Source organism: Falco peregrinus, chromosome 1, assembly GCF_023634155.1.
Source record: "Falco peregrinus isolate bFalPer1 chromosome 1, bFalPer1.pri, whole genome shotgun sequence".
Lineage (NCBI taxonomy): Eukaryota > Metazoa > Chordata > Aves > Falconiformes > Falconidae > Falco > Falco peregrinus.
Window position 1 is genome coordinate 96,917,754 of NC_073721.1, and position 71,076 is coordinate 96,988,829.

The window sequence follows — 71,076 nt, forward strand, 5'->3', positions numbered from 1 at the left end:
CAAGGAAATCAGGTGTGAAAACATAGAGCTGATTGTCAGAGTTCTGGGAAAACCAGTTGAGATGAATGGGACCTGTGACAGCTCAGTGTGTCAGAAAACCAGCTGGAAGGCTGCTAAGACTGGCAGAGGCAGGGACTGGAGGTCTTCTGCAAGACGATAAAGCCTGCCTTACAAAGTTGCAAAATCGTGGGAAACAAGGTCTGCACGGGGAAATTAACTCAGCCTATTTTCTTACTTCGGGGAAAAACAAAACTGCTTTTTGAAATAATGAGCAAGCTGTCCTGTGAGTGGTGGAACCAAGTCTGTTTCCCCACAGATCTGAGCCCCTCACATTCTCCCAGCCCATCCTGGGCCACACTCACAGCCCAGCTGGGTCCAGCCAGAGGCCACTGCTGCTCACTTCAACAATACTGAGCATACTGAACATGTGCACTTGCAGAATGGGACAGTGAGAGCCCTATGACCAGGGACGGAAAGACACTTGCTGGACAAGTGTGTTTTTATTCCACTTGGAAGTTCTCTCTGCGCTAGCAACTGCAGTCATGTTGCTATAAACGTATGATATGAGCCTGGTCTCCCCCATCCCCCCCCCCAAAAAACCAACCCCAAGAAGTCATAAAATGCAGCTGATTCAGGCCACTTAAGAACAAATAAAAGTAGTGCTTCCTTTCCGTGCTTTGCAGGCAGGCACATATCATCAGTGGAAATACTGCCAAAGTTCTTATTTAAATATAGAAGTGGTGCTCATTTGTATTGTTAATGGTCCCCATGACGATCTGCTTTCCTTACACAGGGATATCATTTATGATGAAGACTGGGCTGGCTACTTTGCCATTAAAATTCTGCACCAGCCCAGTGCTGACAATATTGAAGCTTTGCTAAATGTGTATACATGTAAAGTTCATTAAATGGATGCTGACTGTTGTTACACAAGTACAGCAGTTGAGTGCTTTCGGTATTAACCTTATCACCTGATGGGCAAAAGAAAAGGTTTAACTAAAGCTTAGGACTAATTGAACAGTATTTCAGTATTTTCTTATGTAAAACTGGTTCTGGTCTATTGTTTTTATTTATTTGCAATAACTGTGCTCATTCAAGTTTGTAATGACACTGCCATGGGTGAACAGAGTTTGCTTTAAGTATTATTCTCTCTTTTCCTATCTCCTGCCTCCTCTAAACTGTGTCTCTCAGGAGAAAATCTGCAATAGAGCCTGGTAAAAAGACAACTGTCTAAGTACACAGCCATTTTGGGGAGATACGTTCTCAAGCTGTGTATTTAAAATTACTTTAGAAGCTCCTGTTTATTTTCTCTGCCTGCCTTGGGTATTTCCTGTCCGGCTGAGCGCGGAGCGTGGAGCCAGAGGAGAGAGGAAAGAATAAGCCTCCTGTTGAAAGGTGGGAGGTGTCTCACCGTCAAGACACTGCACAAACCACGAGCACTTTCTTTGCTCAGTTGCCACTAGAGTATGCTCTCGTGCTACAAGTTCCAGAGATATTTTAAAAATAAGTAGATATGTGTAGGACAAGGCCATCTTTCAAATGCTTTCCACTTGCCCTAGTGTGGGTTTTTTTCTAAGCAATAATTTTTTTTTATTGCTGTTGAACCCACCCTCAAGGCTTTGATAAAGCCCAGAGAGTCACTGGGCATTCTCTGAGGCGAGGCGATTCTAACTTTGAGATTGGACAACTCTCAATTTACAGAGCATGAGTGAAAACAGTCGAATATTATCTGCCCAGCTCTGATAAAACAAAAAAAAGAGGATCCGCATGTCCTTCTTGTCTTGGTCAGACCCCTGGGTCATGCCTGGTGAAGAAGGGGGAGTCAAATCTCATGACTTCTGCTTACAGAAGAAAAATGTAAATGCACTCTCCAAAGCGTCTCTGCCGACAAAAAGTGTGCTTATAATCCTGGCCTTTGAAACGGTGGTAGTTATTCAGTAAGATAAAGGCTGTTGTGAGCCGGCCCTGCCATATTACCGCAAAGTACTATGTCACTGGCACCCTAAAAGTTCCAGTTTCTACATGACAAAGATATAAAACAACTTGCAGGACAATTAAAGAACAGTTTGTCCTTACCATATTATTACCAGCCATTCTTCCACATTTCGATATTTGCTTTTAAATTGCTACCTCCCCCATCAATATAATTGTAATCAGTCACAGTTAACATTTGTCTTTGGATGCCTTTTCCAAGTTAAATACAAAGAAAGAAAAATACCACGAAGAAAAAAGCCGCGCTTGGGATAAAAAGCCTCGCCACCAGCCTGCTTTCACACATTGACTGCACACTTCGCTGTTAAAATTACATTTTAGCAGCCCCAACGGGTGCGGGAACAATGACCCCTCTCATTACCATAGTGACAATGGCTGGCGGAGGATTGCAACATATCTTTTTCTTCTCCCTGATGAACCTCAGCCAATAACGGCAGAAACCTGCCAACAAGTTGAGTATATTGAAACTCACTTGGTCACCACAGAGCCAAGCGGTTGCCTTCTGGATGGAAGGCAGCCACGTTGCCCCAGCTGTTATTCAGCTGCTGTTTATACCCTCAAATACCAGTTTCTTAAAGCAACCCAATTAACTTCTGAGTGAGTTGCAACATCAGCTTCTTTTGCTGTACCTACTGGCTGGAGCGGGTACAAAGACCTTCCCTGAATTCCTTAATACCTTTCTTGGTTTCGGCTTGTGCCCTTTTGGGGGTTTTGTGCCAGCTGTTTCAAAAAGGCCCTTCGGCACCAGCTTCTCCAGTCCCCAGAACACAATGTGCAGTTTTTCAGTCGTGTCAACCCTTAATCCTGTTCTTTTTTTTAATAAATGCAAACCTAATTTTCCAACGTCTCCACTTAGATCTAATCCATAAGGCTGTTTATTATCCTCGTTACCCTCTTCTATACCTTTTTCATTTGTATTCAAAAGCCTCTCTTTAATCTGTCTCAATTCTCCAGGTATGGCCTCACCGCTCTTTTGTACAATCCCATAATGATTTCCATGGATGTGTTTTAGTCTTCTATCGATAGGTCTCAGGATGCTATTTGCCCTCCTTAACCACTCCCGCAGCAGGAATCACTGCTTTTAATATTCTTTACACTGACACCTTCAATCCTTTTCCTCACCAGCATCTCGTGTCACCCCGTGCTGGGTGTAAGTCTTCATTATCTGCGCGGTGCCACAGGGCTCCGTGAGGCTATGAGGCAGTCGGAGCGCGCCCACGGCCTGGGGCCTGGGGCCTTGCACCCCAGCCAGCCACCGCCCCCCGGGCCCCCGCTGCAGCAGCCGCTGGTCTGGCCCCGCGGGGCCGAGAGCGGCGGGCAGGAGGCGCCGAGCTGGGCTGGGCGCGGGACAGGGAAAATACATTATAAAGTTGGTGGTTCAGAAGGCCTCGGGCCCAGCCCAGGCCCCGGCCCCGGCCCCGGCCCCGGCCCAGGCCCGGCCTGTGGCCCACGGGCACCAAGGCACCGTCCCCTCCCTGCGCGGCCAGCACCACCGTGTCCCCTCTTCAGCGCGCCCGGCCCGGGACAGGGCGGGGGTCCTGCTCGGCCACCAACACCGCCGGGGACCGGGTGGCCGTGGCGACAGGTCCCGCTGAGGCGACGCCCCCGAGCGCTCCCCCCACGCCGCGCCGGCTCCGCGGTGATTTCGCCCCGCCCCGCCCCGCCCCGCGCGGTGGTCCCGCCCGGCCGCCCTCACCCCGGGCCACGCTCCTCCGCCCCGCCCTCTCCGGCTACACCAACTCCTCTCGGCCGGGAGGGGCGAGGAAGAGCAAGAGGGCGGGAGACCGCGCTGACTCGCCCCACGGGGCCTCAGCCCTGCCTATTCCCTATCGGAGCGCAGCTGATGACGGGAGGGCCCGGGAGGCGGCCCCGAGGGGAGCGGGGAGGCGGGCGGGGCGGGGCTGCTCCCCCCGCGAGGCGGTGGAGTGGCACAGCCCGGCCGCCCCTCGGTGTTGAACCCGGAAGCGCGGGCGCGGCGGCGCACATGGGAGCGGGGGCCGGGATCGGGGCCGGGGCGGGCGGAGTTGCCGGGGCGCTGGGTGCTGCCGTGGCGGCTCTCTACACGGTCACGCTGCCGCCCGCCCTGCCTGGCGGGGATGCGGGTAATGTACCCAGCGCCGCCAGCCCGCCCGCGAGCGGGGGAGGGGCGGCGGGGCGCCCAGTGGGGCCGGGGTTTGGAGTCACCCCTCCGGGGAGGCGGCACCGTAGGGACCCTGGGCCCGTGGGGGCTGGTGCATCGCGGTCACCCTTCGGGGGCGGGGGGTTGTGCCCTTACAGGCTCATTGCAGTTCCCTATATAAGGATGCTCATCCCATGGGGGCTGGTGCGTCGCTGTCACCCCGTAGAGGCTGCTGTCACCCCATAGCGTTGCTCACCCCAGAGGGCCTGGTGCATTGCTGTCACCCCAGAGGGCCTGGTGCATTGCTGTCACCTCAGAAGGGCTGGTGCATTGCTGTCACCCTGTATGGTTGCAGTCACCCCTTACGGTTGCTCACCTCATAGGGGCTGGTGCATTGCTGTCACCCCAGAGGGCTGCTCACCCCGCAGGGTTGAAGCCCCCCATAGGCGCTGGTGCCTTGCAGTCACTGGTGGGTGCTCACCCCTTTGGGGCTGGTGCATTTGATCCTCCATGGGGGCACTTGCCCCACAGACTGGTGCATTGTGGACACCCTGTATTGGGGTGCACACCCTCGGGGCTGGGGCATTGTCATTCCCCTCATTGGGTGCTCACCCCACTGAGCCTGCTGCATCGCAGTCACACCTTGCAGCTTGTCCCCTTGGGGTCCATGTGGCTGGTTCCCCCTTGGGGCTGGTCACCCCATGTTGGCCTGATCCTCTCCCCAGCCTGTTTGCTTTGCAGTAAATAGTTTGCCTGTGTTTGAGCCTTTCGGCGAAGGGTTTAGCTGGGGGCCCTGGGAGATGGCTGGTGGTGTCGGAAGGCAGATGTGCTGTCCAGCCAGATGTGGTATTGCTGCTCAGACCATTGTGCTCTCTGGCCTGTGCAGCCACACAGCCAGTGCAGCAGTAAAATCTCTGGATCAGCCTGTCTGGAAGGGCAGCTCAGCAGTGTCAAACTATCCAATGTTTTGTGTTTCACACTGCCAATCCCAGCAGGCAGGACAAAATTCTCCTCTTGGGTCCTTCTGCGGTTTTCCTGGTTTTATCTGGTCTTTAAAAATGTCTTGCTTTTGCAGCATGTGTACAGCTGTGATTTGCAGATAGGAGGGCTTGGATTTTCTCGGGGGATGTTTTTTTTGGGATTTTTTTTTTGGGTTTTTTTTTTTTTTTGTGGAGTAGGTACCCAGCGTACTTTCCTTCCTTTGTATCTCAGAAGGGCGTTGAGTGGGCCTGTTTAACAGTGCCTCTTGGCCATCGCTGGCTTTGGATCTAATTCCTTATAGATAAATGTGCTTTTAATGTATGCAGGTATTTTACAGCTTCAGTATGTGTGGAGAGAGAAATATGTATTTTGACTACAACTCCTTAAAGTTTGCTCTTAGTTTTTGTTTAGAGTTACACGGAATACGGTGCTACTTGGTAAAAGCAGGATGATTTTGTCTAGCTAGGTGTAAGGCAGCATGTACGTACTCAGTGTGGCTCTTTGCACACAAATGTAAAGTTGAGCAGTGATCCGAGTGAGGGTTATTTGATTTGAAGATAACAGGAGGGAGCTGTATTTGCATTATACCAAGCTCATCCTGGTTAGCTGGCTCCCAGAGGTGCAACCTTGTGTTGTCCGTTTTCCCTGTTCCCGTGTTTGGATCAGAGGGACCCTGTTGTCAGAGCTGTATTAAAAGGATTTCTTTTTAAACACCACCTCCATAGAGCTTGCACCCCATGCTGCAGATGAGGGGTGCAAGCGTGCCCTGGCTAGGCTGGCCAGTGTGCGCCCTGACAGCTTGTGCATCTGCTCCCCAGTCTGTAAAAGGGCTGGCTTTGCTTCTTCTGGTTCTATCAGTTAATACATGATCGATATATTTACAATTACTACCATTTTGTCTTTTAAAGTACTCCCTGATGGGAAACACGTGCCTATGACTGTGCAGGGTGCCTGTGCTCCAAGCTGTTCATACTTCACGAAGCTTCAGAAACCTGGTTTTTAATTGTACTTGAGCTTGGGTTTTGCCTCCGGGATGTAAATAACCATTAGCACCCTTTACGGAGTGGGATGCAGGCTCTCCTGATGAGGTGATGAATCAATGTTGGGATTCGTACCTTGCTTGATGTGAATTATCCTGGTAGATGCAGCGAATGGCCCAGCAGCACAAGCATGGGTTCACCTCACTGTGATGGGTTATTGTGGTTATTTTATCCCATTTTGGAGGCAGGAGGGGGATTGTTCTTTCCCTAATTTCCAAAGGCACCCTGGTTCTTCCTAACACAGCAGCTGTGTGTATAGAAATGCACATACACAAGTGCAGTGTGCATCGCTCCTCTGCTAATAACTATTGTCAGAGGTATCAGGACACTGAGTGGCTGTGAGCTGCAAACGGGGCAGCAGAGAGGTGCCCCAGGAAAGGCCGGACAGGGAGACTGGGTACTTTATTGTATTGGAGGAAATCTGTCAGGACAGTGTCCCCCAGCTAGCACTATGACCTTACTCTCTGCCTCTCCTATTTTTTAAATTTACTTTATTTTTGCATTTTCTTCTAAATCTGCTGCCAGAGTTGTGTGTGTTTACTGGAGCTGAACAGAGATGGGCTCATCCCTGCTGCCCTTTCGTGCCCATCCCAGTCAGCAGCCACCCCATCGTGCTGTGTTAAGACTTTTTGGGGTCATTCCCCTGGCTTCCCATGGCCCCAGCAGCCCATGGGATGCTTTAGCACTGCCGCCTGGCTGGAGTCCCCTGGAAGGTCTCTGCACGGCCCCGCTCAAGGTGATTAACTTGCCCGTGCCTGAGCACAGAGCTCAAACTTGTGCCATCAAAAGCACTGAAGCTACTTGTGTGAGTAAAGAGCTGCTTAAGGATTTGCTGTATCTGCTTTCAGGCAGGGAGCCTATTATTTTATTTATTCTTTTTTTAAAGCTATCTGTATATTTTTAATTGTTCCTGAAGTTTGCAGTAATCCGAAAATGTAAAAGGCAATAGGTATTTTCATTGGGAGCTTTCTTGTGTTACTTAGTGTTATAATAAAGAACGAGAGAATGAATTCTAATTCGGAAACCTCCACAGATGTTAAAACAGCTTAAAAAGGGATCAAATAAACTCAAGTTAAAAGAAAAACCCCAAACTTTCCCTCTGATGTTTCAGACATCAGCTCCCAACCTTGCTGGGGATAAATCGGTTTTCAGGCAGCGCTGGGCCCCTTGCCTGAACACCTTTACTGGAGAGTCAAGCCAGACAGCCAGAAACATATTTACGCCAAGATTATGCAGGAATAAACTCTTCAATTTCAGCTGGTGTCTGAAGATGCCGCAGGTCGTTTTCTCTCCTGAGAAATACTTTGAAAGCAAGTTTGTGTCTGCTGTAGTCTTCCTCTCTGTGTTTTGTCATTTAATAGTAGTACTCCACACTGACGTAGTCCATAGAGGCTGTAAGTGATGCTCAGGTATGTGGGTGGGAGGTGGAGAATTTACCCTACCTGAAGTGATTAAAGTTACGCGCTCCTTTTGGTTTTCCCAGTGGAGTTCAAAAGGCCTGCAGCCTGGGAGCTTATTTTGGCAGGTTTTCTTATTTTTTTTCCCTCCATTCTTACAAGGCAAAGTTGTGCTGCTGGCTTTCAAAGCTTGACAGTGGTATCCACCAGGGATTTTTTTGTTGGGTCAGCGGTTTTGGGTTTGGTTTTTTTGAGCTTTGTGGTTGGTTTGTGTTTGTATTGCTCTGGGGTTATTCTTGCCCGTGGTATGAACCAATATCGTAGCAATGTGCATGAACTTAATCTTCAGCCATTTGAAGTACACACATTGCTGTATCCCAGAAGGACTGGAATGAAGGTGAAGCCATGCCTGGCTCAGGAGCAGCATCCCCATGATGCAATGGGCATCCACCGTCAGCCGCTGCACAGAGTAGCACATGCTGGGGTGCTGGGGAACCCCAGCAATGCCGAATTTCGGGTTTCTTTATTAGCAGCATCTTTGGCTGCGTGCAGGGGGATCACTTGCTTCCCAGCCTCACTGTGCCCTGGAAACATTGGAGCTGCTGAACACTAAAAGGCTCAGTTTGGGATGGATGGTTTTCCTATTGCATCTGCTTTTTCAGGGCTGTCTTGCAATAGGATGAAATTTGCCTAAAAAAGAGTAGCAATAAAAATAGCTGGCATTTGTAAGTGCCGTAAAATCCACATCTGAGAGGCTTTTGTGCAGAAAGCCGCAGGGCTGTCCCCTGGGCATCGTGCAGGGCGATAGCTGTGATTTTACAGCAGAAGTGGGTTGACTTGCATCTTCCTTTTAAAATACATTGTTTACCATAATGTCAATATTTAAAGGTGCCATTTGTACAATCCTCCTCTTTTGCGTTGGATAGTAAGGTTGTAATAACGTGCAAAATTTGAAATATTGTTAATTCAGCATTTAAAGCCAATAGCGCCCTTCGTTTTACGTCTTTGCCTTCTAATGATAGGACAAAGCTACCATGACCTTGGCACTTGGCAAGGACCAGTAAGACCAGACTCTGCAAAACTGGATCAGAAAAGTTGAGGGAAAGAAGGAAAACCAGGCGTAACTTTTAATTTTGTTGCTCCTTGGTTCATCCCTGAATGTGTTGTGCCTATTGAATATATTTAATAGACACCGTTCAGGAGCGTTGCGAAATGCTTCAGTGTCAAGCGCTCTAACAGGGCGAAATATTATTAACTGTTACATTAACGTGGATCCTTTTGTGGCAGTGATTTGTCCTGGCGTAAAATACAAAGGAAATGCAAAACCTAAATGGTGTTTCAATGGGAGCGGCTGCTGGATGCAGCGTTCACTGACAGGTAAAAGAGTTACTTGTGAAGCAGATGCTGCAAGAATTGCTTTAACGTCAAGGGAGAGCAGCATTCCCAAATAGATGGATGCAGATTTGCACGACCGGTGGTTATATTTTCCCTTTAAAACTATAAAGCTGTGGTTGTTATTTTAATGAGAGGCAACCAGGTTGTTTAAGAGACAATGCAGCTTAAGCGTTGCAAACTGTAGGGCTTGAAAGTTATCCAATCGATTGGTTTTAAATTAAAAATGCACACGCACAGATGTCTGCATTTTTAATGTTTCTGTCCATTCTTTACTCGCGCCTACCTATACTTTCACTTATCTGTTCATAAAAGTCTCGCGAAAACATACAAAAGATATTTTGTGCAATGACATCAGAGGGAGAAAATATTCTTAGAAAATTTCATGCTGTTAAATCTCTACAGATTTACAGTTTTATCCAGTCAAATTAATGCAAAACCCCAATGCAAGCATTTGGATTTTGAAAACTTTGGAGGAGTGTCATTTCCTAATAGTAATTATTGGTTTTACATTATTTTTTCACAGGGGAGCTGATCACAGCCGCATATGAGCTTGGAGTAAGTATTAGTTTTATTGTTTAATCAATGCTCTCATTAACAGTTTTAGGAATTAAGGAAGTTTAATTAAGCATGGAGTAAAGTAGATTAATTTATTTTCAAACCACAGTTTTTACTAACTTATAAGTACAGCACGCGACAATTTACTTCAAGTTTTAAATCCAATTAAACTAAATTATAAAGCAAAGGCTTTACTGTATATACAGTAGCTGGCTTATTATCAACCCAAATTTTGTATAAGCTGGGGAGAATAAAATAAATCGGGTTAACAATTTTAATAAGTTTTATTATTTAATAAACTTTATTATGGTGCATGATCCCTTTAGGCAAGACCTTAGGACTGTCAGTGCGGTGGTAATCCGATAGCAGTGTGGTCTTTCAACTTGCTAACCAATAAAATAGTTGAGAAGCTGCTGTTTTTATCAAAAAAAAAAAAAAAGAAAAAAGAAAAAAAACACCACACAACAGCCTTTTGAATGACCCTAATATACTGTGAACCCAAACAAGGAGCCCTTTAAGGCACGCTAATGAAACGTGGCACCTCCTTTTCTCGCCGCCTCATTATCATGGGCGAGGCGTGGAGCCAAATCCACTAAGGAAAAAATATTTGCAGAGTTCCAGTCGGTAGGAAAGGATGAGTTGGGGAGCGGCGCCGCTGGGAGATCCCCCGGCTCCTGCCGCTGGACCCTGGCGTGCCTGCTCTCCTTTTGATTTCATAGAATTTCACCCCTTTTCAAGCCCCGTATCGATCTGTCCGTAGGTCGCCCACCCTCCTGGCTACCCCTTGTTCACGCTGCTGGCCAAAGTGGCGACGGGGCTGCTGCCCATCGGCTCCCCCGCCTACCGGGTCAATCTCCTCTGCGGCTTGTTGGGAGCAGCTGCCGCCTCTTTGCTTTTTTACACGGTTTTCAGGTAAAGTCCTTGGGGGTGTTTTTTCGTTGGTGTGATGCTGGCAGGGCGCATCCCTGTTGGCTCGGGACATTTCCAAAGGCTCCCTCTGTTCCCCTCTGGCCTTCGGGCTAGCGTTTCTCCCTTTCCAGCTGTAATTAGTTCCTCTGATTAACCTAACAGCGGTTTAATCTGAATTTGACCTTCTTTCCTGCACAAAAGGTTCCTCTTTTATTTTTTCTTTCTTTCTGTTAAATAATAATAATAGTAATAATAAAAAGTGCGCCCTTTCCCTTACACAGACGTGACAGGTTGTTCAGGCTCATTATCACAAATCACCGCTCGGTTTAACTAACCAGAACTAATGAAGTTTGTCGTTCTCGAAAGATGCAGATGGTCTGTTTAAATTAACAGGATGAGCTTCACCTATCGGGAAACCGTGAACTTGGTTTAATTGCAGCTCCCGGCGGAGGCGGATGGGCAGTTGCCTGCCGGTGGTACCCAAGGACCAGGGTGAGCATCGGTGCTGGCCGCCTTCCCCCGGCATAGGTGCTGCCGTCTGGGGGGGGGGACACCGGCTGGAGCCCATCCGTTTTCTCCAGACCTCTAACCTTGGGAGAAAAGAGAACAATTGGGATGCACACGTGGTCGGGGGTTTTGTTAACTCTGCTCGTCTTTGATGTGCAAGTTCTGGCTGCTCTTAACCTCAGCCTGACCCATATTTGAGAGGATTATCGCAACCCGTACAAACAATTTCTGATGTTCTTTTGCAGGGAAAATAGGGCACGTTTTGAGGCTGCAAACAGTGAAATCTGAAATGGTATCGGGGTGCTTTGGGATGAGATGGGGCACTTCCTTGCCGCGATTATTTTGACAAAAGCCCTTCTCTCCCACCCATTCCCAGAGCTGCATCGCCCCTTGGGGAAACCTTCCCAGAGAGTGAGAGCAACCTAGAAATAAAAGCAGGAATAAATAGGCGGGGGGGAGGGGGTCAGGTCCTGCACAGCCCGAGAGTCCTGAGCTCACTTAAACTTTGCTCTGTGGGGCCCGTCTGTCTGGGTGCATCTTCCTCTGCTGGAGAGGAGTTGCTTTTTGCACATCCCCTTTCACGTAGCAGTGCATCAGCTCCAAAGCAGACTTACTGGAATCACTTAAGTAATTCCTAAATATTTCTACAGGCATTTAAGGTGATGGCTTTTACTGTTAGGTAATACATGTAATTAAGTTGGCGCTATTTAATTGAATATCCTGTATTTTACAGCTTATTTGGGGGACTGGAAGCGGCGCTGCCCTCCCGTGCACAGTGCCACGCGCAGCGTCAGAGCACAACTTGTTTTGATTATATGAAAAACTCCTGCAAGGAGTTGCTACAGGTTTTGAATATTGAGTTCCAATTTTATTTTTTTTTAATTACAGTTATTGCTGTTATTACCATTACTGTGAAGATCTGCCCTGCTTTTTAGTTTTAACTGCAGTGTGGCAGTTCCTTCTGTGCCTGTTTTGCGCGTATGAAATCGTGGGAACGTCGCTTTAGAGAAATAAGAATACAGGAGAGAAATGACAGGCTAAATTTGGGAATTATTTTTACACTTCTAGAGGTTTAATTCTTTTTGTTGTTGTCTAATGGGATTTGCAAGAGGTTGCTTCTGTCAAATTTAAAACTTGCATGAAAGAACGGAAGACCTGGAACCGAGAGATGATAGAAACTATTAGGACTTACAGAAAATCATTTCATAGATGCTCGGCACTGACAGGATCAATTATTTAGCCTAGCAGCAATTGATTTTTTTTTTTTTTTAAATTAATTGTAAGGTATTGTGGGTCAGTTTGATGTCCAAATTACTATGGTTTATTTTTCCTTATAAGCACCTTAAAATTTATTTATTTTTTTACAATGTTAATTTTTTTAAAAAAAAAAAATTCCTTCCTATTTCCATCTACTTCTGAAAAAAAAAACCAAACTCCTTTTGGGAAGTGTTTGCTGGCACCTTCTGCGCAAAGGCTGTAACTATCTGAAGACGATGCGCTTTGGTTTTAACGGGGCTTGTCCGTACTCACAAAGGATCTAAACCGGTCTATCAAATCTTCCCGCATTTTTGTGTTTTAATTAAAATTGAGCTGATAGGGTGACCCCTGCGAGGTACCAGAGGAAAAATAAGCACCTGCTCCTCTTGCTGCACGAAATGTGGATGTTAATATGAAAATATGTAGATGTTAGGAATACAAATAATTGATGAAGTACACATCCTTCGGGAGCAACATGGTTCAAGTGGCAAATCTCTCTCCTCAAACAATAGCCACCCTTCAGCGGGGAGGAAGCCATCTCTATGGTAATGGGGCTGACGCTGCCCTATTGATCGAGTGGAAGAAGACATTATACAATGTCAGTTGGGTTGTTACAATTTCATTTGTTGTCTGACCTGAACTTAACCTCTAAAACCTTTCTTTTCTCCCCACCAGCCGGGCAGCGTTGCTGTTTACCCTTGCAGGGTTTTTTCTGTGCCTCCCAGCATCTCCGTACAGTAAATCTCTCCCTTATGTTTTTTTCCCCATTGACACTTTTTTTTGTTTAAGAGGCATTTCCTGAGTTTATTCTGTGGCAGGTCCAGATGATTTCCTTTACTGCTTAAGGAAAGAGTCGCGGTTCCCTCTGTGGGTGGGTGGTGTTTGGGATGTTACAGCGTGTGTGGGATTAGGATCAAATTTATTCCTTAAACAGATTTCTCCTCTGCCAGGTGATGGCTGGCGGGATGCTCCGTGCCGGCACCACTGGGGTCAATAGGAAGCAACCCTGTTCGTTTATTCATTTTATTATATTGTATTATTCATTATTTTATTTTATTTTTTAAGCCTGGATTGTGCTTCTCAAAAGAAAGTTATGTCGAACCTCACTGATGCAAAAAGCCCTTTTGTCAGTAATCCAGACTATCGCCGAACGCGCGGTTTACTCCTTTGAATTAGTTTTCAAATTTGGTGGGGGTTTTTTCCCCCTCCACAGTCTTAATAAATTGCTTGTAATTATCGTAAAATGGCATTTACAAAGAGTTTTCTTGGACTGCTTATAACTGAGGCAAATAATTCATCTTTGCTTTGAAAGAGGGGGGAGCTGCTTTATGTTTTCAGGACGCAGCAAGTGCGGCTATAGGATTGTTGCTTTAAACAACTATTTATTTGTTTTACTGTGGGAGGCAAAGCATAGCACGTTCACAAAGTAAACCAATTATCTTCTTATAATGTGATTGCCAAAGTGTCATTTTCTCTGCACAGACGATGCATTCTTTGCATTCCCTGTTGTAAAGAGAAACGGGATGCTTTCCCCTGCTTTAAGAGCTTTTTTTTTTTTTTTTTTTTTTTTCCCAGCATATACCTTTTGTAGCTTGGCTGTTTTGCTGTACCTAAATATGCAAAACTAATTTAGTGCAGGGGCAGTAGCAGAGTAGAAGGAGTCATTGCCCAAGTACTCCTGGTAAGTTTTTTGCCGGCTTTATTCTGGCCGAGTTGCACATGGGGTTTTTGAAAATGGGGGAAATGTTGCACTGAATTAAGCAGTTCACACCTCTTTGGTTTGCTGTACTGGGTGTCATGTTAAGTTTTGAGTTAATACATGTATATTTATATATATATTTTATATTTTTTTTAATATATATATGTATCTCCTGCCCCCCAAACCTTCCAAGCAACACACTCTGGAAGTATATGAAAACTGGAGCCAACTCTTCTGTCACTGCCAACAAAAAGGAGCATTAGGCATGTCATGTAATGAAATCACCAAAATTATTTGATCATTTTGAAATCATCAAAATGTTTTGGAAATGGCACTTGACCATTCTGACGGCTCTGAGGTTTCTTGCTGCAGTGATGTGGGTCTTGCAGCTCTCATAGGAAGGTCCCTGGAAGGACCGGGAGCGTTGGAGCACCAGGAGGCTGGGTCACCTTCATGGCCATCTCCGGGGGCCCTCATGGCTGATGCTCCCTTAAAATTAATGGGTGCTGGGAAAAGTTGCCTGCTGCCTGCAACAGGTGGGGAAATACTCTGTGTCCCTGGGGTACTGGGTGTGCTGGAGCAGGAGTCGTCCCGGCTTTAACCCCTTTTTGGGGCAGATGGAGGGATGAGAGAGGAGCGCTCCTGCCCGGCATGCCAGTGCCCACACAGCCACTGCGGGAAATGAAAATGTTGGGCTTTGGGGAAGGAGGAATCTCCTTACAGGGCATTTGGATTTTTCCAGATTGCAGATTATTGTAGATTATAGCCGTTGTAGCACAGCTTGAAGATCTTGGCTGTTTCAAAAGCAGCTGTGCTTAGTAACACTTAGTTGGGAAGTTTTAGGGGGGGAGAGGAGGAAGGGTACTCAAGCATTCATTTGCTTGTAGAAGAGTATCTACCGTGGCTAATTGATCTTTAGATATATATATACATAGAGAGAGAGATGTAATTTTTTTTCCCCTGTGTCTCTGTAATAAACCAGCAGTGAGTTCAGTCTGTTTGACGACATTACCAAATCTGTTCATTTGCATTTTGCTCTAAAGTAGACACATTAGGCTGCAATAACTCTGCTCTGTTTTGAAGGCGGGGGGTGGAGGGGTGGGGGAAGAAGGGCAAAAAAACTCTTCTTTTTTTTCCTTTTTTTTTTTTTTTTTTTTAAGACTGAAGAGTCTTTTTTGACAGCTAGTCAGAGTTAGAATTAGTTCAAGGAAATGTTAATAATGCACTGCCTGGCTTAATCCCTTTGATATCACCAGGTATCCTCCTGTTCATGGGTTAATTGCTTTAAAAGCGGAGGCAATATTCTGAGCGGTGGGCCGCTTCACCTTTTCACAGCTGTTACCATTGAGTGACAACTAAATCCCATGTGTAAGATGAGGAAGAGCTCAATCTCCAATTGGGAGAAAATTTATGTAAACCGCAATCCCTTCAGAATGTGCGGAAGTCACAGACTTTCTTGATTTACTCTGCTTTTCCCAGAAAGCTCCATTGTTCCCTTCCCTAAGTCCCATCAACCCTTTGTAGCAGAATATCACAGCGGCGGCAGATAGCTTGAAATATATAAATGCTATCATAGCTCTGATTAATAGCGGCGCTTATGAGTCAAGTCTGATAACGGAGCAGCTCTCCACTCAATTTCAGATACCGCTAATGGAATCTGTCTCCTGCAATTGTAATGTGAGAAGGGCTAATTTGCCATGGAGCTTGGAGCTGTCACCAGCCGGGGATTGGGGGGTCAGATGGGAGCTGCCAGGTTTTTGCCCTGCAGCTTGTATCTCTCGCTTTGAATAGCGCAGCCCCCTGCCTGCCAGGGAGCTGATAGGCCGCCGGGGGGTTTATGCCACTCCGTACAATAGCGAAGGGCTGCATGGGCTGACTTGGTAATTGTGAAGCCAGCTCATTTTTATTTTATTTCATATTTTATTCTATTTTTTTTCTTTCTTTTTTTTTTTTTTTTTTTCTGCGGCTGCATAATTTCTAATAAGGGGTTTTAACAAATGTCAGATTAGGAAAAGTTTCTGCAATTACAAAAAAAAAAAACTTATAAAACATTTAAATAGCTAAAGTCGGTTCCTACTGAGGGTTGGGTTTTTTTTTTTTTGGCTGGTGGAAATAGGCACCGGTTATTACAGGCGCCTGGGATAAAGGTGCATCTATTTTCTAAGGATTACGACTCAAATAATGGGTCTAACTAAGGTACCCTTTCTGCTTGCAAAGACACCAGGAGAGAAATTCTCATTTTCAATGGCTGGAAGCTCAGTTTTTACAACTTGCTATTTAGAAAGTTGGGAGTACAAGGTGGTATTTATTAAAGCAGCGCAGCCACATATGCGTTTAATCAATCTGTCATGAGTTGTTTCACTCGTTGAACTGCTGTGGAATAGCTTGGCATGGAGGCGTTGGATTTAATTGCCAAACTTTCTTGGGAAGGTGCTGCTGCAGGCAGGCTCTACTCCAGCGTGGTGGTAGGCATCCAGAAGCGCATGAGGTTTGAGGTCGGGAAGTCCCATTCCTTGCTCCCCTGATGAGCCCTGTTGGGTCGCTCTTCCCACCAAGGTCCCTGCTCCCATCCCGGGGCATCTTGCCTCAGGGGCAACTTGATCCTCCCAGCAAGAGGAGCCAAGGTGGCATGGCCCCAGGACACAAGGGATGGCACGCAAGACGCCTTTTACACGTGGTGGCGACATTCACAGGCCCATATTTACCAAGGGGACAGGTAAAGAGTTAATATTACCCTAGAGAGGTGGTGTCCTTACTGGGCATGTCCAGTCCAGGAGAACATATGCAAGAGGGCACAAAGGCCAGCTCCCCTTAGCCAAAACCCTCACTGCTCCTTAACCAGACTGGACCATCCCCTCTTCAACTTGTGCTATTTTGATAAAATAATTAAAAGTGGGGTGAAAAGAGGTAAATAAATGGTAGCAGTCCCTAGCTGGGTGTGAGGGTGTATCGAGTAGAAGTGGTGGTCAGTGCATGTGTTGGGTGGTGAGGATGCTGCCTGCCTGCTCCTAGCCTGAGAAATCACAGCTCTCTGGGAACACTGAAGTTGCGTGATGCTGAAGTCCCATTTGATGCGAAGGGCAGCAGTTAGTTACAACCAAAGTGCCCATTTTGGGGTTTGGGGCATTTTTAATGGTGGTCCAGCCCAGTTGCTTGGTTTCTTTTCTCTCCTTGTGGCCATGAAGTCTCAACCGGGATAGGCGAGCCAAGCCGTGCTCTCCTACCTCCTCCTCCTCCCGCGCCAGGAGCGGAGGCTGCGGGCAGGGCTTAAGTGGCTATTCAGCTCCAGGTCCTTGAGGAAGAATAAAATCTGTTTTGCTATTCCCTGTGGTACCTGTGCGGGCTCTTCAGCGCTGAGAGCAAGAGAAACCGCCTTTTGTCCATCGAGTGTTTGTGACTAAGAGGCAGGCAAACCCAGAGGGATTGGGGTTTGGGGGGATAATTATTACTTGGGTCCTAAACTCATGTTTGGGGTTTTATTTGTGTTTTATTTTTAAATACTTTTATTTCATCCCCAGTGCACATGCACAATTAAAATTTATCTGTGGAAAGCTTGGTTGTCGAGTCTTCTAAGTCCCATTCTTTATAACGTACATCAAAATAAATTGGGGGGGACGACGACGATGTTTATAAATCAGACAAGTGAAACCTCTTATGTTAAATTCAAAATGCTAAATCTTTAATGCAGTAGTCTGTTATACCATGAAATAAAAATACATTGGAGGGATATACCTTTGCTACTGCGAAGCGATGTCCCAGCATTGCAGAGGCAGAAGTTGCTGGTGACGTACCTGGCGCCTGGGCAAGTGTACAGGGAAGTGCTGATGTCAAGGTCATCATCTGCAGGTGTAGGGAGAGTCTGAAATTTAAAAAAAATAATCTATTAAATAGTTTATTGACGGAGATTTTAAAAAGCAGGAGAGTCTTTTTCTTATTCCACTGACTAAAAAAAACCAAACCTGGATATGAGGCTAAGATCTGCTACCTGCAAAGTTTTGGAGGGAACAGGAGGCAGAAATAATCAGCTTATTTCACTAGGTACAGATAGGTGTTTCCAGTGTTTGATACATGAGCTTCATATATAAAATGTTCCAATTATCTTACTTGTCTTCTTTATGAATCCAGTGCACTGAAGATTGCATTTAATGAAAACATTTTAATTAAATTCCAATTCCCATCCATATATAGCTTTATACCAGCTATATAATCAGGTTTTACAAATTATTAAATACCAAATGTCTGCTGCTATTTTCTAAAGAAAAAGTAAAAATGCCGATTGAGTTCTTTGTTAAATGCGTATCGATGTAACCCATGCTCTTGGCTTAGAAAGTTTTACCAAACTTAGAGGAGAAGCTAAATTTTAAGTCACAAATTGACATGTTTTAGTGACTGCCAACAAATGAGAAGCTAAAAAACTCTTAACTGCTGAAACAGATTAAAATACATGATCTCAGTTTTCGGGGTTGTTCCTGCAAACTCTTAATAAAAACCTGCAGCTAAAATACTCCTGATCAAAGCAAGTTTCTACTGCTTGTGTCCTTGGAGCTGAGGCCTGGCTGCACATTCTTTCACTTGGGTGCCTGAAAAGGAAAAAAAAAATAATAATTTTATTATTTTTTAGTCTTTTTCCATTTTTGTTTAGAGGTGCCATGGGAAAATATTTCTCACAAAGGACTGTGTGACCTCTCCTTTGCTGTTTGTATCCCTTCTGAGTGTGTTTTCAGATGATGTTGATTTCTGCCCATGTTGAGAAGGTTATAGTTGGTTGACTGACAGGAAGGGACCTTCTTTCCACTTGCTTTGTCTTGATAAAGTGCTCCGTGTCTTGCCCCAAACTCCGTATTTTTCAAAATCAAAGTGCAAGCTGTTCCCTTGGCTTTTGCTCCACGTAAGATAAACAGGCCTGGAAGGCAGCTTTTATTCAAGCTCGGTGCTTCCATCCTTCTCGAAGTGGGCCTGGCAGTGGTAGCTGTAACGCCCCTGGGAGAAGTTAGGAAGACTTTCCCACTGTTGCATTGGCTGCAAATCTTTTCTTCTTTCATGAGTGTTTTCTGTGTGCTGAGGCTGTTCCAATGGCAGAGTATCACTCCTCTGAATGCTTTCTTCTAGGTGGCCAGTCTTTTCCAACAGATAGTCCCTAACTAGCCCGAGCCTAGGATCCACCCCCGCCACTGGACAGAGCCTTATAGCAGGGTTTTGCCCACGTTTTGCTCTTTGTAAAGCCTCTCTTCTTGAGGGTGTTGCTGCAAGGTAGCTTTATGCCTGCACTGTGTTGACCGATGAACACTGGATGGTTATTACCATTGCTGTGGCTTCGCTATCAGCAACCCCTTGATCGTCTTGTTCCAGTTGTCTCTTCTTTCTCATACCAGTTCCAAAGACTGGGGGAAACATGCTGGCTTTGGGGGAGCAGGAAGCTACCCTCCCTGCTCCCCAGAAGCAATGGGAAAAAGCCCTCCTAGATGTTGCTTTTGCATGAGACTGGTGGAGGATCCAGCTGTCATGGTGTTTTGCCTTGTTTTTGTAGCACCTCAACTGTATTTGAAAAATGTGTTTAAAGACAGAAGCATGAATAGAAGTCAAGTGAGGATAAATCTCTGCTGCTCTCTGCTCTGGAGCCCAGTTGTGCTGTCAAAAAGAGAGACAGTGTTAAACAACTAAAAAACTCAACTGACCACAGTTCACCTGCAAGACTCCAGCCAATGGATATGGAAGAGCGTGGGTCTCCAGGCTGGGTGGCAGAGATCGGAGGCTGTGTTCTTGCTTCTTGTCCAGCAAGGCTTCACTGCAGGAATTATTTGCAATGTCTGTGTCAGACCTGCTGTTTGATTTTGGTGAGGCATCTGTCTGCGTACCATGAGGAACCCCCTTCTCACCTTCCACACAACAGATGCCTTCCTGCCCTTGTTCCCTCTCTTGTTTTAACATTGGTAATTGGGTTGTTGAGTTTTTGCTGCAGTTATGGGAAGTCTCCTTTACCTCTTGTTTAACCTCCTTCCACAACATACTCCGCCTTAACCACAACAATGCTGTCTACGCTTGTAATTAAAGCAGCTGTTATCTTATGGTTTCCTAATGTCCTGCTTCCTTGTGCAAAATGTCACCAACAACATCTTCAGTTGTAGATTGCACTGTCCTCCTTTGCAGATCCTTTAATCCTGTTTCTTGGCTTCAAGCTTCTTGACGTCAGGTCCAGAGCTCTGCCCCATCCCTTTGTTCTGTAAATTCTTCCCATCTCTGTTTTACTCTCGTCTTTGTGTCTTTTCCATTCTTTCATCTTTTTCTGCCTTACCTGACTAAACAAAACCAATGTCTTTCCCACCTTGAAATTGTTTAGTCCAGAGTGTTGTAGGTGGCAGACCTGCGCTGTCCGTGCCTGAGTTGCTTTGCCACCTCCTTGAACAGTGTGTGCCTTTGGGGCCATCTTGGTGCTAAAGCAAGAGAGATGCAGCACAGTGTCACTCCATGCTGGAGAAGTCCAAGAGGCTACCAAATGGCAGAGTGCAGTGGTGCATGGAGAACTTTGTGTCGATCAAAATGAGCTGTACAACCATGTTAGTCCAGCTGCGAGGCGGGATTGATTTAATTTGGCCTCAGCATCATGCTAACATAGCTGCAGGGGATTCATTTCTGCTTGTCCTGCTGGCGCTACTTTGCACCATGAACCATTGCTTTGGCTGGACCTGCTGGACATGGGTTTTTTTCTGCCAGGTGGTCTTCATCCTCATCTGGATATACTTGCTGGGATCGCTTCCTCTTCCAAGAGCGTTTCCTTCTGAATTGGCAGACTTGTAAATCCATCATTTCCATTGCTGGTAACAGGATCTGCAAAAAACTTTTGGTCTCCAACTTGCATTTCTCAAAGCTACTATCCTGATGTTCTTCGAGAATGCAACACATTTCCATTTGTTTTTTTAGCATCTAGTATACTTGTAGGAGCTTAGTGCTCCATGCAACACAACATGCCTTTGCAAAGTGAGCTTAGCAGCCTGGCTTTCCCACGAGTTTCGCAGGAAACTAAAGGCAACACCGGCTCTGTTGACAAACAGATCTGTGGAATGTGCTTAGTGCTGGATCCTGACCCTGCACTGCTCGGTGAGCAGAGGTGTCCTCTGTCCCACATAGCTGGGATAAGTCTTTAAGCTTTGGGTTGAGTAGCTTTTGCTTAAGCCTCATTTCATAAAACTTGAATTGCAGGTTTCAGACTTTTTATCAAGAGGACAGGATTTCTTTCATCTCATTTGAACTAATGATACGCTCAAGTCTTTTCTGGGAAAGACAAGGAGAATTGGTAAACGATGGGGACATTTGCCTAAAATGCTGCTTTTCATCCGAAGGTTTTTGGGCAGGTTGTTTTACCTTCTTTTACCTTATTTCCCCACAAGAATTTCAAAGGGATTTATGAAGTTTTTTCTTTATAACTAAAGGTTTGTGCTGTTTAAAAGGTGTAGTCAAAACTTAGGGATGCTGTGTAGTGGGGTTTGTGTGTTGGGAGATCTCTAGTTTTTTAAATACACGTGGCCCTGCTGCCCTTTCCTGGTATCTGTAGGAGCAGAAACTGCTCCTGACTCAGTTCCTGCAAACTCCATTGCATCTTTCCTTTTTCTATTCGGGTGTCACATCTTTCTAGTAGCAGGGAGGAGGAGAGCACAAGTCGTGTGTGTCCCACCTCTCCCTTGGAGAAGATGGACTCAGGGCTGCTGGGCTGGCTTGGTTGCAGAACTGATGGAGCAGCATTCATGCCTGGGAATGCCTTCCTGTACGCAATTGTGTGATTTTGAAACGTTACGCTACAGCAGTAGGTGACAGGTCTTGCCTTGGAGAGTTTCATGCCAAAGACCCAGACCTGAGTTGAACTGCAGTGAAGTTTAAACATTGGAAGAGTCCGCCATGGTGGCATGTGTTAGTGAGCACAGCAGCAGGTACTGGTAGTTTGCCTGATATCCTACAGAAAAGGTTCCATGTCAGCTTTCTTCAAAAGCGTATCGGGTACTTTGCAGACACAGATTTGGTCTGAAACACTTCTACCTGCTGTCAATTAGGAATTTTCAGACTTTTTTTTTTTTTTTTCCTTCCATTCATTTTTCAAGACCCTTTCCCACAGTCTTGATGCTGAAGCTCTGTGTCACCCTGTGCTTGTCTCATTCTGTCCTCAGACACTTGACAGTTTAGTTCTTTTTCCCCAGAGTCACCTGAACTGCCATCTCTCCCTCCAGCTGCCTCCTGCAGCTCTCAAAGTGCTTTACAAAGGAGATAAAAATCATTAGTCCTATTTTGCAGATACCAGGGGCAACAGCAGCAAAGTAGCTTGTTCCAGACCACCCAGGATGTCCCATGTCGGTTGCAGGAGGAGGAATAGAGACCCAAGCCCTCATCCCAGTCTTCTCCTCCCCATGAACCCTGCTTCCTATTTTTAATGGATTAAAAATTCCTGTTCTGACTGCACAAGTCCTTCTTTGACATCTACAGAAATAGGTTGGCTGTACTGAGGTCATTTGGGGACGGTGGAAAGAAAGCATGACCAAGGAGAGGAGCCCTCATGAGGCAGTGCTGTGCCAGCAGCTCTCATCTCTGTTCATAGGGGCTGTAGGTTTTGTTTCCTTGCTTGCCATTTATCTCAGAGTTACGTGAGGAACCTGATCAGCAAGTCCTATGTGGATGTCCACTCCCTGATCCCTGATGGGCAGAACAAGCCACCTGTGGACTTTGGCTGTGCTGGAGGATATGGCCAGTATTTAGGAGCAAATTACATGTGTAGCTTGAAGAAGTTGGCTAGCTTGTAATTTTTGGTTTAAACCTGCTGGAAGTGTTAGGAGTGAATGGAAGTGTGCGTACCTGGGGTGGAGCAATTTGTGATAGCGCCTGGCTTAGTCTTACAGTGGAGTGGTGAATTTCTGGAGAGGGACTTTGACCATAGCTGCACCTATTTCTGTCTTTGGATAAGGCTTAATTGAACCGGTTGTGGTGCTCTACCCAGCATCTACTCAGGGTGACTTCCCGAAGGGAAGACCTTCCAAATTGGCAGAGCCAGAGCTGCCCTCAATGTGACTGGGTTGGAAGAGCCACTCCTGCAGAACAGGTGTAATAGGTTTCCTGGGCTAAATCCCACCTTGTGGGCTCCCTGCGCAGGCTGCAGCATCCAGCCAAATTGGGGCATGCGCGTGCCATAATCCCATCTGGGAGCCACAGAGGTGCCAGGCTTTTGGGCTTGCAGCCATCCCAACGATGGGTGCTTTACCCACTTCCTCTGCTCCCTCCCACTGCCCAAAGCTGACACCCATTCTCCCCACTCCTGACCCTGATGGGCACCTCTCCCTGCTGGGACCACAGGCCCTGCAATCCTCACCCACCCCCAAGCCACTAAGCACCCCCCCAGGAAAGCTCTGCTGATGCTGTCCATCCTGAATAGCTCTAATCCACTCTTTATTCAGCACCTTGATGAATCGAAGGCTGCACCCTTGCTAGCGTCTCCTCCAGCGGAGACTATCCCGTTAGAGGTGTGACTCTCTGGCTTGGTGTACCATGACCTGCTCGGCGGGATTTCTGAACCAAATTCAGGACTGGAAGTTTTCATGGCACTTGCGAGAAGCCGCCGACTGTTTGGTGTTGGGTGGCTTGCAAATAGACGGGCTGGCTAATGCCTGCTCTTCCTAATTGCAATTCTCTGTGAAGAAATTATTAGGAAGATATTAACCATATAATGTTTTGGCAGGGTGCTGGGTGGCAGTCATCATTTCTGCTGCTACAGTATGTTTAAAAAAAAATAAAAAAGAAGGACAATAAAGTAGGCTTTTTTGTTGGAAAAGAAGATTTCATGTTATCTGTGTTTGCAGGCTTTCTGGCTCGTACGCTGGAGGAATCCTTGCTGCGGGGGTGTTTTCATTTTCTCGTCTAACATGGCAGTGGTCCATCGCGGCGGAGGTTTTCAGCTTAAACAATCTGTTTGTGGGGCTGCTGATGGCTCTCACCGCCCATTTTGAGGAGGCATCCACTGCAAAAGAGAGATCAAAGGTAAAACATCTCAAGCAAAGTGAATAGTCCTTTAATTTTTTTTTCAATTAGTTGTCACGTTTGTTTAATTTCTTATTCGTCTAGTACTGATTTAGTTTTGTTTAAATAAGGCCAAATTTTTGGGACTTGATTTAGCACCTGTTCTGGGTGGTGTCCATCCTTGACCTACCTGGATGTTCAAAAGTGTCAAACATTGAAAAACCTGTCCACTTCGCTTTATGGTTGAGTTGGGACCTGTTGGATGGGTTTGGGGTTGGTTTGTCTAATACAGGGTGAAAACAGGAGAAGGAAAATAATTTGCATCTAATGTTTTAGCATAAAGTTTGGGTTTCTGCATCAAAGACTCAAGCTAGGCTGTGGGTGTTCAAGTTTTTCTTTTCAGAACTGATACTTTTCTTTGGGGTAAATAGATTTTACAGAAGACTTTGTCTAGTCAGAAACCCAGGTTTCTACCGAAAAAACGAAACAACCACATTTTCAGTCACTTCTTTGGAAATTAAATGTGCCCCTAAAATAATGGCATTCTTAATACGAGATTTTAAATTTCATGCTATATTCTCTACTTTATGAACAGACGAGGCAGCCAAATGATCTTTTTACTCAGCAGTCTTGTTCTTTCTACTTTTGTTTGCCTGAACAGCTGATCTCTTCTCCTCTGACAGACTTGCCTGCTGTGACTCGTGTAAATTGGGTGAATAAAAGGATTTTTATCAGTCTAGGCTAGAATTTCAGGAGTCCACAGTAGTAGTTTACTCAGCTTTGTGAGTTCTCAAATAACATGTTTTATCAGTGGTTATGGAGACTTTGTTACACGATTGGATTTTTTTTTTTTTTATGAGTACTCTCGCAAGATCTCTACAACCTGAACTAGATGGAGTTGGGCATTTTCCAACCTGCTCCCATGTTTCATGTGCCAGATTTCCAATGGGATTTTCAGAAGCAGTTAAGGAGCTTGTGTCAGTGTTTTTTGGGTGTCTAGCATCCCACACCTTGAAGAAGCCAGGCTGCGAACAGCAAGCTCACCATGTTTTTCATAAATCAGATGGTCATGCAAACATCTTCAGGGGTGTGCTTGGAGTTCATCATTATACTTCAAAAATTACTGAGGTTCTGAGTCCTGCAAGGCAGCTCTAAAGCCCACAAATGTTTTTCTGAGGTTATGTCAGGTGTTCCCATGGCAAGGCAGCATTCAACACTGAATGCTGAGCAGTTCATTGAAAATGATGAGGTGATCCCATCACCATGCCAAGGCAAGTGTTTGCATCTCACACGCCATCCTCAGTGGTGACTGAAATAAGCATGGGCAATGCTCTTATGATAGCTGGAAGTGCCATCCTCCTTGGGAATGGCTGGGGAGGTGAGGATGGGTTGTTGGCTCCTGTCCGGCAATGTCTGTGGGACTCTGGTGGCTTTTTGCCCACTGAGGAGCTGCCCTGGGGCATGGCTTCAGATTGTAACATGGACCAAGTGGCCAGTGATGGTGGAGGAGGAGGAGGAGGCAGATTCAGGGGAGGAGCGGTGGCCAGTGGTGTACGTGGCACTGACCCAGGGTTCCTATATGGAGTTGCTCTTGTAGCCTCGTCCTCCCCCACTGATTGAAGAGGACTCAGCGCTGGCCTGATGATGCTGGGACAGAGCAGAGCATATGGCAGCATGGGGCAGAGAGAGGCTTTCCTTAGCGTCAGCCAGGGATGGCCATGGTACCAGTAATGAACCTGTGAATAATCCTCAATGAGTACCAGAAATACCCTGTGCACTGTGCTGCATTGTCTGGATACATTACCCATTTTATCAGAAAACTCTTGAAGATGCTTGAAAATTAAGTTCTAGACTAATAAGGGATAGCACATTTAATTCCCTTTGCTCAGGAAGTTTGTGTAGCCCTGAAGAAGAGGAAGACGTCATTCCTGTTGTATGAAATGAGGTCTCTGTACATAATGGCATTATTGTAGGGTATGGTTTCTGCAAAATTTTCATCGTTTGGAGTTAACTGCTGGGCAGACTCTCCTGTGCAGCAGGGGTTTAACAACTGGACCACGTCACATCATTAGGATGTGATGGTGCTACAAAGGATCTCTGTATACATGGAGACATAGCCTTTCAGCTGGATGCTTCTTAAAGAATGTTTTCTGTTAAACAAGTGAAATCTCCTGTAAATGATCAAAAGTAGCCTGTGTTGTGTGTGCTGCAACTGACCGGCACTCGCTGGTGTATTTGCCTTTCTCCAGTAAGGGTGCTGTGGGCTGCACTGAAGCTGTTTTGGTCTCTGGATGTTTTTGCAGCTGTAAAGAGTAATTGTGAATGTGGTTTTTTTTTCCCTTCCAGATCTCTAAATTTGGTGCCTTTTGCTGCGGGCTCAGTTTGTGCAATCAGCACACAATAGTGCTTTATGTTGCCTGTATTGTGCCTTGGGTTCTCTCCCGGCTTTTCAGAAGGACGGTACGTATTTTGCTGACCCATACCTCTATTTTTGTAAAGCGGTGAGTAATTCTTCTTTCCAAGTACTTGTGCCACTTCTATGTTGATGCACAAACAGGGACAGTCAGTGGTCTGTCTAAACTAGTCACCCATAACCCGCTGAAGTTACAGTCCGTCAGACTGACACCAGAACCACTGATCACAATTTAGGGGCTTTGCTCACACCAACAATCTGCAACCCACTTGTGTCTCACAGGAGCGCTTTGCCCCAGCTGCCTGTAAATACCCTGTGAGCAGCCACGAGACCAATGCTTACTTGGAGCTAAAAACTGCTCAGCGTGTAGGAAATAAGAGCACATTCAATGACGTACCAAACAGGAGAGCAGATAAACAGCTGTCGGTGAGAAGTCACAGGTGTGTGCAGTCGGTGTGCTGCTTCTCCTGCCTGATGGCACTGGCTTTCTCATGTCATCAGTTCATCTGGAGATGAGTTTCTGTGTGTTGGTTCCCTGGTGGTAACAAAAAATGCCGTGTCCACTCATTGCAGAGCATCTCGTGACTTCTGTGGGTAGTTGAAGGTGCAGCTAGAATAAGCAGCACGGCAGGAAGGGTGCAGAGGCTTATCTCTAGGGGGAAGTGCTCTTCAGCATCTCCTCGAGATGTGCCAGGCTTGGTGACCTCCAGCTCTGACGCAGCCAGGACTTGAGAATCCCAGAAGAGATCAACTCTCAGGTGAAGAGCACCTGGCTCATGCCAGCTGGAGAAGACCAAAGGAAGGCTGACCTTAAGCAAAACAGCAAGCCTCTGATCCAGTCAAATAGGTCCCTTTCATCTCCTACCAGAGATCCCATTCTCGAGTTGTTCCTCCTTTTACATCTCTTTATTAAATTTTCTTATTGAGTGAGAAGGTGAAAATACATTTTTACATGCCTGGCTTAGGAAGGTGATACACGTCCATCTGGAGGAGGCTCCCAGGTGATGTTCAGGGGCCCTGCAATACTCTAGTCTTCTCTAGGTGGTCTTCTGTGAGTCAGTGCCTCAGGCTGGATGCAGTTGTGTTGTAGAAACACTACCTTGCCCTGAAAACGGCTGCACATCTCAATGACACAGATGCTCTGATCACTTTGCAAGTGGCCCTGAGAAGCCCCCACCTACTCCCTCCCTCTCTTTTGCCCCTGTGAAGGTGACAGCTGGACAGGTTTCTGCTGGGCTGGTCCTGCCTGTATTTTTCTACACTCGACCTGATAAATCAGGTGAGGTTCTGAGTAATGGCACAGGCTACAACTAAGCCTGGAGTGAAGCGTATGAGCTGCAGGAGGGAAGGTGCAACTCAGACAAGCTTGATCCCAAACGTGTTCAGCATCTCCAGCAAACCTCCTTCTGACTACGTGTTTCCTTTAACACAGTGAATGCTCACTTCTGCAATATATTTGTGTTCTTTAAAAAGAAGTTTGGCGTTTTTTCTTTAACGGGGAGGTCCAGAGAGACCTCTGCGATGTCCAGCAAGGACAATCCTGTGCCAGTATAATATTCCTGGGAAATGCTTTAGACAGCCCAGTAGTGCCTGTGGCAGAAAACCACCTAATAAGGATAATTGATGGAAAACAGTGCCTTTTTAAGTAAAAGAAGAGCCAGCTTCCTTCTGGAGGAACTCTGGCCATCACTGTTACCGAGCTACTGTTTCTGCTCTGTAGATCACTCTGAATGGTGCCTCTTCCCCATAACCCCAACTGCTTTGATTGACAGGGCAGTGGCTAACGATAAAGCAAGCGTGCAATATTCTAGGGTGGGATTTTCCAAAGCACTTAAAGGAGTTAGGCACAGAAGTCCCTTTGAAAGTCTTGTCTTCCTGCCCCTTAGGCAGTCTTGAAAATCCCACCCCAAAAGTTGGCCTATCCAATTTAGCCAGTGTAATCGTGATAAAGTAAATGGCAAAACTGACTCCTGATGATGGTGATGATCTGTGTAGTTGTACTAGAGCAGCGTTTTTTATTTTTTTTTTTTGCCAGATGGAATACCAGCCAACTCTTAATCGCTGCAAAGTGGGTTATCTCAGCCTTGCAGTGCTTCAGCCATCTATGCATGTCATGCCATGATTTAAATGTGAAAGATGCAATGAGTATGATACTCATGAGTCCTAGCTAATATTATTTGCTTCACTTAAATTTCACCCTGCCATGCAAAGGAGATCAGTTTGATGCAGTTTCCTAGTAATCCACAAAATCGTAAGGTTTAACATAGCATTTTGTAGGGACTTACTATAAATTGAGAGATCAGCTCTGTGTAAATATATTTGATGTTTTTTCTTTATCTGTTCTTGAAGTTCCAGCGTGATTAAACTAAAATAAACATTGTTATGCAATATGACATATTCTGGTGCAGGAATTGTCCCTAGGCCATTTGCTGAAGTTGGGTTTATGCTTCTTGGCTGGTTTGCTGCCTTATCTCTATCTGCCGGCTTCATCCTACCTCAATCGAGCCCGTTGGACATGGGGAGACCAGACGACTTTTCAAGGATTTTTGACCCACTTTCTCAGGGAAGAATATGGGACATTCAATCTGGTAAATAAGGGTCATTTCCCAAATTACTTTCTTTTACCTTATGCAATAGCAGAACCTTTCTATTTGTGACAATGGCTTACAGGGGAAGAAACTGAAAATGTTTTTTTTTAAAAGAAAAACTTACTTCTGATTTTGACCTTCTGATCTGTCAGGTTTTCTGGGAATGGATCACGTGGCTGGGAAAACAAAGAAATAATTCTCTTTGCCTTTACAGGGTGAGACATGTTATTTATTGGGAGCTGTACAGGTGTCTTGTATTTGTAAGAGCCCAAAGAACAAACTGTGCTAGAGGGAGATGGTGACATCAATTTTGTGTTTTTCTTGTTTTAAGACAAATAATTGTCTTATTTTTTTATCTTAAACTCAGCTATTTAGAGGTCTTCATTGCTATACCTTTAAAAAAGATTCCTCTTAACCTACTTCTTACTAATACTGAATTTAAATGAATGGTAGGTTTGAGGGGTCTCAGAAACTCTGATTTGTCTTATTGACCAGTCTGTGCTCTTGGCAAGGGAGGGAAGTAGTGCATGGTTGCTTGCAGAACATAGGGTTTGCATCTGCATCCTCCAGCCCTGACTTAGGTGTTTGGCTCTGGCCACTCAAGGAAAGCAAGTGCCCAGCACCCCTTCCGTCCTTCCTGCTGCAGAGATTTCAGTGCATAAGGCTGGAAAATTGCATCACTGGGGGGAAAAGGAGAAAAAAATACGGTTTACATACTGCATCACTCCTTGGGGTCCTGAAGCCCCACCTCCTTAGAAATTAAGCCCCTGTATCCAGCCAACGTGACACGGTGTGCACTGTTGCTGTTCCATTGTAACCTTCACAGACAGCCAGGTGGCTGTGGGGTGCGAGGCAAAAGACTTGAAAATTCCTGCTGCTGCCACTTAATCTCTCCAAAACTCCTGCAGAAGTAAGATCCACCCTCTGAAGGACTTCTAAGATTTCCCCTGTTGTCCTATTCCCAGCCACCTCCTGAGAATGAGACTATTGGGCAGAGTAATACCAAGGCATGCAAATCCCTTAACTCCTCCATCAAATGTGATGAATTCAAGTTGATGTTCAGGAGGCTTAGGGATGGACTGCATGTCATCCTACACCACAAATCACATTTACAATGAACTTGTCTGAAGCAGGAGCAATAAATGCAGCAAAATCCAAGCGTTTGGTCCCGACTCTAGCTGGGCTAATGCCAGAGCCCTGCCTGGATGGACAGACAGCCCTTGTGTCCCATGGCTCCATTTTAAGGGCAGGCAGGATCAAAAAAACCCAAAAAAAACACTCAGGAGAGGGTTCCACCTATAAGCCAAGGATCAGAAATGTTATCTCCTATGAGGGATGTGTCTGGGGCCAGAAGCCATCAGCTGTCACCAAGGTGGGACTTTGCAAGAAACAGAGAGGTGGCAGTGGTACTTCAGGAGCTGTGGGCTGGCTTTCCATCGTCTAACACTTTTATTTTTCAATTAAATCTTGAGTGCAGTCAACTATTCCATTTTTACTGAGATTAAATATTCCTTCCACACCTCCTGGGTCTGTCTACCTTATCTTTTATCTGGTGGCCACCGGTTTTCCAACAAGCACTTATGTTCCTCGCCTCCACCGAGCATGTCTTCTTCCCCAGACTTGTGCTATGGATTGCAAGTCTCTGCAATAAAAAAATTCATATATTATATAAATATCATACAGCTCTACCTCCATCAGGGCAGAAGGGACAGTGTTGGGTCTGGTAAGCAAGCAGAAACTGAGGCCCATGTGCTTGTCTCAGGCTGTGGGTAGATGTCCCAGAAAATAATTGCACCATGCAGATATAGGACAAGAGGAACTGGCCTCAAGTTGTGCCAGGGGAGGTTTATATTGGATATTAGGGAAAATTTCTTCACTGAAAGGGCTGTCAGACACTGGAACAGGATGTCTGGGGAAGTGGTTGAGGCACTGTCCCTGGAGGTATTTGAAAGTTGTGTAGGTGTGGTCCTTAGCGACATGATTTATTGGTGGGCTTGGCAGTGCTGGGTTAACGGTTGGACTTGATAATTTTAAAGGTCTTTTCCAACATCAGCAATTCTATGACTCTATGATATAGCAGAGATCATAGCTAAACCATATGATGTGCTCAAGTCACAGGGTAATGGATTGGCAGCACCCTGAATAAATGCTTATCCAGGTGGTAAACCTGCACAGTGGAATAATGTAAAATAAGAACATGGGAGAAAATCTTGCAATGAAGGTTTGAGTAGAGTTTGCTGGGTTTTTATTGTTTAAGCAATTCCTGCTCTCTGTGACTACCCTTGGGGTACCACCTTAAGGGGTTTGAGGAGCCCAGTGTGCTCAGTGCTCTGCAAACAGAAAACAAAAAGACTCTTCCTTGCCCCAGTGATATGGCAATCAGCATGTGAGTTTCTCATGGCTTTTCTTTCTTTTTAATCCAGGCCAAGTCTGAGACAGGATCCAGTATGAGAGAGATGCTGTTGTGAGTAAAATCTTGACCATGCCTTCTAGTGGAGAGAAACCTGTTGCTGCTGCTGTCATTTTGGCCAAAGTGACCCCTGTCCTGCCTTTCCTTGGCTTGGTCCGGGGCTGGAGCCGTGTCTGGTGCAGGGACAGCATGCATGTCTGTCTGTCTTTCCCTTTGAAGTAAAAATGCTGGATCCTCCTCCCCAGTGATTTTTCATTCAAAAACCTGACATGTAAACTGAGCTTGTACCCATTTCTTGTAGACTTAATTGCAGCAGAATGGGAATGTTACGTTGTGCTTATTCCCTGCTTCTCTTGACACTTTAATTGAGTGCAAGGGACGTTTTGGGGGTGATGCATCCATGCACTAATTTCTCTGCAGTTTTCAGCTGGCGCAGATGAAGTCAGAGCTCTCCCTTCCCGTCCTCATCCTGGCACTCGTGGCCTGTGTGAGCGCAGCACTGCTGTAAGTTGGAGGAGAATATTTGCTCCGACATGCACTTTCTTACTGGCTGCACAGACAGCTTTCTTTGCCTTCTGCTTGTGGGTGAAAAATTGCAGCAATTGGCTGTGGTCATCTATCAATTAAGAGCAGAATATCCCTGTTCCTGGTAACCCTGTGGCTTTGTAGATGGCAAGCTTAAAAATCTTGAAATCCTGATAGTTTTGTGCTTTGAAAACAGAAGTTTCATAAATTGCAAAGGTAAAGAAAGGCTCATCAGCTCTTTCTATTAAATGCATTTAGGTATGCAGAGAGAGAATGTGTTTCAAGCACATAGAACTTTTGCCTCCTTTTTCATCATGCCAGTAGAGTGCTACATCTTTCTTTTTTTTTATAGGCCAAAGATGCAAAAATCATCCGTGACCTGGCTCTTTGGTGGAATGTTCTGTCTTTATTCCCTCTTCTTTGCTTGGAGAGCAAATTTGGATATTACAAAACCTCTCTTTCTGGGCGTGGTAAGTTGCACTCCAAAACTTGCTCTAGCATGTTAATTTTTGGAAAAAGCCTTAAAACCACCTATTCAGGAGCAGGTGGTTGTCTTGAAGCTGCACAAGGTGCAAAAATAGAGCTACTTATTCTGCCTTATGGCTAGGGAAACAGAAATAGGGTCTCTGGGATTTTGTTTCCTAGGTGGAGCGGTTCTGGCTGCAGAGCAGTGCCGTGGTGGCTGTGCTGGCAGGGCTGGGGCTGGCCACACTCACCTCGGTTGGAAGTGCCATGCTGGAGGGCAGCCGGGTGCTGCCGTGGCTGGAGTGGTCTTCTGCTCTCGCTCTTGTTGTTTCTCAAGTTTGGGCAAATTACAGGTAACAAATCCCCTGGGCATGTGTCTTGGTGCAGCCTCATGGGGCTACAGGGTGCTGTGTGGTTGGGGTGCTGCTGTAAAGCCCCCACCCCTGCTCATGGGATTTCTGTCCTTGGCTTGAAGTGGGAAAGACACTTTTCACATCCCACCTAAGCTTGCATGGTCACAGACTGCAGGACTCCCTTGTTTGATCTCCCTCAAAATCACCAAGCACCAGCTCCAGGCCATGAATGGGGGTGTCATATAGATTGAAAGAAGAAAACTCTGTAGATACGTAAACTTCTAATGAAAGAAACTCATAAATCTGTGCTTTATTTCCTAAGGAGGTTTGCAGAATTCATTTGACCTGAACAGTCACCTTTTCCTTCCCTTGCTTTGCTTCAGGTTTCCTTGTGCTCTGCGGTTTTTATTTTGTTTCCTTTTTGAAGAGTTAGATCTGTAGTGTAGGGCCTCCTTATCCCTTAAGCACACTTGCACTGGCTTGGGTGGGAATCAGTGTAGTAGTAGGGATGCTCACACAGAGGTTGACCAACAAAGCATAGACTTCGTCCTAAGGAATCCTTCCTTTGCACACATCTTTTCCCAAACGCTGGTCCATAGGTGAGCCAAGCATAGCTCATGTCCTGAGCCATGTCATGGAGCGTCTTCTTCTTGAGTCCATACCTGCAGTGTGTGCACACTAAATCTACTTCTGCCTGATGCTACAAAAACTTGCCTTTTTAATGTTTAATTAGAACATTAAAAGGGTGGGCAGGATTTCAAATACTTTGCAGAACCATCGTTGTTCCAGCACCAACTAGTAAGTCTTTAGGTTTAGCCCAAGAAAAAAATCGGTGTTAAGGTGAAGGCATGCCATGAGTGTGTATTTTGTGTATTTTGGCAAAACTGTAGTGGCTTGTCTCTGGTGCTGCTTTCTGGGAGAATGTAGTCTAAATGCTTTATTTCTGTCTCTCAGTTTCTCGGCAAATGGAGACGTTGCTTTTCAGCAAGATCTGACCAGGGTAGACTTCCCCTGTGGATGTCTATTGCATAAAATTATTCTGAAGATGTGCAAAGCCCTGCAAATACCTGTTTTTAAGATACTGGGTTTTATGTGTTCTCTTAAGCGCTTGTGATCAAAGCAACAACTATGTTGTTGATAAGTTTGCAAGGAATCTGCTGTCCTCTATGCCGATGGGTGCAGTCATCTTGCTAAGGGGAGACTTACCCGGGAATGGTCTTCGTTACGTCCATTATTGCGAAGGGATGAGGCCAGATGTCACCTTAGTGGACCAGGAGGTAAGATCAGAAAGTAATATTAAAAGAGTTGAATTGTAGATTTAAAAATTAGGAGGCAAAAGTTCAGTTGTTCCTTTCTGTCCTCGAGGAGGTCTCTGTTCAAATAAAACTCATGATGCAGAAATAAATAAAACTGATTTTTTTAAAGGGTTGTGGGTAGCTCTTGGATGGAGTGTAGTGTGCAAGTCCCATTCAAGCCCAAAAAGCCAGCGAGAGGCAATAGTGGGTAGTGGAAGGGGAAGCCCGAATCCTTCATCACGACAGATATCCAGATGTGGCACAGGGGTGATGTTTGCTTTGCTGAAGAAGCTTTTTCCCAGCTGTTTCCTGCAGTTTCCCTGAAATGCAGATGCTGGGGCAGCAGAAGGCTTCTGGGAGCAGCCTGTAGGGCAGCAGGTCAGCACCCATGAGCGATGCGGCTTTGGGGTTTCTCCCATTTCTTACATGCTGAGGCTCATTCCCTTCATCCGCTCTGTTATCTTGGTCCTCCAAAGGTGGTTTTGCAGACTTCTGCCTCTATTTTTTACATTAAAAAGAAGGTGCCCTGTGTCCCTGGGTGGTGTTCACAGTCTTTCCTTTTTTCCTGAGAAATGGGAGAAGAAATTCCCTCTTACAGAACAAGACATCTACATTTCCACTGTCACATCAGTCCTTGCACTTGGCTTTGCAAACAGGAGTTTGTGACTTGTTGAGAAACCCCAAACCCAGTGCCTCATATTTAACCAGACCAAAGCCCTGTTGTGTCTCTTACCAGCCGTAACTATTTTGTGTTTTCTTAAGTTTTGCCCGCTCATGCTGAGGACCATGTGCCTCTGATCAGAAACCACTGGTGGACCTGATCTGAAACGGGAGGTGACTTTACTGAGCAAGTAATGTCATTACTCCTGCAGAAACCATTTCTTCTGGGTGTAAAATGGACAAAACCTTTGTTTCTTGTTTTAATTGTGATAATATTTTTGGTGATAGATGATGACTTATGAATGGTATTTACCCAAGCTGGCAAAACATTTACCTGGCGTTTATTTTCCTGGGAACCGGTGGAATCCTGTGGAAGGAGTATTACCTGATGGGACACTTGCTTTTAATCTCCACCGTTTCCTCAAAGTAAATAAACAGTAAGCATTTCTTTCATATGTAACAGATTTCCTAAAATCTTCAACCTTTTTTTTATTGAAATTGTTAATGGAACAGCTTGGAATTGCATCCAGAAGACCAATTTTCTCCACTGACTTCCTCCCCAGTGGCAAGATTATTTTTGCAATTAAAGCAAATATCTATGCAGAAGTAACTCCATCCGGATATAATGTTGCTTGTTTTTTTGAGGTTGGGTTGGGTTTTGGGAAGGAAAAATAAGAAGGTGATCAGCAGACAGCATTTACCAAATATTTTTGTTATTGTTGGTACAATTCATCACAAAAAAAAGCATTCCTGCGTACTCAAAATGACGATGGTTGGAGAGCGAATTGCTACTGCTTCTCCTTCATGAACATTGTGGCCAACTGATTAGCATAGAATGAATGTATTCCAGGAATAATCATCATATAAAAATAGCTTAGTATGAGTGGAGAAAGGATTAGATACTCACATGAATAAGAATAGCATCTGCATTTAGACTAGCCAGGGTGAGCCTTGAGAGTGTGGGTAGGCAGAAGAGCATTTTCACGTGCCGTTGGGAAGAAATGGGCTGCTTCTACGGCTTCTGGCATGTTTGGACATCCAGCATAGGGCAGAGGATGTGTCTCCTGTGCTGGCTGCACAAGGTGTGCAATGCCAGATGGGGTATTTGCTTGCAGCAGGAGAGCTGTTTTGCAGACTGACCCAGACTTTCTGATGTGAAATGGTCTAGATGGGTGTCTGTGCCGCAGAAAATGTTGTGCCACTTAAGACCTGTCTGCTGCACTGGTGTGGTGTGTGTGGGTTGCTCAAACACGCAGGGTGGCCCACGGTCTCTGGGATGGCTTCATGATTGCTCTCTCTGGGTTTTTTGGCAGCAAGGAGGTGTTTGTCTGCATAGGTCTTCATGAAGGTGACTCAACCTGGAGAAGGAGCTATTCGCTTTGGCCCTGGGGTACCTGTGAAAAATTAGTTCCTTCTGATGTTGTGTTTGACCCAGGAGAGTGGATTCATCTTACAAGAAATCTCTACAACTGGACTGAAGACTATGGCAGGTACGAGGCAGAAGCGACTCTGCTCCTTCTTGCTTATGATTCTTCTGCCAGCAGCGTAACTGCATCCATTGCAGTGTTAGAGAAATTAAACATGAGCTGTAATCGTCATGTTTTGTGTTCTAGAACATACAATAAATCCGCATGTGGTACTTTTATTAGTGTTAAAAATAGAGAGGACATTTCTAGTCAAGTATCAGGTCCAATTCCAATCTTAAAACTTGATCAGGAGCCCAAAAAATATTGAGGACTTGGGACATCCAAAGCTTTAAATGTTGTAGAACTGAACTGTGACGGATGGTAAAAAGCATTGCTCATTTTGAGGACAGCTAGGATGCTGTGAAACACCTGATATGCCAGAGGCTCCTTCTATGAAGAAAGAGGAATAAAGTTTTATGAATAACTGAGGATCAGCTGAATTCCCTGCTGTCAGAGCCATAGGCTTCATGACAGGTTTTCTTCTGCTTGGGAGGGCTGTAGCTGCCTGATTTAGATGATTTGATTGTGTGGTGGGTGAAAAACAGTGATGTGGATCTGACAGCTGAATTTTATTCTCATTCCCATTTAGTTTCAAGCCCTCTTCCTGGGAAGCTGTTGCCAATGAAGAGATGTGGCAAGCCAGGTAATTCTCGTTTGCTCCCTTCCAACAGCTGATGGGCAATGCCAGCTCACTGGCATGGAAATACACACCAAAGCAGGCAGCTTGATGGTGCATGGCCTTATTGGAGATCTCAGTGTGCCAAGCTTCAGAAGGAAAAGGTTGGTAGGGTGAAGTGAAGCATGCATGGACTCCAGCAAGAGGTCACTTCAGGAAAGTTGTCATTTTGTTCACCACAAAGTTACCCTCCAATTATCTCAAATGAGTAGAGTGTAGTTGGGACATAGGGTGAGAAAATACATCATGGGGAGAAATTGTTATCACTGACTACTTAAATGGAGATGCTGGGGTACTGTCCCATACGTGGACATGTTGATGATATATATAAACATGTGATGTGAGTTGGTTATGTTAAGCAATTACTATATGGAAGTTTTTCTTGTTTTCCTAGGATGAAAACAGCTTTCTTTATATTTGACCTTGCAGAAACTGCCAGTGTGACTGCAGAAATGAAATCACAACTTTACACATTTGCATACACTGTAAGTCATATGTTTTGGTTATGCATGCTGCCTGCAGGATCCCTGCAGGCTCGGTCCTTTTTTTTTTTTTTTTCTTTTAGTTTCTGGACTCCATAGAAATACAGTGTTTCCATATAGGTCCTGTAATCTGCATTCTCCTTTGTTCATCCAAACTGGGAGCATAGCAGATTCAAAGAGATTTGTGCAGGGATTTTATCCATTCCTACTTGCCCCCTTGGTCACGAAAGATGCCAAAAGCTAACCAGTCGACACCCTGCTTTTGCTGTAATTATGTTGTCTGTGCTGGGCTCCAAACCCATGCCAAGAGATTGCTTGTCCTGAAGTCCCCTCTATGCACTTGTCCCCTCTGTCATTACACAGTCGTGCATCTGAGCCAGCAAGTGTAAAATCCGACAGTCTTCTCACTGCGAATTAATTCTGCTGCATTTCACACCAAAGAATAACACCCATAAGCTGGTGTAGGTATCTCTGGAAATACTGGACTGCCCAAGATGCCAAGAGATGCACAAATCAGTCAGTGTGTGTCAGCAGAGAGGAGGAGTGTTTCATACTCCAGCAAAGGGTCACCAAATAGTTTCCTTTCAGCTCTTGCCTGTTTTGCTGTGATGTTTGCTGTTCTGCAAAGTACTCGGGCACGTGCCTGCTGTTAAGCTTATGAATATTCCCACTCAAGTCAACAGACTGTTTAAGTCCTGTGGAAGATGTCCTGCTCTCCTGAAATACTGAGTAAGTCTTTTCCAGGCACAGCAGTTAAAACTCTCCTTTATGCCCCAGCCTGGTGTGACACCTCTCTTGGGGAAGTGCGTAATGTGCGGTGGGGTTATCATGATCATCTGTAACGCTTCTAAATGAACAGCTTCTGTAGGAAGGGAGATGTTTCAGCCCCCCTTGGATTTCTGATTCATGCTGTTGCATATCACATGGTAAACACAGAGTGAGTTACAGAAACGCTCCAACTCTGGACTTGGACTTCTAAGTAGCATCTGTTCCTTTACGGGCAGTTTTGAAGCACTGTTAAGAGCTGTTAGTCCTGTTCATTCAATTAATTTGTGTTGTGTCGTCATCCCCCCCCCCCCCTTTTTTTTGTCCCTTTAACAGTCATACAAAGAAATTGTCAACTCTCATCCAAATCACCCAGTGAACTGGCACAAAAACTATGCCATTGCCTGTGAGAGGATGTTGCGTCTCCATCGGGTGGATGTGGATCCTGAAACGTTGCTCTCTGAAACTGTGAAACATTTCCTCCTCTACACTGAGAAAGCAGAAGACGATCCCCAGCGGCAGGATATTCTGCAGGCTGTAAAACACCTGAAGAAAGAGTTGCAGGGGCTGAGGAAAATGAAAGAAGATCTGAGGCAGGGAGCTGGGTAGCACCCAGTCCTCCACCCGCCTGCCAAAGTGCTGAAATTAAGTCAGGACTTAAAATCTGAGCTAGTTCTTGACAACATTGAGAATGGTTTTAAAAGGTGACAGAAATGGCAGAGAGAGGAAGTTGAGTGTTATTGCCTCCGCAGGAATGTACTGTTGTTTAGTCTTTGATTGCTGTTGCCAAAAACTGTTTGCATTGTTTTGAGGGTTGGTTGTTTTTGTGGTTTTTTTTTTCTGGGGGGAAGCTCATCACTACATAAAATACTGGGTTTCAAAAAGGAGAATTTCTTTTAAAATAAACCAGTGAATCTGTTGTACGTGAAGGTCATTTAATTAATTTTATGAATGCAGCATCCTTTATAGATGCAAAAATTGTATCTCACCTTTAAATGTTTCTTCTGTTACTGAGACAAGGTTTTCTACAGCCATTTTCCTTTAGCTGTGCTGGGTCTAGCTAGGTTCTTAGGGACACAGGGCAGCATGGTGAGGTAGGTTTCTATCAGGACAAGCATGTGGGATGGTGCCCTTCTTGGGAGCCTGATCATTTGCTGTGTTGGATGTGCTCTATCCCCTGGCTGTGCCTGCGCCTGTTCCCATGCCCAGGGGTGCTGCAGACGTGATGTCCTCCTGGCATGGGGTGGTGGGTAGGGACCAACCCAGCTCTTTCTGCCTTCTGTGCTTTGCAGGGATGGTTATTTCCCTTATACTGGGTTTTTTTTTTATGTTGGGATAGTCTTGCTCTAGTTTTCCAACAGCGAGCAAGCAACTTGTGTATTTTCCCTTGCAGGGCACTGTGACTGTAGGCAGCTCCACCTGGGGCAGAGGGACCATGGTGCTGAGACCCTGCACAGGGATGTGAGAGCAGCTCCCCTGGGACACTGCTGTGGCATCTGTGCTGTGGCCTTTTCCTGTACATAACGCTCGTCTGCTCTGCCATGTCCTCGCAGGTACTGGGGACGCCAGAACTGCAGTTTTAGTGATGTCAGGGGCTTTAACCAAAAGAACGGAGTGTGACTCCGTCCTGCTTTTCAGTCTACCCCAAAAGCCAAGCAACTTGGTTAACAAGAGGTCAGCTACTTGCTTGAAAAAAAGAGAAAAAAAGGCATGTTTTTCAAAATGTTGTCAATTAACATGTACTTTAAATGCTTTAAAATGGACCCAAAACTTGGTATTGCTGTTGGAAAGTTACTATTAGTCTAAATTTTCATACTTTGTTGTGTGGTTCTGCGAGATCTTAGCCCAGTGTTTTATAGGAGACAAATGTCTGCCAGGCCAGGATTTCATCTGGCCTAGTAAAATTTTCAGAGAAGAAAGAAGTGCTTCTGTAAAGATCATGTTGCCAAGTGGCACCTTGGCACCTCTGAAAGCTTCCTAGAGGCTTGGTAGAGCAGATCAAGATGTGTGCAGGAGCAAGGGATGTTGCTTTGTTGGTCTGTAGTTTGAAGGTGCATGTAGGTATAGATTTAGGCTCGTGTTGGTACTAATCCTAACAGATCCTTTTAAAAGTAGACTACTTTTGTTCTTTCCGACTGCTGCTTTTCCCAGATCGACTTTCATTGAATGCTGCCTGCATAAATACCAAGCTGCTGTCTAGGAATCTCTAACTCTGGTTGCAAAATAACATCCTTTATTTCTCTCCTTCTCATTCTGATTTATGTTCATAGTATGATTTCCATAGCAATTCTCCCGGTTACTTCTATAAATGATTCCTGTACAAACAGCAGATGACAAATGAGCAATAAAAGGAAAGACAACTACAGCTTCTGGCTTGCAAGCCACAAAGCAGAGGGGAAAGAAGGAAGAGGAGCAGTTCAGGGATGTCATTTTAACTCTTTGTGTTGTAATTGACTACATTTCAGGTCGACCGTGCCTCACTTAAATCTCTTCCTTTTTCTCAGTCCCCACAGAAGTGTTTGTACAGAGCGGGGGAATATCATACATTCCTCCATGCAGCTTTCTCAGGGCTGGCTTTCTTCTCCCTCTCAAAATCAGTCCTTCAGCCTAGCAGAAAAGCATTAGGAATCCAATTTTTGAATGCTTTTGTTACCTGCATTATTGAAAATCCATTCAAGCAAATATACTGAGCTGAGGGTTTTCTTTATCTTGATTAGATGCCCCTCCTTAGCTGCATAGTCTTGAAATAATTGGAAGCTTTTGTGGATTCCACTATCTACTCAGGAGAAAAGAGGGGCTGGACAAAGGTATCCCAGGCTGCAGCCCACATTGAGTAACTTATCGTCATGTGTTGTAATAAGCAGCGATGCAAACTACAAGAAGAACTTTCCCACTGGCAAAAGCCTTCCCAGGTGTGAACAGCAATGGAAATGTGATGCTTTTTTAGGGAGCAAAGCAGAACTGGTTGCAACCATGGCATTCACATGTGCCATGTCCGTATGAATTTTGTGCACGTGTGATACAGGTGTCCATGCTGGCTGTTCAGCTCAAAGATATCCCTGATGACTGATCATGAAGGGGGAAATATTTGACAGTGATGGAAGTTACAAAATTCCTCCCCCCAAATCTGTTCAAATGAGATTTGCTGGTGCTTGTAGATGAAGCAGTTGCGTGGATGTTTCTGAACCTGTTCGCTAAAAGGCGGTGCTGAGGGATGCTGGCAGAAGTTTAATTTTTATCAGCTCCGCTCCTCTTAGGTGGCACCCTTAAGTTTATCAAACAAGCAAAGCTGATTTGCTCTTCGTTAGTCTCAGTTGCATGAATTGGTTGCCAAGTAAACAGGATTTTGCATTTTCCTAATTACTTTCATATTTGTGTTTTACCTCTATTTGTTCTCTTGCAAAACTGGTCCTAATAATTAGTCAGGCTCCTGCTGCCCAGACTTAAAAAAAAAATAATAAATAAAGGGGGGTAGGAAAAAAAAGACTTCTGAGGGTTTTTTCTCCCTTATAAATTCATTTTTGTTACAAGCATCTTTTATACATATTACTAAAGGGAGTGCACTAAGAAATGCAAATAATAGTTCTTTATTTTATTATGACAGTTAATTAATAGCAACCTGTTTTAATGAATAAAGTCACTCAGAGTCCTTCAGCACTTCCTAAGTAGAGGCCAGAATCTGTAGGGATTCTTTTTTCCCCCCCATTGTATAGCTCCAAGACTCCGCGCACTATATAGGGCCTGTATAGAAATGCTCGCTAATGAAGAGGGAGGGCGAGGAACTTGTCTGCATTCAAAGATCACTGGTGAGTCATTCAGCGAGAAAAGGCCCCTTGCTAGGAATAGTCACAGTTCCGCGGCATTGTGCTAGCAAAAGGGTTTGATCAAAGGTCTCCTGCCGAGCTTGCATGGTTTCCTTTCATACGACGACCATAATTAAAACCACTAATTCTCTTTTAAAATGCTGCAGGATGCCATGTAGGCATCTGTCTGGAGTGTCCTTTGTGCTGTCGGGAGCTGTTAAGGACCAGTGCCGAGGGCTTTTCAGCGACATGCCAGTCAGGAAGGTGATTCGACATAAGGGTGCCTCTGAAGGCTTGACAGGGCCTTGACTACACAATTCCAGCTGAATTTGCCCCTTGTCAGCTGCCAGTAAATAAATCTCAAAGAAGGGAGGGGGGGAAAGCTGAAGTTTCATTACCTGATCCCTGGGGCTTTGTTGGTTTTGGCATCGCCCAGGGGGAAGCCCTCGCCCCTCGGGGCCGGGGAGCTGGAGATGGCCATTGGAGACCCCGGCGCCCGGGCCGTTTGAAGACCGTCAATACTTGTAACAGTTCAGCTGTTAGGAAGACAAATAAATGGAAGAGCCCATTAATCCCCTTTGGGTACTCAGTGCCTTTTGCCCTTTTATCGCAGCCTTATTAGGTTCCTACTCATCTTGAACCAGGAGGGATGAATTGAAGTTGTTGAGCGCTAATTGGCAAAGACTTTTCATCGCAGGCCAAGAACTTTCACTGACTTGAAAGTAACTTTACCACGGGGAGGATCAGCAAATTTTTGCCTCACCATTAAAACAAAACTCAAAAGTCCCATTGGGATTCAGTGCGGTGTTTAAAAAAAATTAGAGAAAAAAAGAGGCAACTGCTAAATTGTTGGGCTTGTTCTTCATGATGATGTTGGCAACTTATATTTGCTCTTAAAAAAAGAGTCACGGAGCCAGGTGCAGCACACGGTGATCTATCCTGAAATGCAGTTGAAATCCATGTGTCTTACATGTGTACATGTGTGTTACTGAAACCTGCTCGTGGTCCAGGCTTCCCAAAAGCAGCCTGGGAGATGATCTGTAAGGCAGCACCATCGTTCTTGAGAGTTTGCAGCCACTCAAGGGTCAAGCTGAGCAGCGCTGAGATTTCCGCATGCCTGGGGACAGTTCTGGCTGCCCTCGAGTCATCCCTGGGTTTGGTGATGGGACCTATAGATGAGAGATATTTCAGCATGGGGGCACTTGGATGTTCTCATGTGAATTGTTTTTTAATGTTGATATTGTTAAATGCTGCATTAATTTGATCATACTTACTACCCTCTCTCCACATGTCCCCCACTGCATGTTTTAAATAAAGAATAAACAGGTAGCGAAAGCATCTTATACATCATCAGTGACAATGTCATGGGCCACAGTCTGGAAGGAAGACACTGAGCTGGGGATTTTGGAGCACAAAATCCTTTTGATGTGTTCCCCACCCTCCTCATCTGGGGGACTCGTGAAACAAGGTGCTTACATTAAGGATGGCATCTCCACTGGGATGCCAGTGTGTGTACCCTGGTGAAGCCCACGCATGCTGGAGCCCTCACAATCTTTCCAGGGACTTCCAGGACTGGGAGCTTGGCATGGTACTATGTGAGCAAACAGGCGGCTAAAGCTCCTGCACTGCTTGTGGTAGGGAATGAAGACATCGTTGTCAGTACCCTCCAAAAGGCTGTTTGGTTTGGATCTGTCCGACGAAGCCGGAGTGACTGCTTGCAGCATTGCCCTTGCCAGATGGCTGCAAGGTGGTGCTCAGCTCCATGGCCACACTGGACCACGCCGCGAGGATGGAGGGTGCTGGTGGCTCTGTGTCCTCCACGTGTTGTCCCTTCTATGGGAGCATTTGAGTGCTCTTGGGTATTTTAGAGTTCTATTGTATTGCTGCTGCTAGTCAGATACAACAGCAGCTTGCTGAACTTTGGGGGAAAAGCGCGTAAGAGGAGTATGGTTTTGGATGGTTTTGAGGGCCTTTTTTGTCATGTCCTTCGATTTGGCAGTAAAGCCACTTAAAAAAATGGCATCTGAAGAACTCTGCTGCTCATAAAGCCTCCCCAGGGAGGATCTGCTGCCTGTTTCAGGCCAGAAGAAGGACTTGCATGCTCAAATTGTTGCCATTTTTTTCCCCTAAAATTTATTTTTTCTCCCTTGTTGCCTCTTGACACTCCTGTTATATTCAAACTTGACGTTTCAATAAAGGCTCTTTCAAAACAGAGTGAAAACAAGGAATGAGTATAAATTGGAATAACTTTATTCAGATGAGTGGAGCTGAGGGAATTTGTGCCAATGGAGGGCTGGTTGGAGATGGTGCGCTGTGATTGACAGCCTCCATCCACCCAGCGATCCTTCACAGCCTGCTTCTAACAAACCTGAGATTTTGTCTTTTGTTGGGTTGAACAAACCCAACGCAAACATGCTGGTTATCAGTGAATTTCATCAGTAAATCCTTGTTGGTCAAACTACAGCAAAAATGGGTTTTGCTGCTGAATGGGGAAGAGACACAGTGGCCTCAAGGAAGATGAAAGTCAGCCTGGATATTTGGTGTCCACAAGTGTTGTCAGTGCTGGTTAAAAAATGAGGGGTGTAAGGTACTTCTCTCCAGAAGTCCTCTGTAAGTGATTATTTCCTGCCAACATCTGGGAAAGAAAAAGTTAGAATTTGCTACTCGATTGCAAACTGTGGTTTGGCATTGAGAAAACTAATTTTTTTTAAAAATCCACAATCATAATTTTCATCTTTGAACTTCATTGAACTAATTCTACTAGACCATGCCAGTTTTGCATGTTTAGTTTTACTAGAAGATAAAAGTGAACGATGAATAATTCTGACTAGATATGAAAGAGGATTTTTCTCTCTTGGGGGGGCCCTGGAGGGAGGCTGGAGCCTCCTTTGCCGTGGTGTATCACACTGCCCCGAAGAGCTAAGGTGTTTTTTGCACAACTTACGCTGATATTTGGTCTATACACCCTGCTCATCCATCGCATCAACTCTCTGCCAAACCTACTAAGCCCTTTTTTCCATCACATAAGAATTAAAGAGTTGGTGATGTGATGTGAGGAGGATGCATCTTCTTCACTTGCTGTTTTAGTTAGGAATGATTGCGGAACTGTCACCTTCAAATAAACTTAATTGCAGAAAACATGAGATATGTGGTCAATATGGGCCAGGTGTTTTGTCCTCTATTTCTGAAGACAGTATCTTTATCGAGGTCCCCAGCACACGGGTGACCTCGAATATCATTGAAAATATTGAGATTTATTGTATTTTTAAATTCAGTGACATCATTTATAACATTTTTAATTCTTCTTGTTGTCCCTGGTGTTAAAAGCGACTAGTTTTAAGAAACCCCGGGGACCCCTAAATACCCTTTTTTTTCTCCCAACTGGGATCTAGCTTTTTACCATTTCCTTAATGTTTGCAGCTAGAAATACAGCTTAAGTGGCATTATGCTAAGTAATTATTCTTACAGGATGTGAAATGAAACAAATTTTGCACAGCATGAAATTATTCCTGCCATGTATGGTGTTCGGTGGCAGATTTTTTCATTTGGACCGTAAACAAGGCTCAGTGGCAACGAAACAACACGGAGTGGAGGAGGGGGGAGCGAGGAGGAAAACACTACCAAAGGTAAGTCCTTGTAGCAAAAATATTTTTGGCTGGATCAAATATTAAACCTGCTACTACAAATTTCACGCTTTGCATTCCTAAAGCAGATGCCAAGTGATGATGCCAAAAATTAATTGGAAATAATATTGCTTGCCTTGTGTGCTCTATCCAGCAGAGGGCACAACGGATAAATGATGTGTGCGTTGCCCAATTCGTCGCCGCTGATAAGGCTGTTTGTAATTATTTCTGTAAAAATATGTAGCAACATGCTTGTGTGCTTATTTACATTTGGGGATGTGGTCTGGAATGGAGGGTTTAGATTTATAACTATTCCTCCCTCCCCACCGTCAATACATAGGAGACTTTCATGTTTTGCCCGCTTTATGTTTTGTTGAATTGCTGGGTTTGCTCGTTGAAGTACGGTGAACTGGTTCAGTGTTTGGATGATAACTTGAATTAAAAATTCAAACCTTGGCTGCTGATAGGGAAGTGATACATCTTGTAGTATTGTGTTTTTCCAGCAGTATTTTTACATGGGTTTCTGTGAGTAAATATAAATGTCATTACAGAGGAGGGGGACGGGGGGAGGTTCAAGATAATTATAAGTAGAGGAATATTGTCCCTTTTATTCATGGAAGAATGCAAGTTGCTTGTTTGTATATAACGAAACAGTAATATGGAAGAGAAATTTTCCCATTAGTTTCACATACTATAGCATAAAGAATCTATGATTGCATTAGGCAGGAGATAGACGGGGAAAAGATGTAAGAAAAGTCTAAAGCAACACATTTAAAAAAAAATCTGCCATTATTTGCATTCAATGATTTATGCAATCAACAAAACAGACTAGGACATTGGGACACAGCATTGCTTTCAGTAGCGCAAAATGGATAGATATGCTTCTTAAGTGCAGTCCTTTGTATTCAGCAAACACATCAACCAGGAACAAGCATAACCCTTAAATCATCTGTCTGATTAGGGAAGAATTTTTTTCATAAGTGATACAGATCAGGAAAAAATGCTAACATGTGCTTCCCACCCAAATCCTGTTCAGAAAGCCCAATACTTCAAATTATTCCCACTCTTTCAAGCCCCCTTTGCACAAGTACAGATAAAGTGGGCAGGAAGGGAAGGAGACAGAAATGTATGCTAGAACAAATGCAACAGTGCAGTCTTTCTCAAATGACTGAAAAATATATTTCACGCTGCTTCCTTCCAGTTTCACAATATATAAATAGATGCTGCCTTGGAACAAGTCAACGTTTGATGCAAACAACCTCAGAGCTCAATCTGTGCAAGAAAAAAAAAAGAAGTCTGTTTTCATGTTCTAGTCTCTGCCTATCTTGTTTCAGGGTTATTGTTTAAATCAACACTTTCCAACTGTGTAGATTTTAGCTGGAGGTTTTTTTGCTTGCTTGTTTGTTTTGGAGAGGAGGGGGTTGTAATTTCCCAATGTATGGGAGATAAATGAGATGTTTAAAGCGCCTCAGTGGAGTGGCATAAAAGCTGGGAAATCAGAGAGATTGTAAATCTATGTTTGTTTTAGAAATAAAATAAAATAAATCAAGCAAGAGCAGGTTAGAGCTGCTAATACTGAGCTGATTAAGAGCAGCAGTTACATAAAAAGCAGCTAGAGTCCATATTGTAAGTAAGTATTACTGCAACCATGAGAAATGCAGCTCCAAAGCTTTTAAGGGCTGGTGTGGCGCTTTTCTTTTTTTTTTTTTTTATTATTATTATTTTGTGAATTAAGTGCTGATGAAAGGTATGGGATTGACAGCGTTGCCAACTCAGTGCTGCTGTTTAATCACAAAACCTATGGTAGTACCTACAAGACCTGCAGAAGCAAGTTGTCCCAGGCCTCTGCTGACTGTTTTTAGGGACACAGATCACTGAGTCCCCCAGTCCAGGCTGGTAGGGTCTGAGGTCTACTTGTAGATCTCTGTAAGGAGAAAGCAGCCAAGAACTCTTGCAATCCCAAGCCATTGTGCAATCATTGTTGGGTTGGCAAGGTTGTTCTTCAGACCCTAAATGCCTTGCACACCTTCTACCAAACTTGAGGCTGGTGAGAAGTGGAAAACTGACACCTCTAATGAGGCAGGAAAGCAATGGTGCTGCTATTCTGTTGTGGTCAACCCCAGACCCCCAGAAATGGAGATGCAGGGTCCAAGGAGGAGAGAAGGCTGCTCTTGGTCTTCCCTTCGGTGGAGTTTCATCCAGTATGTTGGAAATTTGCAACAGTGCCTTCCCTGTAAGCCCACTGGCAGGTGGTTGCTTTTCCCCATAGAGAGAGTAAAAGCTGTGGAGGTTGACTGAACCCATTACAAGGAAGTTTTTTGTCCACTTGGTAGGAAGAGGCTGTTTGCCCTCCACGGGCTCATGCAACCGGGGCCCTTGCTCTGGCAAAGCACTCCCATTGGCCTGTCCACATCCTTCATCCAAGACCTTCCCTCCGCAGCTCTCCCTCCAGCACCACCCAAGGTGAATGTCCTGGTGCCTGGGGCTGACCATCTCCCTCCGAGGTATCTGGGTCAGGGTGGTGGTAGTGGCTATTTTACCACTTACATGGCAATGGCAAGGAGGAATTCCCGCTGGGAATTCTGGAAATTATTGGATTTGGAGGGCAGTCAGTTTAGATTAGACTAGGTTATTTTTTCTGTTGTTGAAGTATTTCCTTGTGATGCCAGCAGCAAAATGGTTTGCCTCCTTTGGAGGATTATTTGAGCCTTTTAGTTTCACAGCCATCTTCCTTAGAGGTCCATTTTTAAATGGAAATGTTCAAAATGAGAAGTCATGCTTTTGGTTTAAAAAACCTCACCCCTGAATTTTCAGACCTAAATTCTGAAAATATAATATCATAATAATTAGATGTTTGCTTGTGCATTTTTTTGTGCATCTCTAATGCATTTCTTGTGGTTGAAATGTCTTGAAATCATCCTGAATATAGCAATGGGTCTGATGTCTCAGGACTGTTTTTGATTTAGCTAGTGGCTGTTCAAAATGTCTTATGTACCTTTACCTACCACTGCAAATAAGATTTGAGATCCTTGTGGGAGACGGTAGATATGTTTCCCAGTCCTTTAATACTAGAGCAGAGAAATACAAAAATGTAGGAAGAATAAAAATCAGTTTAGTCCTCTCCAGGGTCACAAGCATCATGCTGCAAGATGGTGGAGAGGATGAGGATTTGGTAACATGACTTGTCTCTGAGCTGTTATTGCTGGTCCACACTCCCCCAAACTGCCTTGCTGCTCCTGTCTGCTGGGAATCCCTCCATGTCACTGCTCTCCCCCTCCTGCCCTGACCTTGGTTTCCTTCCATGGTTTCCAGTCATGTCCAGCTTGGGTTGGAAGGTGACTCTGGAAGGTCAGCACATCCCTGCAATAGTAACTTCACATCTCTGCCGTTTTTCCTTGAATTTCCTACAGTTGCCCCTGTTTCCTCAGCTTTACTGATGTCTCATGGAAAATGAGATCTATCCTGACCGGCCTCCTGACTGGGTCTCCAGGGTGGGAGCATCACGGCATGAAGGCACCTCTCCAAATCCCCCCTCGCAGGTTGCCCTTTGCAGCTCAGCCTTTTCTTCCCAGCAGCCCAGGGAAACCTCTCCTGGAAGAGGACCCGGCTGCATCCCAGCCAGCACAGCTCCGGGTGATTTATCCCATCCCAAGGCAGCGATCCCAGGGAGACTGGGAGGATCGTGTGGTCAGGGGTCCTCTTCTCTTGGTCAGCGCTGGAGGGAGCCCAGGTTGCCAGCTCAGGCGCGGGCATCTGCAGTGTAGGAAATCCCACACAAGGTGGCAAACCCTTCTGCAGCTGCAATTTGCATTTTCTGACCACAAGCAAATAATACTGTTTAGCTCTCTTGGCATACGAGGTTATGAAAAAAGCAGGCCTTATACAGATGTGTATAAGCTAAATGTTGAAGTATGACTGAAACAACATTTGAATTCTAAAACCTGCTGGTATATTCCACTCAATACAAACATGCAACATCAATTGGCAGCTGCCTAGGAGAAAAGATATGAATAGAGACAGCAGGAATAAGTTGCAATGGACCAATTGAGCTGGTTTTAACAGGCAAAAATAAGCAAAATTGCTTCTTCTTTTGGCCTTATTCTCACTGCTCTGTGCTGTGGCAAAGTCTTGTACTAACTTTGCATGGGCCTAGCTGCTACACAAGGCAAAAAAAGAAGCTTCCTCTCTGTTATTTTGTTTCAATGGGACCACGAAACCACCTTCTGTGCAAGATAGTGCCCACGAGTAGAAGAAAAAGGAGGGTGCCTGCCCTGAACACTGCAACAAGCAGCTGGAGCAGATACGTGGGAGGGAGTGATGCACAGAGCCTCCAGGGAGGGAAAGTCTTAGCTAATGCGTAAGAAAAGCAAGTAATCTGCAGTCAGTGATGAGGCAAAGGCAATTTTTGTGAGTCCCTCCTGTCCTACACGACTGCCTCCCAGTCCCTCTGAGGAAGGTTTGGTGGGCTGAGAGCTGCCCAGGGTTATGGTGAAGGTGTGCACCGAGCAGGCAGCCTCACAACCCAGCTCAGAATACCTGGGAGAAGAGAGTGACATGTCCTGGTGGCTAATAAGGACAAACTCAGGAGTGGGTGCATAAATGCTCCCCTGGTCTCCTCTGGAGCTCAGGTTTCACTAGGTGACAGGAAACATTTTCCAAAATCACAAGTTGCTTTCCATTGAGGCACGTTGCCGTAGCAGTAGCCTGACGGAAATTCATCAGCTATCCCTGCAAAGAGATGTTCAAGGGTGCAGGGGTGGAGCAGAGCTTTGTGCTTGCGAGTGATACCTGTGCAGCGGGTGTCACCCAGGTGTGACAAAAGGTGTGCAAGGATAAGCCACACCAAGAGCCTTGCTGGGAGGTCTGGCGTTGCCTTCGTGCAGGTGGACATCCTTGCCCACGCCTTTCTGGCACAGCAGCCCATACAGCATGCTCCCGCAGCTGGGCTCACGCTGCAGGCAGTGCTCATGGTGAGCGTCTCCCTGGCCTCTTTGGTGTTTGTACATCTCTAAGCTGAGATCCCCACAGATGTCGGAAATTATATGGAGCCAAAACATAGAGGGGATGGTCTTAAATGCAAAAGCCCAGCTCAAGGCATCTTTAAAGCACTAACTGCTGGAAGCTGAGGGACATGGCTGAGGAAGATTCCTCTGTGCTTCTTCCCTCACCTAATTTCTGAAGTGTGGCTGGTGTGGGAGGTGGGACAACACACGGGCTGGACACAAGACCTGACCCAGTACAGACCTGACCCTGTTCTTATAGCTGGTGTTAGCTTTTTTTGGTCTAGTCTTCAGGGTCAGAAATTCACTGAGGGTCTGCCTGTCCCTTGTTGTTTGACCTGTGGCAGGGGAGAAATCCCCACCTTTCCTCCCAGCAGAGGAGGGGACAGTGAGGTTGTGTCTCCCTCAAGGGCCAACCATCACATCCCTTTTCCCTTCGATTTCAAACGAGACTGGGCCAGATTGAAAGAACTGTAAGCACATCCTTGTCTCTCAAACCTTTTTGGCCAAGTCTGAGCCAACTTGGCCACACGCACGGGAAACCCGTAAGTGAGGGGATACCCCGTATTCTCACTTTGACATGACCAGTGCTCTGCGGGGGGAGAGGAAGGGCTGGGAATGGGCAGGAAGCATGCACCAGCACTGCACGCTGTTCTTCTGCTCCTGCCTTTAAGTCCCCGATATATAATCTTGGTCCTGATTTGGTCTCTACCTCATCTGGCTTGTGTAAGCTGCTTCCCGTGACCTTTCTTCGGCAAAGGGAAGAAGGGGGAGGGATGGGGGGCATGTTAATAGAGCCAGACCCTCCTGCCAGCGGGCAGAGGGTGCTCTTGCCTAGCATATCCCGCTCCCTCCGGATAGCCAAGGCTGTTCCCCTATAAACCAGCCCTTCCCACACGCTCGGGCCCAGGGATGCCCGAGCATCCCCGCTGGCCCAGCGCGCCAGCGACGGATGTGCTTCATTAATATTCCTGCTCTGGTGGGTGGGTGGAGGGAGCGCTGCGTCTAACCTACTTTATTCAAATAGAAAATGTGTGTGGTGGAGTGAGAGGGAGATACAGGCTCCGCCATAATTCCAGATTTAATTGGAAATTTAGTAAATCTGCTAAAATATTTAGTGGTTTCAATTTTTTCCCCTCTTCTGTAAGAAACAAAGGATCCTGGTTTATCATGTGTCTTTCAACAACTTTAATTTCATTTGTAGATTAAGGATGGAAGTAGCATTTCCACTCGATTGCATACTGGGCATTAAGAAGACAAAAACGTTCATTGTTTGCCCGAAGTCAGAGGGGTTTTTGCAGACATTAAGCTGTAGGTGGCATTCTTTATACCTGACATCAGGATGCTTTTGTCAGACGTTCAGTTGACAGGATTTTCTGCTGACCCTTTGGAGGTGTGTGAAGCAGTGAAAACAACCAAACTGTTTCTGCCAGGTGATGGGGACCCAGGGAGAAGTGGGAGAGTCTCATCCCAACCCACCAGGCAGTGGCTGCTCACAAAATCGGTAATTCACAGGTTGTTTTGAGAGAGCATCTGAGGGAATTAAACAGCAAAGATTTGGTGGCCTTTCCCATAACACAGTCAAAAGCAACCCTTGCCCAAGAAGTGGTCAATGGGACAATTTTTTTCCCAAACCCATGAATATCTCCTGAGGTTTTGGATGCCAAAGGGTTCCATGCTTACTTCTGCAAACCACTTTGTTGGTGGTGTTGGGGCCAGAGGTGAGGTTGGAGGATGGGATTCCAGGCTCAGACCCTGGCTGGGGCAGACCTAGGGAGTCACTGGGTTGTGGTTAAAACCAGAATCAGGCCCATGTCGGTGTAATGTTTTGTACCCATATGGGACAGGGAGTGACTATGCAGATAACAGAAGTTGCACTTCCGTGTATGTTTATAGAAATAAGCTCCTGTTTTGGCCTTAAATGTCCACCATGCACGGAAGTAGTCTCCCACCCAACAGCCCAGAGAAGTTTTTTGGCTCTCTTGCAAGTTTTACATGTTTTTTTTCCCCTGCTGGGAAAGATTTGTTCCAATGCTGGCCAAATTGTTCCCATGAAAGTTAGTGGGTGTTTGGCCCTTGGCTCAGATTGGAGCAGGGCTGAACAGGGTGTCTGTGTGGATCCCATCTCCTCGGTTTTGTTATTATTATTAAAAATAATCCTTTGTTTATATTTCTCTCTAAAACTCAGCCCAGCCTCTTCTGAAGCTATCTTTCTGTAATTCTCTTAACTACTGTAATGCAAACTCACCACAAAAGCTCCTCGAGAAATCAAGGCTTTTGTGAACACCAGGCGAAAGGAAGAAAATTGTCGCCTAACCTTTCAGCCATCCTCATTTTCAGGGGAGCAAAGGACAATCTCTGGAGACACAGGGTTTTTTATCTGTGGCAGTTAAATCAGATTTATTAACATGCCACATTATGAAGGTGGGAAGTAACATTTGTTTTCCTGGGTCTTTAGGGAATTTATCCTGCCATCATTAAACTGGATTTTAAAACACCATTTAATGTTTTGTTATTTTTCCAGGGTGTTTTTTTAGCATCCAGTGTTAATCCTGCAATTGGAAACCACAGTGGATAGAAGTACTGTGTAACTTGCTTCCAGAACAAATAAGGTACAGCAGCTAATTTTAGTTTTAGGTTTCAAGGAGGGGGAGAGGAAGGGGGTAAGGCAGCACCTTCCCTTTATACTGCGAGACAGCCTTCAAGTGCGAAAGCAAAAATTCCCAAGCTGAGATCTAGTGAATGTAGAAAAGGTTCATTTTCAAAATTGCAACAGCCTGTACTTAGGTGATATTAGAAGACACCATGACAGTAAAGTAGTTTTATGCATAGCGGCTTAGCTAACATTTTGAGAACTAGTTTAGTGAAGCTATCAGGTTTAAAAATACCAAGCCACAAAGTTTTAATGAAACTATGCTTGGATCAAAGTACCATAAAGAGCATCCAAGAACTGCTTAAAAGATCCTTGAGTGGAAATTAGAATGGATCTTCAGGATTTATTCTGTAAAGCCTGTCTATTTTGACCTTTTTTCAGTCTCATATTAAGGCTGCTGAAAGTGTGTTTTGTTTGGCTAATGCTTGGGACTTGCTGTAGCTATTAGGTCTGTTAAACTGAGGCTGCCACTAAAGTTTTAGTATGCATTAATTGACTGATAAGGACTTGGGAATCAAATGGCTGAAGGAAAGGGCTATCACACATTTTTTTTCCTTTGCTTTATTTCTCTTTGCACTTCATTTACATCCTGAGCCCTATTGGTGATCCAGATTTGAATAAAGCCACAGCTTAAGCAGCGATTAGATCTCAATAGCTTGGATTTTCAATGAAATTGTGGCATCATTTTTTACCATACGTACTTAGTAAGAGGTGTGAAAATTGACACCTGGTGCAACTTTATCTTTTAAAACACTGTTTCATTTTATGCATATATGTACACACGTGCACAAAACATTTGCAGATGCGCATCGATATATGTATATATAAAATCGTCCTGAAATTAGGGTATTAGTTGATAGGCCTTTGACTCTGTCAATGTCAGGGGTTAGTGGGAAACAAAGACGAAGCTAAAGCAAAGCTTTGCAAGAATGGAAAGAGATAAGGAGACCTCCCCCTTCTTCAGGTTAATTTTTTAAGCATGTCATCCAAATGTTCAAAGCAATGATCCTGTAAATGCTATTAGAAGAAGAAAGCCATCAAGAATATATAATGCAGTAAGGAGTTTTTTTCATCTGATGTTATTATCATTACTGTTATTATTATTATTTGGAAGCAATATGTTTAAAGTTCACCTGCTAATCCTTAAGCTGTTGATATGACAATGTCAAAAATGATGGGATTTGGTGATTCTCATTATTGTTATGTATTGTTCTTCACTAGCGTTCCATATTAATATTTATAAATGCCAGGAAAAGTAGTCTTTTTATAGACATGAGAGCTCCTAAACTCCATTTTTATTTTCTTTTTAACAAATAAACATCATATCCAATATAGATGATTACATTTTGTAACGAAAATTATTTCCCAAGCAATCCTTCTTGATGCTGATTGTTATTTTGTTAAACTTATCTTTCTGTGAGCAAGATGATAACTGTACATGTGATCTTTCCTTACCACCATTCACAACAATCCTTGTCCAAATTCAAATAAATACTGATTGCAAAGAGTGTGATCAAACTGACATGAATACTGAAATGGATTTGAAAATCCATCAAAAGGTACTTCAAGCACCATTAAAATAAAGCCAATGGCTGGGAAAGAATTTGGTGATTCTTGGTCACCTTCTTAATTTGACACCCAGCATTTCTAGGGGTCTTGTTTTTTCTCCTGTGTGAATTGTCCCAAGCATGAAGCCCTGAGGACCAGCTCCCTCCTGCTGGGTAGTTTGGCTACTTAACCATTGGCACATCTGTCACAGAGGAGAGAGGTGCCTAGGGTACCCTTCTAGGTCTCGGAAAGCCCATCCTGATGTCTGTATTCTATGCCAAATTCCTCTCCAACCTTGGGAACTCATTTAGGGGAGGCAGGGTGTTCATTGGGGTTAGCATCTATCTAAGGAGACTAATTATCCTCTGACTGCTGTTAGCCAAAGAACAGTGAGGAATGGGATTGTTGGGTGGGAGAGACATAGGTCCTGATGGCAGGTTCCCACCTCAAGTTCCCTAGTTCCAGGGGTGCCTCACTCCTAAGCCACCAAGGGGTGCACAGCACTGCTCTGCCTGCCTCTGTGCTGCCCTAGCTACACCCAGCGCTGAATGGTGCTGCAGGGTGGCCCAGGCCATCAGGCTGATCCCAAAGAGCATGCAGACTTGGTGAATGCTTTTTGATAGACCATGCTAGAAGCTTGCCTGGAAGTGCTGAGTGAGGGATGTTCACCTCCCGCAGCGGGTTTACATAGTTATTTTTAACCAGTGCTTCCAATACTACAACAAAAGAGGAGGAAGGGGCGGGGCAGGGGGGGGAGCGGTGGGGAGAAGAAACATTAATTCCTGCTGACCTGCACAGCTAGCTTATTTGGGGCTTTGTATCAAGCGGGGGAAAAAAATGTGTGCCCCAATTACCAGGCAAGCAACCCAGATCGACACTGCTTGTAAAACTCCTTTCCAAAACATTTGTAATGAGAGCAACAGTCACCTGGCCCAGCTTAAGAGAGTTTCCCAAAATTACCAGCACTGTGTGAAGCAGAAAAATTCTGCAAAGGATGAACATCTGCAAGGTTGCATTCAGCTGGTATAACCATCCCAACGTCCAAAGGCTTTGAGGACATTCTTCCACCCCAGCTTCATCTCTGCAGAGAAAGACATAATCTCCTTTTTGCAGTGTTCTCTGCTTTTTGAGATTGATCTCTGCATGGGCTCCTTTGGTGCACTGTCTGGGTTTGAGACTGGGGACATCAGATGGGAACAGAAAGAGGGGACTGTTTGGAATTTAGGGCAGGAATGAAGAGAGAAGATGGGCACAGCCAGGATGATTTATCCTGGCTTGATGCGTGCTGAAGGCTGCTGGTTGTGCGTAGCCTGATTGTGAGAGGGGTGAGGCTGCCTGGCTTTAATGGACCGTGCTGCTGCAAATACAGAGAGACTTGAAATGATGAAGAATATATTCAAGCTGGATATCAGAAGAGAGTTTGAGACTCTCAGACAACAGAGATTTGGGAATGGCCTTGGGGCAAATGCTCCAGCTCATTTAAAGCTGATGCTTGTTCAGCCTGTGAAATGGGATTGTATGACTTGGTTGCCAGGGAATGTGACGGGAAGGACTTGGTGATTAAAGGGGGGCCTTCTTGTCCTCAGATGGGTTTTAGGGTGTTTTAGTTTCCTGTTTGGTGCTGGAGGTGCTTCCCAGAAAGTCCTGGAGCTGCTGTCATGTTTTGATGACCATGGCAATTTACACCGCATTTCAGGCTTTTGGCATATTCTGGCAGACACAGATGAAGTGTGCCTTGGTTGAAATGTGTGCCTTGGAAATGTTGTCGGACTCTGCTTGCTGTTGATGTTGGGCTTGCTGATGATGAAGGGCTGTTGTTTTGGTATAATCAAATGCTCTGCCTTGACCTCTTGGTGGTCTGCACTGCTTTCCTATCCTCAATATATACGAAACTGGCAACCATTCATTTGAGCCCCTTCCCTGTAACATCACATACATTGCAAAAGGCCATTTTTAGCACTTCCAGAATTTCAAATTTGTGTTTGAAGTAGCCAATCCAATGGCTGCCTATTCTACTTTCTGTAATACAGACTGGCATCTTGGCACTTGGTTTGAGTACGGGAGTGTATGACATCATTTAAAGCAGGAGTTTGGATCTGATAACTGAAAAGATCCCCCCCTACCTTATGCTTGTTTTCTGCTGCAGGTTTGTATGGAGATACTTGTTCCTTTTTGTATGCCTGTCAGCTTCCCAGCCCCTCCTAAGCCAGTCACTTGTGGGATCTTGCAGACTTTTTGCTTCCTAAAGACTCCGGGTTTTCCCAGAGTCTTATATCATACAGTGTACTATACACATATATACCCTGACCTTGAAAGATTTCTTTCCAGACTGATTTCCCTGTTCTTTGGGTATCTGCAAAATCAGTGTGTTGCACATACAGCCATCAGTAGAAGAAATAATGCATCAGTCAATGCTGGGCAGTTAAATCATGCATTATACTACTACTGCCTGAGCAGACCTTCTGGACCAGTGAGCACTCTGTAAGCATTTGGTTTCCAGGTGCTGCTTGGTTGTTGATAGGTTTGCCGAAGAAGAGAACTCAGAACTCCTCTGTGCCCATGGGTCTGGTTTGAGCAGTCCTCAGCATACCTGTAAAACCTGCAGATGCTCAAGTAGATGCAGTTGCTGCACACTGAAGACCTGAACAAAATGGAACTGACCTTTGAAAAGGTGCTGCTATCTGCGTGCAGTGAAAACTCAGGGATGAACGCTCCTTTCAAAGGTATTTTTCCACTGCATGTTAACAAAGTAGTACGCTTTTGGGAACAAAAAAGAATGCTCCACACCCCAAGCACACAGCTCAGCCAAGGGACGTATTGTTGGAAGCCACTGTAGGATCAGACAGCCTCTGCCCTGCTTTGCACCTAGCATCAGCCCCGCTCTGTGTCAGGGACTCCTTTGCACCCCAGTGCTTTGAGTGTCCTTAGGGCTGATCTTCCATGTGCCAACTATGGCAAATGCAGCCAACCATCACTGCAAACCAGCAGCAGCACCAGGTGATTTGCTTCCCTAAGGGAGGGCAGCAAAGGCATTTCATCGCAGGGGATCCATCCTGCCACCTCATTTCCAGCAAAGGAAGTCTTTTAGTCCCTCCAGCCTGCAACTGGAACTTGTTCTCCAGCACAGCCAGCAGCTCTGTGGCAGACGCTGCTCTCCTTTTCTTCCCTGCTCTGCTGTTTTGAAAGGGTGGTTTGTAGTGCAGAAAAGACATCACAACCACAGACATTTCTCAGAAGAGTCTATGGATCTCCTGCCAGTGCTTTTCTTCCCAGGGACACATCTGCCAATGCTCTGCTAACAGGGGTTTAGGAAGCCAGCTCAACCACCTTGCCATTGCTCACGGTCTGACACAGCCGGCGCGTGTTGCAAGGCTGCAAGGGAGGACGTGCATGTAATGGAAGGGGGAAAGAAAGTTAACACGAGTGGAGAGATGGGGGGAGCTGCTGTCCAGGTTGCTCAGCAGAAGGCTCGCTCCCATCTGAGCAGGGCAGCGGCGAAGGGGAGGGTTTGGAAAGCCTTTCTCATGAGGGAAACTGATGCGCCCTTTGGACAACTTTTCTTCTTGCTTTCTGTGCTTACCATTTGTTCCGCCTATTCACAGGAGAGACTCAAGCAAAACAGAGACCTTTGTGTTCCTACCAGCCAGCCTTAACGAGGGGGGAGTTTCAGACTGGCAGTGGGGAGTGTGTGCTCACACACCATGGAGAGGAGACATGCACCACCAGGCTGCAGCAACACGGCCCAGCTACCCACCCGGGTGGGGAGAGCTGGGAAACTGAGGGCAAAAACTAAAAGGGGATTTGGTGGCCAATCCACATCCTCTAAAGTGGGAGTTTCTTAAAGGTGATATTGGGAAATACTTTCTGCTTGTGAAGGTGCTGAAACCCTGAGCCAGCCCCAAAGGCTTATGGATTCCCCTTTTGTCAGAGGTTCTGCGCAGCACCTCCCAGGGGTGCTCTAGACACATTTGTGCCTCACAGCAGGTCAGTGACCTTCAGTCCTACCTGTCTGTGGCCAGGATGCCCATAAGCCCTGAAGGCACAGATTGCCAGAGGCTGGAAGCTTATTCTCAGGAAGCACAATTGCATATTGATTCTCTTCTTGTTCTAAATACTGGCCAGAGTTTTTGATCTGACCATCAGTTGCCTGACCCAGAATGGTTGCTATGAAATGCAAAAATGGTTGATGGTTAAGGCCATCAGTTCTAGCAAATAAAAATGTGTTTGAAATCAGAATCACTCTGGGTGTAGGTAGACCTGACAGTTCAGTCTATAGCAGGGCACCTTTAATGTGTCCTACTAGAAGACCGATGGGTTTTTTCTGCCAGTGGTTCAAATTTTGTGGGTTGGATGGTTGCCTCACACTCATTTTTCTCCTGCTGCTGACAGTGGACATTTCAAAGAAAACAATGATGATTTCTTGGAATAAAATTTGCTTGTAAAAAGAAAAAAATCTCAGAGCCATTTGCTGAGCTTTTATCATCACACTTGGGAGTAGAAAGGAAATTGGCTGTATGCTGCCTGTGAACAAAGTGCTTTTCACGCCTTTCTTGAAATCCACCCATGTTTGGCCAAGTTATCAGTAGTGTACATGTTCTTCAGAGGTTTGTTGAAATTTGGCTGCTTCATTTCTCTGAAGGCATGGTTTGCATAGTGCTTGCTCTGGCCCAAGACTGTTGAATGGGAGAGGGACTTTTTTTCCCCCCGGAACATGCCTGACTTAACACCCTCACATTGATTGAGCACATTAAGGTTAACCAGTGAATGAGCCACCGAAGGGACCAACCAATTTGTTCCATGTGAACAAACTGCTCTTCAGTTTTCTCTCCCAAGTTTCTTTTTTTTTGTAATATAAAGAAGAGTATCTTGGATAAAATCTGGCTGATTACAAACCTAGGCTACGAGCAAACTTAAAAGGAGTGTTAAAGTTGCAATATTGAGTAATCATTAGCTGAGGAGCTCTCAGAACTCATGCTGCCTTTGCAGGCTTAATTTGCCTTCCTACTGCCTATGGCTTATGATAATTGTAATTACCCAATCACACGATATCTTTTCCCACAGGATCCTTGCTCCTTTGCCACACAGGATGGACAAAGATCTCTTAACAGGCACCCAGTTAGTTTTTCTTTTCCTGCTTATCCATCACATTATCCAAAGCCAGAAGTAAATATGGATCCACTAATTAAAAGATATTTTAAACAGCAAAAGAATTTTACTTCTGATTTACATCGTATTTTAAGTAGGGCCCACCATGGGAGCAGGGAAGAGAGAAGGCAGCTGTAAAATCTGACTTTGACCAGAGTCTTAGCAACCATTTGTGCTGTAGATGGCCTCAACACTGTTTGCCTTTAATCATTTAACTTTTTATAGAACTGGAATGACAATATAGCACTATCTGTCTGGAAAAAGTCAACCCCTTTATTGCTTGAGAAGTGTTGCAATACAACGGTGATGGGGTCCTGTATAAACCAAGATAGGCAGCAAAAGTCTGTATTTAATACATGCCCAGCACACAAATAAAATGTGAAAAATGTTTCATTTTGGTCTTTAAGTAACAGAGAGTCGAGGAGGAGGTAGCAGGAGGCTTAGAATTGGAAAGTGATAGCTTTAGTAATGCAGTGCAATGATTGAAAATGACATCTTCCATACACCCAATTAAAATTCATACCTTTTAACCTTCGCAGCCATCTGAGATCTGTATCATTAAGACTGATTCAACAAGATGCCTTGATATTCTAAATTATTTGTATGCCTGGTATTCCAAATAAACATTTGTGAAATTCATTTCAAAAGATGTTAACACTCGTGAAACCCATGTGCCCCAGAGGGATTATATAAATTTCCATGTCAAATATTTGAAGCAAAGCACTTGTACAGAAACAGTGTTTTTTGTGTTTTGATGCCTTTCATTTCCATAAACTAGATTACTTTCTGAAATTACTTTCACACAGAGAACAGTTTCTATTGAATTCCAGTCAGTGAGCTCCTTGGAGTGTGATGTGAATAAAATATTACTGGGTTATGTAGCTTCCAGGATGCATATGCATCTGTGCTGTATAAGCAGGGCAAACCAAGTTTGGATTTTATCTTGAAGTGGGTTCACACACAGAGATTTACTGTCTTAAAGTAACTGCTAAACAACTATTTCATTTATAGCCTAACAAGGAAGCTCTCTAGATTTCTGTCTCTAGCCCCTCTACCTGGCTGACAATGACATGATCTCCCTTGGTAAGTAGAGATTTGCTGGCAGGCAGCAATTCCTGGCTGTCAGTGGTTCTTGAACAGAAAAGTTTTATCTGCTTCTTGCAAACACTGATTCTGCCAAAAATTCACACGCACACATACACACAAAAATAGATCTGAGCAAACATTGCCTCCATTGTGCTTGTTTTGCCAACCCTGTGAAATGATCAAATACCAGGTATTTAAATGGGAAATGGAAGCAAAATTTTGCCAAGGGTGTAGGGGAGGGAAGCAGCTGTGAGATTAAGTGTTTTTACATAAACTATACACACAATCTCCATTGTTATATAATACCCCCATGCGGGTGTCTTAGGTCAGCTTCTGGACTTGCTTCTAGAAAAGAGGGTGAAATGATAACTTTGGTGAAAAATTTGGGGTTCAGCCCTGGATCCTGTAGCAAGCCCTCTGAGTACTCCTTGGTGTACTTCATAGATGAAGCTGGGTGGGCTCTCTGAGCACCCAGGAGTAACACCTTACTGCTTCGATATGTACTGTGTTTTGCAGTTGTTCAGTATATGAAGCTCCCTCATTTACATCAGTAGAAAATTCACATGTGGAAATTCAGGAGCCAGGTCATTGCAGCCAAGACTGAATGCTGGGTCTGAGCTGTTCTCTCCTGCTGTGGCAGCTGTCCCTCTGTCCAAAAAGCAGATGCACGCCCTGGTTTGGGGTATGTAAAGATTCATTTGCAGGCCAGATAGCATTTGGTTTGCTGGCCTCACAGTAATCCTGGGGTCATATCCTCTAACCGGCAGCAAGCAACAGATTCCCTCACTTTAGCCTGGAAGTGCAGAATTGTTGTGGGTGGCTATTATGGGTGCAGAAGAAGAGTTAGCTTGTGCACGCAAGGCTGGGTTTTGCAAATGCCATGGCTGAAATAAGCGCTCGGATGGATGTGTGCTCGTGAGAAAGGAAATTTGCTTTCAGCTGGTGAGAGAGGCGTGAGGTTTTTCATGTTTTTCTGTGGAGCTCAAACCAGTAAAATCCAGAGTGATGAGTGCAGTGAGTTACAGGACAGGCAGAGATGTGATGATGTTAGCCACTGGTTGAACCCACCACAGCTCTGATGGAAGCTGTGGTTCTCTTGTATGAAAAGACTGAGTACTGGGATTTTTTCCCCCCTTTTCAGTCTATAACAAAACAGAAACCTCCTGGTGTCCTTGACAAAGTCAAAACTAGGGGGAGAAGGTCTTTTTCTGTCCTTTAATGACTTATCCTCCTTTCTATTGCCTCACTGTTCAGGGACAAGGACTCCAGACCAGCACTGGCTCAGGACAGCAGCATCTTATTTCCCCATTTGTCACCTACTATGTGACAAAACTTTTGTTTCCCTGTTGGCTGTGTTCAATCAGATCCTCAACAAGGGGAACAGTGGTGAGTGAATGCTGGTACATGTCACAGCTGAGGTCAGCAGAATACAGCATTCCTGGTTTTAGGATGTTTTACATATTTTATTAAATATGGCTTCTGTGTAGAAAAAAAAAAAACCAAACCCAACCAGTAAATGTGGAGGGGAAAGGAAAGAAAAAGGGAAAGGCTGAAGCCAATGACATCAAAAAGCAGAGCCTCATAGAAATGTCCCTGAAAAAATGCAGGATTCGTTCCTCTCTGAAGAGGCTGTATATAGGTACAAAGCAGTGCTGAGAATGCCCACGGCCTGCCCCAGGCACAAGCCAAGTGGGTGGTTGCACCCACAGAGGGGAACAAGATGTCCATGGCTCTGCTGTCTGTTTGGCTTGGGCAAGGGCTGCAGAGGGAGGGTGAGAACAGAGAACAGGGGCAGGAAATCCAGCTCTCAGGTGTCTCCTGGCTCTACTCCTCCTCCTGCTCCTCCCCGTGGCTGCAGTCCTTTGGCTCTGGTAGCAAAACCTGTTTTGCCTGAGTGGCAGTGAAGCCCATATTGCAGAGAAGAAACATCTGCCAGAATGTCACTGCCGGCTCCAATGCGCATAACTTGGTGAGAGCAGGTGGAGGGATGCACCACTGCACACATTTCCCTTGAGAAGGCCAGGAGAAAGACCCCCGTTTCACATGTAGCCCCCAGGCAGGCACCCCAGTTCTGCAGGCACCTGGGTTCTATCCTTTTCAGACTGCAAGACTTTCTCACTTGCTCATCCTTTTGCAGCAAGGACATCTGACTTGATCAGGACAGCATGCAGCTCTTCTCTGGCTCAGACATCAGTGCACAAACTCCCCATAACGCAAGGACCAGAGTGTAGGAATAAGGGGAACAGAATTTTGATGTAGGAACACATTAAATACATCCTCCCTACCCTTTCAGAGATCCACCAGTTCCCACTGAAACAGCTCACCTGAAGGAGCTGCAGAGAGAGAATTCTTTTCACTGGTTAGTGAAAGATAAAAAGCTGATTCCTGGCAATTGCCAAAGAACATCAAGCTAAGAACTAAACAGGGTAAAAAGAAATGGGCTGCAATATATGCTTACTCTTCGGTGCATTTCTTTAATGCCAGTCTTTAGGGGCAGACTTTGCAAAAATCCCCAATTATTTTAGCTGGTTAATCTGGTCCAAAGTAGGCTGTTGGCCAGCCTATATGCTCTGCGTATGATCTGGCTTAGCTAATCTGATAAATTCCAGTTTATTCTCTGGGTAGGTCCTGCAAATCCAGGACTATTTTAATTAGAGAAGCTGGGCAGCGACAGTTTATTGGGCAGTGGAGGTAAATTTGCAAGTCCTTGGGTCAGTGCTCACCAGAGATGCAGGTCATTTGGGTTAACGAGTTGCCACTGCCCTAAATGATGGCTTTTCCTTCATCTCACTGCTGTTAGGCTGCTTTTAGCCTGTTTTTACAGATGAACAGACCTGAGAATATTACTGACTTCGGTCCTGGTCTGTGGTTCTAGCACAAAGCACTTTTTGCTTGGTCCTTTCTATTTTCCAGCCTTGGTTATGCTGGCTGCACCCCTTTGAACCTAAATACAAAATGAGCATTGATTTCTAAGAGAGAGGATCTGGATCTTTAGTTTTCCTCATGTTATTTCTTTTGCAGTGGAGCCTGCTGAGATAAAGCTTCCAGCCTGTAGGTACTGTATCCTCCTTGCAGATGAGAGCTTGGGCTGTGAAGCTCTGTGGTCAGGGAGACAGGGCAGACAGAGGAAACCTATGGGCCATGGTTGCTTGAGGAGAAAGGTGGCTGCAGAGCCACCGAGTGCCTGGCCCAAAGCAGTAGAGCTGGGATGCTCTGCCTTCAGCCACCCCCTCTTCCTCATCACAGAGCAGGCAGCTTCTGTTGTACACAATAAGTTTCAATTTTATTGGCAAGGGCCAACCATATGCAATAAGACCTCTTCAACCCCATTTGTCTTTCTATCTGATGAACTTCTCATTATTAAAACTGAGGATGAGGTGTGCAGAACTCACCAATTTCCAATGCAGATCATTTGTCAGAAAGCAAAAGCTTCTGTTCTTTTTCTTCAGAAGGATAAGTAAAATGTGCCTATATTGGGACAAGAGACCATAAATAAAGCTGAAATAATGGGAGATCACTCAAAAATTCTCCACGCTTTGGAAATATTTCCACTCACATTTGTAACGCTGAAGAAAGTAGAGTTTTATGTAAGAAACAGGCTGCAGAATAAGGACATCCACGTCCTGGTCCTATCCCTGCCCTAAACTTCCTGCAAAAAAACCTGTTCCTGGCTGGTCTCTGTTTACTCTCCTGTGAAATGAAATTCCTTGTCCTCCTTTCCAGCAGAGCCACTTGTGAAAGGTTTTGATCTGTGTGTGCAAGGTGCTGCTGCAGATGTTAAAGAGCAGGCAGGGAAATTCTGGAACAGGCTTCCCAAAGAAAGTGAACCAAAATGCAGCCCAGAGCTCTGGGAGCTGTGGTTCCCTGGGTACAGAGATAATGTCCTTGTGTAAAGGATGGGGGCAGAGGATCTTAGGTCCCTTGCCACACTCGAGGTGAGAGCACAGAGCCAGGGCTGCTCCTCAACACATGTCTCAAACTGCATTTTAAGGATAGTCAAGAGGGAGCCTGGCTGGGGTTTGTGTTTCTCTTCTGACTTTGTCCCAGTGCTGGGGCATTTTGCTGATGTGGCGGAGGACGCTAACACCTTGATGGGCCCCATCTGTTCCAGCGAGGAGAGTACAGCTGAATGCTTCAAGGGTGCCCGAGTGCAGCTTGGGAACGCTCCTTGCTTTATCCATGGTGAAGCAGTTGGCATCAGCCTAGCTCCCTGGCACTCAGAGGGGGGAAATCCTGAGGTAAATTCGAGTAGACGTGATGTTAGAAAAGAACTAACCGTTAGGGCAAGTCAGGGTCGCCAGGTCTCCCAGCAGGGACAGGTGCCTGCCACTCTGTGCTTGGCTGTCAGCCAAGGACTTAGCAGTGGGACTCATGCCAGTCACGCATGAAGAGCAGACACAAGACTGGATCCGCTGCGACTCCGCTCCACCGGAGACAATAAGTAGTTTCCTTTGCTCTCCCTCCCACTCTGATGCATGCGTGTTTGTGTGCAAACGCGGGGCGGCCGGTGCCCAGGTTGCTATGTGGCATCTCCAGGGTGAGCAATGTTGGCGCTGAGGATGCTGGAAGATGCTGTGAAGTCGGTGGTGACCCTTCGCAATGCTGCTGCAGCCTGGAGAATATTCTCCATGTCCCCGTCTGGTGAAGGGGGTGGGGGCAGCAGGAGGAGAGTGAAAACTGGCCTCCAAAGTCAGAACTGATTTCTGGGCTGCGTGCAGCTATCTGCATGTACAAACCAGTATTTGCATATGCAAGTATCCAGCTGTGCATTCAGTCACTTGCTATGCTGAAGCAAAGGCAGGCATGTGCATGTTAAATGGATCCTGCTCAGAGCTTGCTCGCTGAAATCATGGTTGCTGCTTCTACCTAACTCTGAGTCCAATCATCATGGGAAGTATCTGAAGAATCTAGCTGGCACATCATATAGTAACTAGAAGCATTTTCTCTATCCCTGTATTTTTGAGGCTGTTTGTTTTCTGTCCCCAGATCTTCAGAATGTACTTTTTGGTACATTATTTTTAGTAGAAAACACAGCATATTTTTTTGCCATATAACACAGAGCATCTCTGTGAGCTTTCTGAAAGTTGTGCCCTATGTATTTCAGAATGGTACAGGTGAAAAAAAGGCGAGTCTGTTTAAGTCATAAAAAAAAATAATTTTGTTTTCAATTGAGACCTCCTCTTTTCCCCCTTCTCTGCCTTCCCTTCTCTCATCTGCTAAATGAGATGTTTCCACAGTTTCATTCAACGCAGGATGGCAGTGGTAGAGCTTGGCAGCTATGGGAGCAAATGACTTACAACCAAAGGACAGCTTGAAAGGCAAACATGCGATTCACTGAATGTCTGGCAAACCAGAGTCTGTCAGTGGCCTTTTCCAACTTGCAGCTAAGGAGTGTTGGACAGTCCCTTAAATAAAATGCATTTTGCTTCAGCGAAGCAGCTGACCGTGCTGACTTCTGTCATCTCTTACATCTTCTCCTATTTTCTTTTGCGTTTTCCATGAGTGTTGTTCTGCTGAGCCCAGTTCTGAGGGGAAGCGTAGCAATACAGCTGCTGTGCATTTCTTTGTTGTTTCCTTTCCTGCTTTGGCACCTGTAGCCACTGTAACTAAGCACTTTACAGTAATCTTAAAAGCCTTCCAAAAATACTGTGACTCATTAAAACTGACTCAATAATAAAATCGATGGCAGCTTTCTATCCCTTCTGGAAAACTCATCTGCCCTGCAGTTCTAGACAAAAATAAACTAGATATTTTTTAGGGGTTTTGTTTTTGGTTTTTTCCCTCAAAGCTTGGCTGATGAAACAAATAAAGTCTCATGTGATGTCAGGACCCCCAGACTTTGAATTTTTAGGTGTTATCCCTGTGCACACATATACTGTTTCTGTGCTGCTGCTCTATTGTCAGTCTTAAATCCAAGACTGTGGAGTCTGAGAAAAGCACTGAGCCATTGTTGTAGGAAATATTTAATAAAAAGGAGTGATAGGGAACAGCTTTGTCACAGCAGCATTTACGAGACAAAGAGCTGCAGTCTCTGCAGGTGGAATGTGCACAACCACGTGTGTCTTCCATAAGCGTGCTTGCTCCAGGCAAAGACATATGCCTGGAAAGCATCAGGACAACCGGATGGTGCCTTTAGCTGTACTTCTACTCCACCCTATGACCTATGGGGTGAACATAAGCCAGTTGCTAGTAATATGTCTACACAGCATGGTGAGGAAGAGGAATGAGAGTAACCACTATATTGTGACCTATGCACGCTTCTTGCCCGTGTTGCCAAGCAGTCAGTGAGGCACAAAGCATCTGTAGTGTGCTAAGAAAGAGCTGGTCTTATGCTGTCTGCTGATGGACTTAGACATGGCAAGCTTAGCTCTGCTGGGGCCCAGCTGGTCTGCCCACACAGATGCGTAGGGTGGAGGTGCTGTGCTTTCCATCTGCAAGAAGGGGTGAGCATGGCCTGGATCTGCCTCCAAGCAGAAAAAGTAGCTCCCACTTCTGCTTACCTGGTAGCATGGCCACAACTCAGATCTGCACACCTGTGCGCATCAGCAAAACAGGATCATACTGCTGACCTCCTTAGCAAAGATCTTTGAGATCAACAGAGAAAATGTTCTGTCTAAGAGCTGGAGATTATCTGGTTTAGAGTGTCTCTTTCTGCAGTCCAGAGGGGATGGAGTTATTTTAAATCTTTTTTTGTGCAAAGAAGAAACCAGAAGATTATTTTCTTTCTTCAATGTCCTAAAACTCCTCAGGGCTGCTTATCTCCAATTGTGCTTGTCAAATACGCCCTTCTGCTATGCACTCTTCAGGGGAATGCATTTAAGAGCTTAGAAGATCCAGCCAGGAGAGGGGACTGGTGCCCATATGACTCATGTGACAAATGCACACACAGTGAAACAATACCTGCAATGGTGGGCTGAGAAAGACCCATACTACTCATAAAACCAAGGAATAAGGGTCAAAGGCTTTTAGGAAGCTATTTAGTCAATCTCCCAGTCCCAGTAACCAACAAAACTGAAATCAGGCCTACTATCTATTTCACTAACCTGTTCTTAAAAATCACCACTTTAAAAGAAGCTGTACCACCACCAGCCTAGTTTATCGCTTCACAATTCTCACTCTGCAGAGATTTTTCCTACTGTCCAATTCATATTTTCCTTTGCATCTTAATCCTGTTGCTTCTTGTCCTATCCACCTTGGAAATGCACAGCAGACTGGTCCGTTCTACAAACTGCATAAAAATGCCTTACACGGGGCTGAGGTAACATCAGTCACAGACTTGAATTCCAAAAGGTTTGTAAATTATCACTTTAATACTGACACATTTTCCAGGGGCAGGGGCGTAGGTTGGGGGGTGGGGGGGGGTGGGGGAGCTCAATTCCTCCTCTGTAAATTTTTATCAGCTATTAAATTTGGGCTTTAACTTCCTACCCACCTACCAGATTACTAGCTGATTTGATGTGTCAGCTGGCAGGCAGGTCTAAGTCCCCTGTCCTTGACTTCAGTACAGCTGACCCTGACAAAGTGGTGGCTGAGACTTCTGGAGCTGCAAAATCCTGAAGAGTTGAGCAGGGAGTAATGCCTTGATCCAACAGTAAACTCAGGTGCTGCAGCTGCCAATGGTTTCTGTTACTGCTGCAGGCTGTGAGCAATTAGAAAACGCCTACCATCAAAATGAGCATTTTTAGTAGTAAACTTTGTGACATGAACACAAATGTGGAAATCACAAGACCTAATTACATCTAATTGCCAATCCATGCAAAACACTCCAGTGAACTGGCACTCTGCAAAGGGAGGAGACAAGCAGCATTGTTTTAAAACACAAATTTACCAAACATATAATTAGCTAAATACCCACACACTCTTCTAGCCACTTGTTCTATTCTGAATCAGAGCTCCTCTGAGTGCCGAATGTGGGGAAGACATCCTCAAAGAGCAACTGCTTCTTTGTTAAAAGGGTTTTGAAGGACCATGTTAGCAGGTAAAGATCAAATCTAAATATACTTCGTGATTTCCTCAAAGGCCGCCTTGAGTCACTGGCTTCTTGCCGGCATTTCCAGGCTTCATCAATGTGTTGTTGTTAGCAAGAAAGCTCAGCAGGAGCCGTCCTGGCAATTTTCAGGGAGCAGGTTGTTTCCAAGCAATGGAGCATCTCCTTCCTGTTGGTAGAGCATTCAGGGACATGTGAGCATGTTATTTACTTTGACTCTCCACATACTTTACAAGCATTTACAACGTTTGTTGTTTCAAATGCTGTTCGCTCAAAGTGGAATTTACCTGCATAATGCTGACCCTGCTTCCTTGTGAGCTGGTCTTAAATCCCATGTGCAGAAGGGTTTGTTCCCACAGATTGCTCTGACCATGGGACAGCCAGTGCATGGCCCAGCAACATCAGTGTTAAGGGGTGACTGGCTAACCCAACTGGTCATATATGGGGTGAAAGCACTAGAAACCAGCCCCACATACCTGCAAATGCTGTCATCCCCCCCAGCAGCCTCCAGGCAGCTCAAACAAACTTGTTTTAGCCTCCTCTTACTTGCAATCCCCTTTCTCAGCGGAAATATCTGGCCCAAAAGATTAAACCAGCCTTTTTCCCAACAAGATCATAGGCAGGCCAGAATAGTGCAAGGATTCTGATTTCCTTTAAGGAAACAGCTGGGTAGAGCCGTTCCTCTGAAACATTTGCCCCCTATGTCCTGCACTTCTCCAGAACCGCTCCATGCTGGGCTGGAAACTGACATGTAATCTCCCTGCAACATATGTGCTAATCTAAATGTTAGAATAATATATTAGCATTATAACAATGTAGGCGATTATATTATAGTATATAATATATAATATTACTAAGTAATAACACTTCTGCCCTCCAAGTGGTGGCCGCTCAGGGCCTGCCCCGACCGCAAGCCAAGCCGCAGCAGTGAGGAGCACACACAAAATGGCTGCCACCACACCCTGGCTCAAGGGAAGGCCTCACCACAGCTGCATTGCGGAGGACTGGCCGCTGGCTGGGGCCTTTCCTCACCACGGACAGACCCTGCCGTGCAAAGCCATGCAGACCCTGGGGCAGACAGAGAGGTGAGGGCTGGGCTGTGTCTGGGAGGATGGACTGCAATGGCGGGGGCTTGTATCCCCCACCCACGTGGCCCTATCTCTAATGTCCTCCATGGCAAAAAAAAGCTGCAGTGCCTCTGTTTCCCCATGTGTGAAGGAAAAGATGTTATTATTTGCCACATATTTGGAGGTTTACTGGTGATAAACATAGCCCAAAAAGTCCACAGTGACCAGCGTATGGGTTGTCTCCCCATATCTCTTCATCTTCATGTCCCTCTCTTTTCTACTCTGTTCAGCCACAGCAAACCTGTGGTGACAGTCCCCAGATGAGCTATTGCCAAGTGCGGGTGAGAGGACTGAAACTGGGACTGAATGCCCTTTTCTCTTTTTTTAAAATCTTGGCAGCCCCCTTCTCTGAATGGCAGTTACATCTGGCTGGTTTTGCTCATTTTCAGTTTAATGTAAATACCAGCCCTGGAAGTCATCTGGGAAGCTTGCATATGCTAATAATTTGTAGCTGAATTATTTTTTTTTTTTACATTAAACAATAATATTGGTATTTTCAAACTTTGAATGCCAAACACTGAAATTGAATTAAGTATTGTTTAAAATAACAATAATATAAATTTGTTTTAAATGAATTTAGTGTCATTTCATTGTTTGAAATGTAATGTGGGAAAATATTACTGCTAGGGCAAGAGTAAATATCTAAGTCTGTTAATTTTATTGAAGTAGTGGATAGATCCACATGAACTATTTCTCTGTGTGTTTGGTTAATATTTTATTGAAAATTGGTGTTAGCTCTAACTAATGAAAATCCAAACTCACTTCACATATGAAGGTGTAAATGCATCCAACAACTTAATAACCCATTAACTTCAATGGAAATTTTAATGCTAAAATAAAATTTTTAAAAGGTGTTTCTAAGAGATGTATACAAAATGGAAATCAGCTAATACTGTCAGCCCTTATTCTGAATTAACAGGGAAGGATAAGGAGGATGGGCAGCTGAGATCCTTCATTGTCCAGCAGCTGCCAGCACCAGTTGCTTAAAAGGACAGTGCAAGAAAACCCTGAGTATAATGATATGAAAGTGTACTTCTGAAATGTAATGCTTGTCATGTATCAACATTGGAGCATTTTGCAAAGGGCAGTGCAGTTAGCTCCATTTTGCAGGTGGTGAAACTGAAGCACAGAGTAGGGGTGTTATTTGCCTGGCCTCACCCTGTCA

General features: G+C 45.1%; 1 protein-coding gene across 3 annotated transcripts; it reads left to right on the forward strand.

The window, feature by feature from the left end:
- Positions 1–3,941: 3,941 nt before the first annotated feature.
- On the forward strand, positions 3,942–38,862 carry TMEM260 (transmembrane protein 260). Of its 3 annotated transcripts, none has more exons than XM_055812802.1 (16): positions 3,942–4,094; positions 9,448–9,479; positions 10,240–10,391; positions 23,685–23,862; positions 26,188–26,301; positions 28,663–28,842; positions 31,266–31,306; positions 31,673–31,756; positions 32,130–32,247; positions 32,423–32,595; positions 33,701–33,872; positions 34,839–34,987; positions 35,864–36,040; positions 36,606–36,659; positions 37,087–37,177; positions 38,276–38,862. In XM_055812802.1, the coding sequence occupies exons 1-16, from the start codon at positions 3,977–3,979 to the stop codon at positions 38,546–38,548; spliced, it is 2,106 nt and encodes a 701-aa protein (XP_055668777.1). In that variant the 5' UTR covers positions 3,942–3,976; the 3' UTR covers positions 38,549–38,862. The 3 variants fall into 3 exon arrangements, with proteins under 3 accessions (XP_055668777.1, XP_055668786.1, XP_055668782.1); XM_055812807.1 differs by lacking the exon at positions 3,942–4,094 and adding an exon at positions 5,355–6,868; XM_055812811.1 differs by lacking the exon at positions 10,240–10,391 and having other exon boundaries at positions 3,943–4,094.
- The last annotated feature ends 32,214 nt before the right edge of the window (positions 38,863–71,076 follow it).

Coding starts and splice junctions, on each gene's coding strand:
- TMEM260 (XM_055812802.1), top strand. CDS start 3,977: ATGGGAGCGGGGGCCGGGATCGGGGCCGGGGCGGGCGGAGTTGCCGGG. Junction 31,307..31,672: donor AGTATGAGAGAGATGCTGTT/GTGAGTAAAATC, acceptor ATTTCTCTGCAG/TTTTCAGCTGGCGCAGATGA. Junction 37,178..38,275: donor TTTACACATTTGCATACACT/GTAAGTCATATG, acceptor TCCCTTTAACAG/TCATACAAAGAAATTGTCAA.